The sequence below is a fragment of the Somniosus microcephalus genome, chromosome 1 (assembly GCF_052327205.1).
Source record: "Somniosus microcephalus isolate GS21.2 chromosome 1, FLI_Smic_1.0, whole genome shotgun sequence".
Taxonomy (NCBI): domain Eukaryota; kingdom Metazoa; phylum Chordata; class Chondrichthyes; order Squaliformes; family Somniosidae; genus Somniosus; species Somniosus microcephalus.
In genome coordinates this window covers 407659624-407730559 of record NC_140987.1, presented here as the reverse complement: position 1 = coordinate 407730559, position 70936 = coordinate 407659624, and the positions used below count along the sequence as shown (strand labels likewise).

At 50.8% G+C, this 70936-nt stretch overlaps 1 protein-coding gene and 1 pseudogene across 2 annotated transcripts; one reads left to right on the top strand and one right to left on the bottom strand.

Moving 5' to 3' along the window:
- Positions 1 to 23345: 23345 nt before the first annotated feature.
- LOC147125163 (Nuclear RNase P) lies at positions 23346 to 23668 on the bottom strand (annotated as a pseudogene).
- Positions 23669 to 31788: 8120 nt separating this feature from the next.
- Positions 31789 to 70156, top strand: yipf6 (Yip1 domain family, member 6). Of its 2 annotated transcripts, none has more exons than XM_085998452.1 (7): positions 31789 to 31895; positions 34051 to 34179; positions 55860 to 55938; positions 57775 to 57817; positions 59096 to 59221; positions 62151 to 62326; positions 65088 to 70156. In XM_085998452.1, the coding sequence occupies exons 1-7, from the start codon at positions 31821 to 31823 to the stop codon at positions 65204 to 65206; spliced, it is 747 nt and encodes a 248-aa protein (XP_085854578.1). In that variant the 5' UTR covers positions 31789 to 31820; the 3' UTR covers positions 65207 to 70156. The 2 variants fall into 2 exon arrangements, with proteins under 2 accessions (XP_085854578.1, XP_085854587.1); XM_085998461.1 differs by lacking the exon at positions 31789 to 31895 and adding an exon at positions 31955 to 32245.
- The last annotated feature ends 780 nt before the right edge of the window (positions 70157 to 70936 follow it).

Sequence of the window (70936 nt, the reverse complement as noted above, 5' to 3'; positions counted from 1 at the left end):
TCCATTTTGATCACATTATGTAGTTTCAGACAACCCAGCTCCTTGCTTCCAGAGTCTGTATCCCTTTTCTGTTCGTCCGAACTACTCTCCGTCACCTTATGTACCTTCTTGTACTTCTCATGTGGAGATTTCTTGCTGCTGGTTTTCTTTTCTGACCTGCAGACTCTTGCTATGTGTCCTACTTTTCCACACTGTCTGCACACTTGGTCCTTGAACCAGCAATCCTTATGGTCGTGTGTTGTTCTGCCGCAGCGATAGCACTTCACTGTTCCGTATGCCATTTCATTTGTGCTATATTCTTGCGGTCTCCGTTGTATCTCAGCCGCGCCCCGTGCTGCTGCTTCGTGTGATACTGCCATGCTGAAAGCCTTGTCCAGCGTAAGATCCTTTTCTGATAGAAGCCGTTTCTGGGTTCCTTCACTTTGAAGCCCACACACAAACTTGCCCCTTAAAGTATCTGTTAGTCCCGTTCCAAACTGGCAGTGTTTCGATAGCTTGCGCAGTTCCGTTAAATACTCAGCATTACTTTCATCTTTATGCTGGTTCCTTTTGTGAAACTTAAATCTTTCTGCTATCAGCAGCGGTGTGGGGTTTAAGTGGTCCCGTAGGATTGACACTATGTTTTCAAAATTCTTTTCCGCTGGTTTCTCTGGGGTTACTAGGTTTCGCAGTAAGCCATACGTTTTTGCACCCATTGAATTCAACAATACCAGCGCTTTCTTGTCATCTGGCACTTCATTCACCTTGCAGTACACTTCAATGCGTTCGACATATGTCGTCCAATCTTCGACTTCATTGTCGAACGCTGTGATACTGCCACTCTTCGGCATTTAAAAAAAATTTCTGGTGTGGTTAGGCCGGCTCAAAATGGTGTCTCCCGCGCTCTCCCTTCTTCTCCGCTGGCTCAAAATGGCGTCTCCCGCGCTCTCCTTTCCTCTCCGCTGCGGCTAAAAAAAAAAATGGCGTTTCCCTTCTTCTCCGCGGACGCTGCTCGGCCCTTGAACACTGGCTGCGCTCTGCGCGTTTTCCTGCGCGCCTCTCTCGTTGACGCCGCTCGGTCCTGAACCCCGGCTGCGCCCTGTGCGCTTTACCCTCTCTCTTACCCCATCGATGCTGCTCGGCCTTTGTCTGTGCCGTCGGTCGGCTCCCGCCGCCGCTGTCCGGGAAGGGTCTGCGCCGTACCTGCTGCCAGCCCGCTGCGCTGGATCGTCGCGACTGGAGAACCAAGCCCAGCTCTCCACAGCCTCCTCTGCAATGTTCAAGTCCTCTCTGGATGGTCGATGCCCGCACTTCTGGACTCGGCCTTCCCCTTTCACTGCTCTCCAGGAGCGAATCCCTGGGAGGTGATGCAAAGTTGCAGGTAGGTTTGAATCCACTCGTTGCCACTGTTAAATCCGTGAATCTTGATGTATGGTGTCCTTCAATAAATAGACAGAGACTGCAGAGGAACAATCAACAGGTGTTTACTGGATGAGGGTTACTCTAAACTAACAGTACAGATCCCTACTCAGGGTTTATATACAGGTGTGGTCACTGCCGGTACTACAGTATACAGGAGCTGTAAAAAGTAGTTCTCCTCTTAAAGGTACATACACAACAGTGACCAAAAGCTGGGTCAAAGGGGTAGGTTTTAAGGAGCATCTTAAAGGAGGAGAGAGAGATGGAGGTGGAGAGGTTCAGGGAGGGCATTCCAGAGTTTAGGGCCTAGGCAGCTGAAGGCACGGCAGTCAATGGTGAAGTGATGTAAATCGGAGATGCGCAAGAGGCCAGAATTGGAGGAGCGCGACGATCTCAGAGGGTTGTAGGGCTGAAGGAGGTTACAGAGATGGAGTGGTGAGGCCATGCACAGATTTGAAAACAAGGATGAGAATTTTAAAATTGCAATTAAATACTGTGTATAATGAAGATTCTAACAATCCACCACTGTGTCTATTGGGGCTTATAATTATCCAAAAGGGTATATCGAGGCTATGATAATATAATACTGTATTTAAAGGGGTTTATAAAAGTCAACCTTTTACCTAATGGGGTTTGTAACAACAATGAGCACTTCTGTAGCACTCTAAGTGCAGATAGGCATGCCAGTCATGCTTCAAATTAAGGAGGAATAAGACACTAAGGAAAGGTGAGGGGAAAGGAGACTGTAGGAAGGAGAATCAAAAGCATTATGAAGAAGAAGGTTTTGAGGAGGTTTCTGAAAGTGGGGAGGGAACTGGGCAGAGAATTCCAAAAGAAGTGGCTGAGTGAGTGACCACCAGTGGTGGAGTGGGGGTATGAGAGACGAGGACAAAGTCTGATGTTAGAGGAGCGGAGGGTGTGGGTGGGAATGTCAGGCAGGAGGAGATCAGTGGCAAAGCCAAGGACAGATTTGAAAACAAGGTCAAGCATTTTGCAACTGACACGCTGAGAGGCAAAAGAGCTTGGAGGACACCAGGATGTGTGAGTTAATGTAGGTGAGGATCTGGACTGCAGTGTTTTGGATGAGATGAGGCTTGTGGAGGGTTGATTTATGAGGAGGTCATTAGAAGGGTCACATAGAATATAAGAGCAGGGAGGTTATTCTTGAACTGTATAAAACACTAGTTAGGCCGCAGCTAGAATACTGCGTGCAGTTCTGGTCACCACATTACAGGAAGGATGTGATTGCATTAGAGGGGCTGCAGAGGAGATTTACGAGCATGTTCCCTGGGCTGGGGAATTTTAGCTATGAGGAAAGATTGGATAGGATGGGGTTGTTTTCTTTGGAACAGAGGAGGCTGGCGGGGGGGGTGCTAATTGAGGTGTATAAAGTTATGAGGGACCTAGATAGAGTGGATAGGATGGACCTATTTCCCTTGGCAGAAGGGTCAATAACCAGGGGGCATAGATTTAAAGTAATTGGTCGGAGGTTTAGAGGGGATTTGAGGAGAAGGTTTTCCATCCAGAGGGTGGTGGGGTCTGGAACTCACTGCCTGAAAGCATGGTAGAGGCAGAGACCCTCATCACATTTAAAAAGTAACAACAGAAAATGCTGGAAAAACTCAGCAGGTCAGGCAACATCTGTGGAGAGAAATTTGAGTTGACGTTTCGGGTCGAACTCTTCTTCAAAACTGAGTTTTTCCAGCATTTTCTGTTGTTATTTCGGATTTCCAACATCTGCAGTATTTTGCTATCGTACATTTAAAAAGTACTTGGATATGCACTTGAAGCGCCATAACCTACAAGGCTACAGATCAAGTGCTGGAAAGTGGGATTAGGGTGGATAGCTCTTTGTCGGCCGGCACGGACAAGATGGGCCGAATGGCCCCCTTCTGTGCTGTACATTTCTATGATTCTATGAAGGGTGCTGGAGAAGTCAGATGGGTTTTAGTGGCCGAAAGGGTGGGGACTGTTGTGTAGGTGGAAGAAAGCAGTTTTGGTAATGCCACAGATGTGCGGGAGGAAGCTTAGTTTGGGGTTGCCCCAGTTCAACACTATCGGAAAGGGTTTGTAACAAACCAATACTATCCAGTATTGTATCTAATGAGTTTATAACTGAAACACAGTACCTAATTGGCTTATTAGTGATTGACACTGTATCTAATTGGGTTCATAAAATTTTTAGTGGATTCTCAAGAAAATACATTCACATATATATGAAGCCTTTGTAAATTAACTATACACACACATATATGAGGCAATTGTACATTAAGGTGCATATTCACATTTATTTCATGAAAGTGCACAATTATATATATATATACACATATATTTTATTAAGCCATTGTATATTTTGATTGCATGGTATTTATGGGAGAAGTGCATCAATACATACAGGCATTCTTGCATGATTGTGCTTGATCAAAGAGGTGGTCTTTAAGGAGGGTCTTAAAGAAGGAAATGGAATTGGAAAAGTGGAGGTGTTTAGGGAGAGAATTACAGAGCATATGGCCTAGGTGGCTGAAGGTTTGGGTGCCAATGGTAGGGTGAAGGGTGGGGGGGGGGGTCTAAGGGAGGGTGGTGTTCAAGGCTAAAGTTGGAGGAATGGAAAGTTTATGAGGTGGTCGGGCCGGAGGAGGTTACAGAGATAGGGAAGGGCAAGGCCATGAAGGGATTTATATAAGAGGATGATAATTTAAAATTGGAGGCTCCAAGGGATCGAGAGCCAATGTGGGTTAGTGATGACAGGGATGATGGGTGAGTGAGACTTGGATCGAGATAGAATATGAGCAGTGCTTGAGGCCTTCCACGATCGATGGGCACCTCAGGGACTGGAGTGCATTGTCGACACTGAAAATAACATGATGATTTAATTTGATAAATTTCCTTTGTTTTATTTATAATTTGGGTGTTTATTGTTTGTGCCTCTTTAAAAAGGGGGCACTTTTGTTAAATTATTTTTGATTTGGGTTGATGACACTAGAGGTGTCGTCCTAATTGGCCAATGATAGGGGTAGAATATGGGAAGCAGTGTTTTGGATGAGCTGAACTCTTGTGCCCAGGCTTCCTGACCCATCCTTGGTAATGGAGGCAAGCATGGTGCACATGGTGGAAATGTATCTGCTGGAGGCTGTTGAGATGGGGAGAAGTTCCAAGTGGGTTAGCTTATACTGAGGTTGCAAAGTATTGCAGGATTCTATGGGTAGTGCTTTATCTGGAAACAATGATGTTGGTCATTGTAGGAGAGATAAAATGTTATGACTAACTGTCAGAAGAGGATAATCTGGCCCTCTTGGAAGAATTGCCCTAATCTAGTGATTCTTCCTCATGCCACATTCGAAATCCACCTGAAATAAGTCCTCCCTATTGTGCCAGTCTGAGGAAAGGGCTAATAGACCAGGTGGAATCTTCAGGGAGGCAATGATAATTGGATGCTTCTGGCTTCAGATTGATCCTTTCTGAGGTGTACGAATGATAATCTGTGAAGAGGGGTTGGAAGGGAAATCCTAGCCTCAATTTCCAGCCACAGGTTTTGCTGGTGAGCTATCACAGGCCACAACCAGCCCTTACCCTTGCTTAAAAATCTGTTCCATTTCCTGCTTTCTTCCAGTTCTGATGAAAGGTCATCGACCTGAAACGTTAACTCTGTTTCTCTCTTCACAGATGCTGCCTGACCTGCTGTGTATCTCCAGCATTTTCTATTTTTATTTCACAATTACTTGAGTCTGGTCTTCCCAATAATTGTATATGAAATTAGGTATTCTGAACCCCATTTTGGGAGCTGGAAGCATTTGAGGCATATTCACAGCATGTTCTCGATCCAGAGGAGCTTGGAGATATGACTGTCCAAGTCACGGAATTATTAAGCTAGTACCTCGGAAGGCAGCAACTTAAATAGGCAGAGAAGCTGATGGAAAATATTCATCATTATTGTATTCACCCTAACCAGGAGTAACATAGGCAGGTTATTCCATTATATATTTGCTCTGAGTTGGGACTCCTCGTGGTGCAGAGGGGAAGGAGAGCAGTTCCTTTTGAGCTTGGATTTTCTTTAGAGGGATGTTTGCCATTTATTCATGGCTCTCCTCAGAGGTAGGGTTGTATTGGAATGTTTTCTTGCAGTTATTGAGCTTGGTGGAACAGTAGGCTAATAGCAATTGACGTTGGGGTCTGGTGTTGCCTGACTGGTCTGTTGGTCAATTCATAGACGGGCAGCAGTTTCTTAACTTCAACATCCTGCAGATGCAGGAAATTGGAAATAAAAGCAGAACATGCTGGGAATACTCAGCAGGTCATTGCTGAGTGTTCCCAGAATTTTCAATTTCTTAACTTCCTCTTTTTCTATAGCTGTTCTTACTGCCATCTTACTCTGTTGCAGTTGTTCTTTTCCTTTTAGTGTAGTAATCGTTTTTCTCACTGCTGCGGTTTTTGTTCATTTAAATTTTACTCCAGTCTTTGTCATCTCTCTTGCTGCAGTTTTTTCCTCACACTATTTTGCTTACCTTTTCTCTCCTTCCTTCTGATGTTTCTTTTTACTATTTGTTTTTTTTTTCTTTCCCAACTTCAAGCAGCAAATGAACTTCTTTGTGGTGGGGAAATTTGGGTTACACGGCAGAAGGAAGATCAGGAGTCATCGGAGGCAGCGGATGTGGGCGCTTAAACCTGGCAGCAGCGGGACAGCGGTGGTTAGGAACATAGGAACAGGAGTAGGCCATTGAGCCCCTCGAGCCTGTTCCACCATTCAATGAGATCATGGCTGATCTGCGACCTAACTCCATACACCTGCCTTTAGACCATATCCCTTAATACCTTTGGTTAACAAAAAGCTATCAATCTCAGATTTAAAATTAACAATTGATCTAGCATCAGTTGCCATTTGCGGAAGAGAGTTCCAAACTTCTACCACCCTTTGTGTGCAGAAGTGTTTCCTAATTTCACTCCTGAAAAATCTGGCTCTAATTTTTAGACTATGCCCCCTAGTCCTGGAATCCCCAACCAGCGGAAATAATTTCTCTCTATCTACCCTATCTGTTCACCTTAATATCTTGACAACTTTGATCAGATCACCCCTTAACCTTCTAAATTCTAGGGAATACAACCTTAATTTGTGTAATCTCTCCTCGTAACCTAACCCTTGAAATCCGGGTATCATTCTGGGTTGCAGAGCTTGTTGCAGCAGCATCACTGGGGAGCTGGCTGGCAGCTGGTGACTGGCCTGCTGGAGGGTCCACACACAAAGAAAAGTAAGAGAAAAGGAGAATCTGCCCAGTTACTGGCACAACAATATTTATCCCTCAATCAACACCACTAAAACAGATTATCTGATCATTATCACATTGCTGTTTGTGGGACCTTGCTGTGTGCAAATTGGCTGCTGCGTTCCCTACATTACAACAGTGACTACACTTCAAAAGTACTTAATAACAACAGAAAATGCTGGAAAAACTCAGCAGGTCAGGCAACATCCTTGGACAGAAATTTGAGTTGACGTTTCGGGTCGAACCCTTCTTCAAAACTGGAAAGAAAAGATAGATCGGAGGCAGGTCTGCGATCAGACAAAAGAATAAAAGAAACAAAAGAAGTAAAAAAGAGACAATAAAAGGTATAAGAAGCTAGACGAGATGGTAATAGGCTGAGATTGGGTGTAAAGTGTACTGGCAGGGCAAGAAATAGCTGCCAGGTATTGGTAACAGGTAACAAAAGTACTTAATTGGCTGTAAAGCATTTTGGGACATCCTGAGGTTGTGAAAGGCATACATAGATACATAGATACATAGAAGATAGGAGCAGGAGTAGGCCATTCGGCCCTTCGTGCCTGCTCCGCCATTCGATGAGATCATGGCTGATCCTTTAATTCAGTATCCCGTCCCCGCCTTCTCTCCGTAACCCTTAACCCCTTTTGCCCGTAGAAATATATCTAATTCCCTCTTAAATATATTTAATGAGCTGGCGTACACTGCCCTCTGTGGCAATGAGTTCCACAGGTTCACCACTCTCTGAGTGAAGAAATTCCCCCTCATCTCTGTCCTAAATGGTTTAGCCCTTATCCTTAAATTATGTCCTCTAGTTCTGTTCTCACCCGCCAAGGGAAACATTCCTTCTGCATCCAGTCTGTCTAGACCTGTCAGAATTTTATACACTTCTATGAGGTCCCCTCTCAATCTTCTAAACTCCAGTGTGTACATCCCTAAACTACATAGTCTCTCCTCATAGGTCATTCCCGCCATTCCTGGTATCAGCCTGGTGAATCGCCGCTGCACCCCCTCCATGGCAAGAACATCCTTCCTCAGATGAGGCGACCAAAACTGTACACAGTACTCGAGGTGTGGTCTCACCAGTGCCCTGTACAGCTGCAGCAAGGTATCCCTGTTCCTGTATTCTAACCCTTTTGCTATGAAGGCCAGCATACCGTTTGCCTTCTTGACCGCCTGTTGCACCTGCATGCTCGCCTTCAGTGACTGGTGTACAAGAACACCCAGGTCTCTCTGTACTTCCCCCTCTCCCAATCTATTGCCATTTAAATAATAATTTGCCCTCCCGTTCCTGCACCCAAGGTGGATAACTTCGCACTTGTCCACATTATAGTGCATCTGCCATTTATCCGCCCAATCGCCCAGTCTGTCCAAATCGCTCTGGAGCTTCCTGGTCTCTTCCTCTGAGCCCACCCCCCCTCCTAGTTTAGTGTCGTCTGCAAATTTGGAAATGCTGCATCCGACTCCCTGATCCAGGTCATTAATGTAAATTGTGAACAGCTGGGGGCCCAGGACAGATCCCTGTGGTACCCCACTTGTTACTGCCTGCCATTCAGAAAATGAGCCGTTTATTCCAACTCTCTGTTTTCTATCTGACAGCCAGTTCCCTATCCACGCCAAAACTTTCCCCTTTATCCCATGAGCCTCAATTTTCCATGCTAATCTTTTATGTGGGACCTTATCGAAGGCCTTTTGGAAGTCCAGGTACACCACATCTACTGGCTCTCCCCCATCTATTCTACCAGTTACTCCCTCAAAAAATTCCAATAGATTAGTCAAGCACGATTTACCCTTTGTAAATCCATGTTGACTCTGTCCTATCCTGTCCCCATTTGCTAAGTGCTCCGCTATTTCATCCTTAATGATGGACTCCAGCATTTTGCCCACAACTGATGTAAGGCTTACAGGTCTGTAATTACCTGCTTTTTCCCTACCCCCCTTTTTGAATAGTGGGGTAACGTTAGCTACCCTCCAATCCATCGGCACTGTTCCCGAGTCTAATGAATTCTGAAAAATCATCCTTAGTGCATCCGCTATCTCTAGGGCCACCTCCTTCAGTACCCTAGGATGCATGTTATCAGGCCCTGGGGATTTGTCCACCTTCAATCCCTTTAGCTTCCTTAACACCATATCCTTAGAGATATTGATTTGCGTCAGTTCCTCCTTTGCCAATGTCCCTATTTTTCCCGATATCCCAGGGAGGTTTTTTGTGTCTTCCTTCGTAAAGACTGACCCAAAGTATGCATTTAGTTGATCTGCCATTTCCTTATTTCCCATTATATATTCCCCCGTATCTGACTGCAATGGACCAACTTTGGTTTTCACCAGTCTTTTCCTTTTGATATACTTATAAAAGCTTTTGGAGTTAGTTTTTATATTTTCCGCCAGCTTGTTTTCGTAAGCTATTTTGCCCCTCTTGATTATGCCCTTTGCCCTCCTTTGCTCTATCTTAAACTGTTCCCAATCTTCCGCTCTGGCGCTTTTTTTGGCTATTTTATACGCCCTATCTTTGGATTTTATGCTGTCTCTAATTTCCCCTGTTATCCACGGTTGAGTCACCTTTTTAGATTTCCTTTTATGCCAGATTGGTATAAACAATTTTTGCAATTTTGTCATTCTATCTTTAAATGTTTGCCATTGTTTATCTACCTCCAGTCCTCCCAGGAACGTTGTCCAATCAGACCTACTCAGTTCCTGTCTCATGGCATCATAATTCCCCTTGTTTAAATTCAGGACCTTAGTCTCTGAGTCAATTTCTTCGCTCTCCATTTCGAGTGAGAAATCGATCATGTTATGATCGCTCTGACCCAAGGGTCCCCGTACAACAAGATTACTGATTAGTCCCTTCTCATTGCACAGTACCCAGTCCAATATAGCCTGTTCCCGAGTTGGTTCCTCGACATATTGATCCAGATAACCATCCCTCAAACACTCAAGGAATTCCTCCTCCTCATTATTTTTACTGATTAGGCTAGTCCAATCTATATGTAAGTTAAAGTCACCTATGATGACAGCTGTGCTCTTATTGCACGCTTCTCTAATTTCCCTCGTGATGCCCTCCCTAACCTCTATTTTACTATTTGGAGGCCTATATACCACTCCTATTAATGTTTTTCGCCCCTCGCTATTTCTTAGCTCCACCCATATAGATTCTGTATTAACTGAGTTAATATCCTTCCTTTCAATTGCATTTATCCCCTCTTTTACTAGCAATGCTACCCCTCCTCCCTTTCTTTTTTGTCGATCCTTCCTAAATACTGAATACCCCTGTATGTTAAGCTCCCAGCCCTGCTCACCCTGCAACCATGTTTCCGTAATCCCAATTAGGTCATAATTATTAACCTCTATTTCCACAGCTAATTCATCTACCTTGTTCCTGATGCTTCTCGCATTAAGGTATAAAACCCTCAGGCTTTTTTTATGCTCACATTTTTTATGAATTAGTTTGGCCCTTTGTTTTTTGTTCCTCACCCTTTTATCATTTATTTCTGTCTGCCTTTCACTTTCCTCTATTTCACTACATAGGTTTCTAGCCCCCTGCCATACTAGTTTAAATGCTCCCGAACTGCTTTATCAAAAATTACCCCGAGAACATCAGTTCCATCTCTGCACAGGTGTAGACCGTCCCTTTTGTATAGGTCACACCTACCACAAAACTGGTTCCAATGCCTCAAAAATTTAAAACCCTCCCTCTTACACCACTGCTCAAGCCACGTATTTAGCCTAACTATCCTGTTCTCTGTACTCTTACTAGCACGTGGCACTGGTAGTAATCCAGAGATTACTACCTTCGAGGTCCTACTTTTTAGCTTGGCTCCTAACTCCCGAAATTCTACTTGTAGGACCTCTTCCCTTTTTTTAGCTACGTCGTTGGTACCAACATGTATCACGACAACTGGCTGTTCCCCCTCCCCCTCCAGAATGTTCTGCACCCGCGCCGAGATATAAATCTAAGTGTTTCTTTTATTTCTTTATCGTTATTCAATACCAATGCTATTGAGAAGATTTCAATACTGTATCTAACAGGACTTATAGGACATGCACAGATGTTTAATATGAATGTAAGTGGGATACTGAGATAATAAGAACAGGACATTACCATTCCCCACAGTGACTACTTATTGTATGGTAGGAGGAAATGAGTTCACTTTTGGTGTCTGGCAGAAATTGGTCTGTTGACAATACCATGATGCATAATTTTCTCTACGCGACTTAAAATCAGAAGTGACAATGCAGACAAAACAAAACAGGGAATGTGCAAATCAGTAAAAAAGCTTGCTAGGTAAGTGGATTCATTCAGACACCTCTGCACCAGTAGCCAGACTTATTGGCAGCAGAGCAGCTCGAATTTTAAACTGCTTCAACCTGTTCAAACATATCGTTATTGTTGCAGTTGAGGCCAACAAATTATGTTGTACCCACCTTGATTTGTCTGTGCTAGTATCTGCATAAGTAATCCGGTCCAATGTATCCATACTTGCCAACCTAGAAAACTAGCAAAGGCTGACCAACAGCTTCTCAAAAGCTGATAACTGCACACCAGGGGGAATGGAGGGGTGATTCTCACCTCAATACCACCACATTTTTCAGCAGGACTGGGGCAGTAGAAAGATGAAAATTTGAAAATGAAAGTACTGTTTATTTGTCACCTGACGTTTGCCTCATGCAAGTTTGGAGCGAGCCTTGCTTTAAGTGGCCAGCGCTCCTGCCCAAATCAAAGTGGGAACCTCATTAATATATGGGTGGAACAGGATAGCGCATCCAAACTAACAGTCCTTAAAGGGACCGCTGGAGGCCACTCTGAAAACAGTACGGGTACTTTAAAAAAAAAATCAATTTTGTAGGGCCCGGAAGATTGTCTGGCCCCTTCCCCGGCATTACTTTCCCTCCTTTGATGACATCCGCGGTGGAGCCGCTGTATTTCCTCCCCCCCCGATTGGTGAGCTACCGTAGCACTGGATAAGGACAAGATTGACCATGATTCTTGTGGTAAACCACTGTTTGTATTCCTGTTTGTCCTGTTTGTATTCCACTGTGTACATGCCTGGACATGCCTCGGCTGACTCCTCCCACAGGTCCTAGTATAAAGGTGACTGCTCCCCAGCCCTTGTATCCTGGACCGGTCGACCACTCGAGGCAGACCTCCATTCTGTTGTTAATAAAAGCCTTTGGTTACTCTTCTAACTCTCAGTCTTTTATGAGTAATTGATAGCGCATCAATTTTATTAACAACATTTTTATAATGGAGAAGATCCTCACACCAGCATGCCTGGACTTAGATCATCGGGAGGCGGACTCATCCACCAAGTTTACTCACTGGCTTAAGTGTTTCGAAAAATTCCTGACCGCCTCCGAAGCAATCAAATCGGACGAGGACAAACTGGATGTCCTGACCTCCAAAGTGAACCACCTTAAAAGTGTTACGATGGCGTACGGTGGACCCCTACCCCCACTCACAGTCCGCAGCCAGCAGCTTCCAAACTGCCCGCCGCGCACCAGGTGCAACCTCTCCACACTCAGAGTCACCCCCCCCCAACTGTTTGCTAACCTCACCCCCGACTGTAAGCCCATCGCCACAAAGAGCAGGCGATACAGTGCCGGGGACAGGGTTTTCATTAAAACCGAAGTGGAGCGGCTCCTGAAAGAAGGGATTATTGAGGGCAGCACCAGCCCCTGGCGAGCCCAGGTTGTGGTCGTTAAGACCGGCGAGAAGCAGCGCCTGGTCATCGACTACAGCCAGACAATAAATCGCTACACCTTGCTGGACGCCTACCCACTCCCCCGTATAGCTGATATGGTCAACCAGATCGCGCAGTACCGCGTCTTCTCGACCATTGACCTGAAATCAGCGTACCACCAGCTCCCCATCCGCCCTGAGGACCGCCAGTACACTGCCTTTGAGGCAAACGGCCGCCTCTATCACTTCCTTAGGGTTCCCTTTGGCGTCACCAACGGGGTCTCCGTCTTCCAAAGGGAGATGGACCGGATGGTAGATCAAAATGCGTTGCAGGCCACTTTCCCATATCTGGACAATGTGACCATCTGCGGCCGTGACTTGCAGGACCATGACGCAAACCTCGAAAAATTCCTCCGCACCGCCCAACTCCTAAACCTGACATATAACAAGGAGAAGTGCATATTCCGCACAAACCGCCTCGCCATCCTTGGCTGTGTTGTGGAACACGGAGTCATCGGCCCCGACCCCGACCGGATGCGTCCCCTTATGGAACTTCCACTGCCCCACTGCCTCAAGGCCCTGAAGAGGTGCCTAGGGTTTTTCTCCTATTACGCCCAGTGGGTCCCCTACTATGCGGACAAGGCCCGTCCGCTGATCAAGTCCACCTCTTTTCCCTTGACGGCAGAGGCCCGCTTAGCCTTCCACCGTATCAAGGAGGACATTGCCAAAGCCACCATGCACGCAGTGGACGAATCCATCCCCTTCCAGGTGGAAAGCGACGCGTCTGACTTTGCCCTGGCCGCTACCCTCAATCAGGCGGGGAGACCCGTGGCCTTCTTTTCACGAACCCTCCAAGGCCCGGAGACCAGACACTCCGCTGTTGAGAAGGAGGCCCAGGCGATTGTGGAGGCTGTGCGTCATTGGAGGCACTACCTGGCCGGAAAACGATTTACCCTGCTCACTGACCAGCGTTCAGTTGCTTTTATGTTTAACAACAAGCAGAGGGGCAAAATCAAAAATGACAAGATCTTGAGGTGGAGAATCGAACTTTCCACCTACAACTATGAGATCTTGTACCGGCCCGGGAAGCTAAATGAACCCCCGGATGCGCTATCGCGTGGCACCTGCGCCAGCGCGCAGATCGATAGACTGCGGGCCCTCCACAATGACCTCTGCCACCCGGGGGTCACCAGGTTCTTCCACTTCATCAAGGCCCGCAACCTGCCTTACTCTATTGAGGTCAGGACCATGACCAGGAACTGCCAAGTCTGCGCTGAGTGCAAACCGCACTTTTATAGACCAGACAGGGCCCACCTGATAAAAGCCACTCGCCCCTTCGAGCGCCTGAGCGTCGATTTTAAAGGGCCTCTCCCCTCCTCCGACCGCAATGTGTACTTCCTCAATATTATTGATGAGTACTCCCGTTTCCCGTTCGCCTTCCCCTGCCCGGACATGACCAGTGCCACGGTCATTAAATGTCTGAACAACCTCTTCACCCTGTTCGGCTTCCCCAGCTATATCCATAGCGACCGGGGCTCATCGTTTATGAGCGACGAACTCCGTCAGTACCTGCTAACTAGGGGTATTGCCACAAGCAGGACCACCAGTTACAACCCCCGGGGGAACGGACAGGTGGAAAGAGAAAATGCGACAGTTTGGAAGGCCGTCCTGCTAGCCTTAAAGTCTAGGGGCCTTCCAACCTCCCGCTGGCAGGATGTGCTCCCCGATGCGCTCCACTCTATTCGGTCACTGCTCTGCACTGCCACTAACGCCACCCCTCATGAGAAAATGTTTGTCTTCCCAAGGAAGTCCACATCGGGGACATCGCTACCGCCATGGCTGACGTCCCCAGGGCCGGTCCTACTGAGAAGACACGTGAGGACCCATAAAACGGACCCCCTGGTCGAGAGGGTCGACCTCCTCCACGCCAACCCCCAGTATGCTTACATCGCATACCCGGACGGGCGGGAGGACACAGTCTCCATAAGAGACCTTGCACCCTCGGGGGCCGCAGTAACCCACTACCACCCCCCCCCACGATCTGATATCCAGCCCCAGCAGACGGCAGGCCTGGGCCCCGCGACCCGCTCGACATCTACGAGGACGACACGCCTGTGCCACAGCCTACGCTGGACTCGACGCCGGAAACTTCACTACCCCTGCCGTCGCCACGCAGATCACAGCGGCAGACAAGACCTCCGGAGAGACTCCAATACACTAACTTTTAATACACTTCACCCCGCCGGACTCAATTTTAAACAAGGGGTGAATGTGGTAAACCACTGTTTGTATTCCTGTTTGTCCTGTTTGTATTCCACTGTGTACATGCCTGGACATGCCTCGGCTGACTCCTCCCACAGGTCCTAGTATAAAGGTGACTGCTCCCCAGCCCTTGTATCCTGGACCGGTCGACCACTCGAGGCAGACCTCCATTCTGTTGTTAATAAAAGCCTTTGGTTACTCTTCTAACTCTCAGTCTTTTATGAGTAATTGATAGCGCATCAATTCTCCTCCAGAGTCACACAGCATTCCAGGCTTGCAGGTGAATAATGACCACTTGGGCGAGGCTCTAGGAGGCTGCCAGCATCTTGGTTCCAACATGAGTCACTCTATTCACGAGAGAAGGAAAGAAAATTATGGGGAAAAAATTCTATAAGTAGAATTAGCACTGAGCAATGTTTTTTGTGTTACTAATATCCTTAATTTTCCAATCATGTTGTTATGTGGGATTATTTCATTCCTTTGATCTAATGTTTCTGTTATGGGAATGGGGTGAGGAGCTCCAAAGAATCCAGTAGAGATGTTACATTCATCCCCTGAGCACTCATTTAGTGCCCAGAAATCGGGAGCAATGAAGGTCAATGTCTCCCTCACTCATCCGCCTTTTCAGACATAGTCAGTCAGATCTTTCTGAAGTATGTAGGTGAAAGTGTCATCAACTTTTTTAAAGGTTTAACTGAAAGTCAATGCTTGGCACCCTGTAATAAGCCAACTAGAATGTTTCTCCCCCAATATTAGTGGTTAATGTGGGTTAATTAAGTGAACAGCTATAAACAGTGGCCTAGAAATTCAGTAAGGCCCCGCCAGGTCTTTAGCGCCCGAAATTTAGCGCTCGCCCGGATTCCCGTAGCGCCCGCCTGAAATTCAGTTGCGGCGCCCCAAGACGGAGGCGGGCGCTATTGCAGGGTTTGGCCGCCTCGCTTGGGGCGATGAAAGTCAATTGCAGGCGTCCAGCTGCTGCTGCGGCACCCGATGCGGTGCGGCAGGCTGGGGTACTGCAGGCCTCCTCCTTCTCTTAAGGAGGAGCTGCCTGCAGCCGTGAGATCGCCGCTGGATTCCCCCGGCAAATGAGCCCGGCACCACGGAGAAGTGCCGGGCTCGCGGGAGTCAGACACCAATGCCGCAGGGGGGTGGTGCAGGAGTCCGGGGAGGAAGGTGCGGCCAGGCGGCCGCCGGGAAAGCAGCCGACCGCCCGTCCACCTTTATGCGCCGGCCTCTCGGAGCTGCAAGGCACCGTTTTTCAAACGCTGTTTGCGGCCGCCACGGGTGAGGCGGCCGCAACTGAATTTGGCGGTCGGCACGGAATCGCATTGGAGCCGGGGCGCTGCGCACACCGATGACGTCATCGGTGCCGGCGCAGCGCTACCGGCTAACGCCGATGTTAGGGACCAACTGAATTTCGGGCGCTAAAAAACTTCCGGCGCAAACCACTCTTTAGCCAATAAGTGGGCGCAAACGCGACTGAATTTCTAGGCCAGTCTCTTTACAACCTGGAAGGGAGACATTTGAGAGGCGATCTTATAGAGGTGTATGAGATAGTAAACATTATGGAAAGGGTAAATTCAGAGTATTACTTTAAGTTGTGGGAGTAGGTTAGGGGGACACAGGTTAAAACTAGCAAAAGGTAACTATAAGATTGATATCAGGAAGTTCTTTATGCAGAAAGGGATTAACATTTGGAACAGACTTCCAGATAGAGTGGATTCAATGACTTTAAGAAATAATTTGATACAGCAATGGGAAATGCTTCAGGATGGCTGAACTAATATGGGTTGAATGGTACTCCTCATCCATAATTATCTTGTGATTTTGTGATCACAGTTTTGAGCTTTTAATTAACCCATTAACAGGGTGCAGCTTGGTTTTACAGGTATGTTTAAGGCGGTGCTACCCTGGGTTTGGTTTACATTCCTGAAAGTGCACTGACAGAACTTGCCTTACAAAAACAGAGAAATGAAAATGCTTGTGTAGAGGTTCCTCGTTGCCCCACCCCAATTTTCTCTCCCAAGTTCACTGATGCCTGCTATCCATCCTGACACAATAAGAATGTATCTCAAGGATGACACAATGTCTGTACATGGGTGGGACTATTGCTCCAAGTTGGGACAGTATTTGCCAAGGGTGATAATATCTCCAAGCTGGTACAGTGACTGTACAAGGGCAGGTATGTAGCTACAAGCTAGCACAAGGCCTGCACAACGATCAGTATGTATGCAGAAATGTACCAAGAGTTAGATATTGACTTTGCACCAAATGACATTGGCTCAAATATCACTCACACAGGGTGCACTTTGAAGGTTAGGTTCTGATGCATGTTATTGGGGCAGAGTAAAGGAACTTTACTCTATATCTAGCTGTGTTATACCTGACATAGGAGTGCTTGATGCTGAAATGGGAGGAATTACATTTTGCAACACTAACATTCTTTGCCTCGATGAGCACAATCAAAAACTAAAAGAAAAGGGTGGGCTTGTAGATTTAAGCTGCACATGTCTGAATAGGTTGGACATGTATATTCAAAAGGCATTACTGTGCCTGTGGGTCCAGGAACTTAACCCACAATACAGCTAAAAACGTTTAAAACTTTTGTGAAGTTTTTGCACATTTCTATCATGCTGAAGTCCTATTCGGATTATCAGTGCTACAATGCACATTCAAAAGCTCATTTTGATTTAAAAATCACATTAACTAGGGGGATTAAAATGACCTCTGCCAATTCAGAACAGTGATTTAAAAAGCTGCCACAGGTAACACACAATTAGAAAATTGAACTTTATAGAAAGAGGCGCAGAAGCCACCAAGGGGTACTATTGCACAGTTGGCCTCCAGTACTGTACCCAAGTGGCTATTCTTCATTTATGAGTCTGGATAATCAGTAGGCTATTCAACTCTGGGTTACAACTGAGCCTAATCTCATTCTCAGACCATGCCAATGACTGAGCCTGACCATGTTCTCACATAATGCCACCAATCAGCCAATGCTAACAGATGTTCACTTTCCAGCAGAGGTCAGTGGACAACAAACAGGACTAAGAGCCCTGGCTAATTTCCCACCTCCCCATCTCTGCCCCCGCCTACACACCCTTCACCCAGCTCAAGGGTATCTAACTACCACTCTGGCTGAGGTCATCTACTTCAGCTTAGACTGAGACCCTTTGGTTTGTATAGCTTGGGGCTACACCTGGTAGTACATTTACCCACTGCGACATTGGTTGGGAGTGGAGCTGAAGTAGGTATTTTAAAATTAATTTTTTAATATAAATAATTATCAGTTACAAGAACTCCACCATGGAATTCAGTAATCAATTACTTTGATGGAACAGGAATGATGCAGAACTTTCTGATCCCATCAGAGGCAGGTGACTACAGAGGGTATACAGTCTGACAAGGGGATCTCTAACCAGGTTTTTTCTCTATACAACTGCTGATGGGGCTGTTGTGTATTTCCAGCATCTGCTGTTTTGATTTAATTTTCTTTTATTATTTGCAGTTTTTCTTTTTCTCTCTAACCCAGTGAACGCCTCCACTGGCTGGCATAGAGTTTTATATGAGTGCGCATACACAGAACTTTTAAAAATCTTTATTTTCGATTAACTTTGCTGCTCTGGCAGGAGAGCAGGCAATCACAGCAGAAGACAATTGTTTTTAAAAATAAGAGCTGGAAATGTTCAATGAAAGTCAGCATGGATTTGTTAAAGGCAAATTGTGTTTGACTAACTTGATCGAGCTCTTTGATGAAGTAATGGAGAGGGTGGATGAGGGTAGTGCAGTTGATGTTGGGTATATGGACTTTCAAAAGGCATTTGACAAAGTACCACATAATAGACTTGTTAGCAAAATTAAAGCCCATGGGATTAAAAGGACAGTGGCAGCATGGATACAAAATTGGCTTAGGGACAGAAACCAGAGAGTCGTGGTGAACGGTTGATTTTCAGACTGGAGGAAAATATACAGTAGTGTCCTCCAGGGGTCTGTATTAGGACCATTGCTCTATTTGATATATATTAATGACCTGGACTTGGGTATGCAGGGCATAATTTCAAAGTTTGCAGATGATATGAAACTTGGAAATGTAAGGGGCGATTTTCTGATGTCGGAGGAGGCGGGTTTGGAGGCGGGAAAATCAGAAACAATGAGGGCGGGTTCGGAACCCGCCTCCGCGGGATTTTGCCGGTGCTGGTTTTGGAGGTCGGGAAACGGTCCCACCTCCAGCTGGCCATAGCGCTAGTTAACATTATTAAATGCTCGTTAAGGGCCTCTCTAAGCCTATTTTGAGAGGCCTTTGTGATTTTTCGAGCATTTTGGTGTGTTATACGACCTTCCTAAACCATGCCAGTTAAACCTGACGGGTTGACTCGTGGGTGGCCTCCTCACAGCTGCAGGTCCAACAAAACATAATTTATTTCATGAAGGATTGCTTGCAGGTGCCAGAGCTTTGTTTTAAAAGGTCTTTGAGCACTTTTAGAAGGCCTTCCAAAGTCAAAGGTGCTGCAGCTTGAATCTATCAACAGCGGGACCTCCTTGGAAGACCCTCTCCCCGCTTGTAATGAGCGCTTCACCAACAGAGGCATCTGCAAGCTCATGGAAACCATTTGTTTTCTTTCTCCATGGACCTCAGATGAGGATGAGGAGGAGGAGAAGCAGGAGGAGGTCAGAACGCTGGTGTTTCGACCAGCAGCAGTGGCAGCACGCGAGCACATGGCTGCCTGGGATGCAAGGGATGAACTTATCATGGCCAGATTTGCATAGATTGCCCAAGTTGGCACATGTCCTTGGCTCCATCCTAAGACATCATTGACAATGGACAGGACTCTCTGGCCTCCTTTCACTCAGGCCACCAACCTGACAACACAAGTGTGGCGGTGCCCGCAATGTGAAGCTGCCTAAGGTGAAAGAACAGATGCCATAACACCAACATTTTGGCATCAAATCATTTTAATGCTTTCCAACAGGGATGGCATTTCATCAATACAGAAAAACAGTCTCCCAATCTGCACACAGATCTGGAGGTTATATCCCTTGCCAGCTGGACCCACACAGCCTTGGTTTCTTTGGGAGGCCTCTTCCTCCCAGATGAGTGGAAGAGCACCTCCCTGCTGGCTCTCACCCCCTCAAACAACATTTGCAGCGCTCATCTGAGAGCCTCGGGGAGTCCCTTGCCTTGGAATTGGACATAGTGGTTTCTCAAAATATGTTGCCGATGGTGCAGCATAGGCAGCTGAGCTCTGGGCCCCCGTGGAATTCCGATCCGGGGCCTGGTCCAGCTGCCGGCGCGCAATGCTTGCGTATCCCAGGGGCGCAGTTAGTTCGATGCGTCCCCTGGGATCACGTGGGCCATGGAGAGCCAATTGGAGCAGGGAATGCTCTATTCATAAGTCTGACAGGAAGTGCTGTCAAACTTAGAAATACTACGGGCCCTTTCTTCTTACAAAACGTCACTAAATCTTCAAATAATTTTTTTTTTAAATCACATTTTTTAAATAAACTATGAATTAAATGAAATAACTATTTTAAACAATAATTTAAATTTTTGAAAAAAATAATTTTATTTTCTAACGGGGCTAAAAATATACTCACCTTGCTTTAAAGTATTTAAAAATAATAAACCTGTTGAAAAAATGTTTTCATTTTAATTAATTCACCACTTACCTTGTAAAAAGCAGGCCTTACGCCTGCTTTTTACATTTCTAAATTCTGCAGGCTTACGTTCCCGGGAAAACCTGTAAAAAAAAAAAAAAGTTCGATGCACATCGCATCCTCTCCCGTGCACGCGTTCGACCTCTGAACCCCTGCTTTCAGGGGAACAGAAGTGCTGGTTTCCCGCGCATGCGCAGTGCATGCAGGAAACCGGCACTTCCATTGGGCCGACGGGTGAGTACCCCGTGCGTACTCACCCGTGGAGACCCGAATTTCTGGGCCAATATATATTAATGATCTAGACGAGGGAACTAGATGTAATATCTCCAAGTTTGCAGACGACACAAAGCTGGGTGGGCGTGTGTGCTGTGAGGAGGATGCCGAGAAACTCCAGTATGATTTGGACAGGTTGGGTGATTGGACTGCATCTGCCCTATGTGGATAAATGCGAGGTTATCCACTTTGGTGGCAAAAACAGGAAGGCAGATTATTATCTGAACGGTAATAGATTGGGAGAAGGGGAAGTGCAACGAGACCTGGGTGTCCTTGTGCACCAGTCGCTGAAGGTAAGCATGCAGGTGCAGCAGGCGGTTAAGAAGGCAAATGGTATGTTGGCCTTCGTTGCAAGAGGGTTCAAGTACAGGAGCAAGGATGTCTTGCTGCAGTTGTACAGGGCCTTGGTGAGACCACACCTCGAGTATTGTGTGCAGTTTTGGTCGCCTTATCTGAGGAAGGATGTTCTTGCCATGGAAGGAGTGCAGCGAAGATTCACCAGAATGATACCTGGGATGGCAGGAATGACGTATGAGGAGAGATTGGGTCGATTGGGCTTATACTTGCTGGAGTTTAGAAGAATGAGAGGGGATCTCATTGAGACTTATAAAATTCTAACAGGACTAGACAGACTAGATGCAGGAAGGATGTTCCCGATGGTCGTGGATTCCAGAACCAGGGGTCACAGTCTAAGGATAAGGGGTAAGCCATTTAGGACAGAGATGAGGAGGAATTTCTTCACCCAGAGAGTGGTGAACCTGTGGAATTCTCTACCACAGAAGGCAGTTGAGGCCAATTCATTAAATATATTCAAGAAGGAGTTAGATATATTTCTTAAGGCTAAAGGGGTCAAGGGATATGGGGAGAAGGCAGGGACAGGGTACTGAATTTGGATGATCAGCCATGATCTCATTGAATGGCGGAGCAGGCTCGAGGGGCCGAATGGCCTACTCCTGCTCTTATCTTCTGTGTTTTTATGTTCTCAACATTTGTGAGCATAGCCCCAAGATCGGTCTGCTCCGCAACAGTGGAAATGCAGCAGCCTGGCCATACTTATTTTCTAGCACATATGATATCAGTTGAGGGGAGTGGTGGACTGGTGTGGATGTGTTGTCAATGAGAGAGACATCAACATCAGCCTGGCCCTGCTGCTGCATCACCTATAGCAAGAAATGACATTAAGTGCTGAAGCCCTGTCAATGGTTCTCACTAACATTATTCATCCAGCTATCCTGCCCAAGGAAGAGGTGACATTGCAGCTGAAGGTCTATATGGCTATAGTATCAGCATTCAGGAGAAATGCTAAATCTGGCATAATGGCCTCTGCCATGAGGCACTGTGCAGCAGATAGTCCTGGAGCTGTCACGTGTTCCAAGGCTGACTGAATGCCTTTGATGCCATGCATGAACATAGGAACATACAAAAATGATGAGCAGGAAAAGACCAGCTGGTCTATCAAGCTGCCCCACACCACGATAGTCGGACCATAATGGATACATTTCTTCCCTCTCCCGACTTTCCCCACCTCACCCCTATCCTCGCAGCCATGTAATCTCCCGGAAGAGATAAAAAAACAGAAAAAACCCAGGGCCAATAAGGGAAAAAAATACTCTAAAATTCCTCTCTGACCCTGTCAGGTGATTGAAACCAGTCCAGGTCACATGGACCAAGTGTTACCTATAAAGACACTTACCTTCTATATGATGCGATTTCTGGCCCAGTCAGGAACCTGTCCAGCTCTCTCTTGAAGACATGCAGTGAGTCAGCACCCATCACACCAGCTTGCAATGTATTTCAGAGGCTCACAATTCTCTGGGAAATGAAGAACTGCCTAATATCCAGTCTATTCCTACTCTTACATAGTTTAAACTCATGCCCCCTAATCCTCCCCAGTTAAACTGGAATAATCTATCAATAGGGACGCTATCCAGCCTTTAATTATTTTATAGACCTCTATCAGATCACCTCTAAGTCTATGCTGCTCTAAAGTAAATAGACCAAGGTCCTTGAGCCTATCTGAGTAGCTGAGGTTCTTTAAGCGAGGAATCATTCTTGCAGCTCTCCTCTGGACTTTTTCCAAGACCACTATATCACCCACCATGTGGGGGGACCAAAACTGGGCACAATACTGCAGATGCGGTCTGACCAGTGACCTGGTCAGTGTCAAAACGGTGTCCTTTGATTTATACTGATTTATACTGAATGAGAACTTTTTTAGTTTTGAAGAAGGGTCAAACCCGAAACGTCAACTCAAATTTCTCTCCACGGATGTTGCCTGACTTGCTGAGTTTTTCCAGCATTTTCTGTTGTTATTTCGAGAACTCCATACATATGGCTTATGGAATACTTCACACTCTCCACTATGTGTTGAAAGTTGTTATGGCACATTCTTAAGTCACTCCAACAATCTGTATTTTTAATGATACTGGAGTTACATCCTCTGCACAGTGCCGTTTGCATTAATGGAATCTACCCCCTGCCAAGTTAATTTCCCCACTGTCTTCCTTGCCCAACGCCCATTTTGGGACAACAGGATATGCCTCGGCATCTGAACTCCTCAAAAGCAAGGTGCCCTGCTTGCTCACAGATTGGTGGCAGGTGTCTTTTCAGCTCCATAGCTAATTTCTGTAGCTAACATTGCAAAGTGCAATTCTCCTTTAAGGAGCCCGGAATTACCGGCCAGTTCAAGTCGAGTGTTTTCCAGCATGCAGGGACACCGGGGCGGGGAGAGGATGATGCTTTCTAGCTCTTTACTGAGTATTTTTTCCAGTTATATAGCTCTTTTCTTTTACACAAATTCTTTCAGCTAATTATTTAATAAAAGTTATGTGGGGGGAGAGTAGTCTGAATTGGGTTGTGAGACTCTCTTGTCTCATCTCACACATTGAACTCAGATTGCCAGCCAGAAGCCATTCCCATTCTGGATAGAAGCTGCATCCACATCCAACCACGGAACATATGCCACAACTGGACTGCTTCTCCTGCTTTCTGCTACTACCCAGACCATGATGCCTGGTGACTTCCTCACCCGAGTCAGGTGACACCCTGCAAGGGCAGTAATTGGCTCTTCTCTCAGACCTTCCCCGAGGGATGATGGGTAACGAGTGATTCCACACTCAGCACGTGACCTCTACAGTGAGCTTCTCCCCACACAGCGTCACTAGCGGATCGACAGCTTTATAAAGACTGTGCGAAAGCAACCACTTATAGGTTAGGGTGAGTTATGTCAATTCTTGATCATAATATGACAGATTAATGAAAATTACATTTCTCAAGTTTTTCAACAATCCTTTTAAAACCAAACTAATGTTTAGGCATTACAGGCAGAAAATAAGTCAAACAATAAAAATGCATAAATATTATAATAAATCATTGATAGTGAGATTTCATTGGTTGCTGGTAACACGTCATGTGTTACATCATGTGACTCCGTCTCTAAGTGACGCCTGACCTGACATTATACAGTTTCAGCAGGACATTTCCCCCCAGTTATGCTCTACTGATTTGACGCATTTTTACTGAGTTTGTTGTGGAAGAAATGATTCAACAAATACCAAAAATGTCCCTACATAACAAAAAAATTCACAATGTGAGCTGTTTCAATCATTTGATTAACGTCTATATAAATGCTAACAATTATTTTATTGTCTTGACCATAAGTCCAACATGATGGCCTGGATTTTACGGTGGGTGTGACAGCGTACTGTCAGAGTACGCTGTCATACCTCCTTTGACATACAGTTCTGGATGAGCAAAAATTTTCTCCAATTAAATATTGGGAAGACCGAAGCCATTGTTTTCGGTCCCCGCCACAAACTCCGTTCCCTAGCCACTGACTCCATCCCTCTCCCTAATATCTGTCTGAGACTGAACCACACTGTTCGCAACCTTGGTGTTGTGGCAAAGCCACCAAGGGACTCCTGTATATATGACTAATATAACTGCCTTTAACAGAGTGCTACAGCAACTATGTTTGTTTACTGTTTGTAAATAACCCGTTCTCGGTAAGTTCCAGAACCAGCGCGATGACGTCATCACGTTGGTCACGTGACGTCCCGAACGGCAGGAAATGTGATGACGTCAGGCTGGGAGGTTCCGAGGTTAGACTCGTGAAGCCAGCCTTAAGAAAAGACCTGTTGATTGTTTCTCCTGCATTCCATTGTTTGTTCTTTAGTTTACATTAAACTTCGTTTAATTATCGGACTGACTCGACCTCAGTATTTCAGCTAGGGATCTGACGATTCCTAGTGTCATATTTGACCCTGAAATGAGTTTCCAACCAAATATCCTCAGCATAACAAAGACCGCCTACTTCCACCTCCGTAACATTGCCAGTCTTCGCTCATCCGCTGCGGAAACCCTTATCCATGCCTTTGTTACCTCCAGACTTGACTATTCCAGTGCACTCCTGGCTGGCCTCCCACATTCCACCTTACGAAAACTTGAGGTCATCCAAAACTCGGCTGCCTGTGTCCTAACTCGCACCAAGTCCCTTTCGCCCATCACCCCTGTGCTCACTGACCTACATTGGCTCCCGGTTAAGCAACGCCTCAATTTCAAAATTCTCATCCTTATTTTCAAATCCCTCCATGGCCTCGCCCCTCCCTATCTCTGTAATCTCCTCCAGCCCCACAACCCCGAGGTATCTGCTCTCCTCTAATTCTGCCCTCTTGAGCATCCCTGATTATAAATCGTTCAACCTTTGGTGGCCGTGCCTCCTGTTGCCTCGGCCCTAAGCTCTGGAATTCCCTGCCTAAATCTGTCCGCCTCGCTACCTCTATTTCCTCCTTTAAGACGCTCCTTAAAACCTACCTCTTTGACCAAGATTTTGGTCGCCTGTCCTAATTTATCCTTATATGGATCGGTGTCAAATTTTCTGTCTTAAATTCATCCTTTGTAGCGTGTTGGGACGTTTTACTACGTCAAAGGCACTATATAAATCCAAGTTGTTGTTGTTGAAATCCACCGCAAGTTCAGGATTTCCGCGCAGGCACTAAATCGGGAACTTGCAGTCTGTCAATATACACGTTGACAGGCCATCCGCACGGCCCACGAAAAAGCAATTGCTGACACAGAGTTTGCCCATTACCTGCCCAGCAATTGCATTTGGAAATGTTACATGAGGGTGACGGGGGGGGGGGGGGGGGGGGGGGGGGGGCTCGGGGTGTGTGAGGGAGGGTGACGGGGGGGGGGGCTCGGGGTGTGTGAGGGAGGGCGATGGCGGGGGGGGGGGCTCGGGGGTGTGAGGGAGGGCTCGGGTGGTGTGAGGGAGGGTGACGGCGGGGGGGGCTCGGGGCGTGCTCGGGGGGTGTGAGGGAGGGGGAGGGGGGGCTCGGGGAGTGTGAGGGAGGGTGAGGCGGGCTCGGGGGGTATGAGGGAGGGTGGGGGGGAGGGCTCGGGGGGTGTGAGAACATAAGAAATAGGAGGAGTAGGCCAATCGGCCCCTCGAGCCTGCTCCACCATTCAATAAGATCATGGCTGATCTGATCCTAAACTCAAATCTTCTATCACTCTCCATCCCACCTGAACCCATGTGATCTCCCGGGAGAGGCGAAAAACCAGATAAAAAACCCAATGGCCAATTTGGGAGAAAAAATCTGGGAAATTCCTCTCCGACCCATCTAGGCGATCGAAATTCTTCCAGGAGATCACTCTGTCCCTATATTTTCTACAGTACTTACCTTCTGTAAAGGCGATCTCCACCCCAGCCAGGAACAGGAATAAAACCATCTCCTGAAATCTAACACAGAATTAGAACACAAGAAGTAGGAGCAGAACCAGGCTACACGGCCCCTGGGCCCGCTCCACTACCCACAGGGCCATGACCATTCCGAACCTAGACTCATGTCCAATTTCCTGCCCGCTCCCCATAACCCTTAATTCCCTTTACTTCTAGGAAACTATCTATTTCTGTTTTAAATTTATTTAATGATGTAGCTTCCACAGCTTTCTGGGGCAGCAAATTCCACAAACCTACCACCCTCTGAGTGAAGAAGTTTCTCCTCATCTCAGTTTTGAAAGAGCAGCTCCTTATTCTAAGATTATGCCCCCTAGTTCTAGTTTCACCCATCATTGGGAACATCCTCACCGCATCCACCCGATCAAGCCCCTTCACAATCTTATATGTTTCAATAAGATCGCCTCTCATTCTTCTGAACTCCAATGAGTAGAGTCCCAATCTACTCAACCTCTCCTCATATGACCACCCCCTCATCCCCGAGATTAACCTAGTGAACCTTCTTTGTACTGACTCGAGACCAAGTATGTCTTTTCTTAAGTATGGACACCAAAACTGTATGCAGTATTCCAGGTGCGGTCTCACCAATACCTTGTATAACTGCAGCAATACCTCCCTGTTTTTATATTCTATCCCCCTAGCAATAAAAGCCAACATTCCATTGGCCTTCTTGATCACTTGCTGCACCTGCATACTAACCTTTTGAGTTTCGTGCACCAGGACCCCCAGATCCCTTTGTACTACAGTACTTTCCAGTTTCTTGCCATTAAGATAATAACTTGCTCCACGATTTTTCCTGCCAAAGTGCATAACCTCACACTTTCCAGTATTGTATTCCATCTGCCAAATCTCTGCCCACTTACTTAGCCTGTCTATGTCACTTTGCAGGTTTTTTATGTCCTCCTCACTCACTACTTTCCCTCCCATCTTTGTATCATCTGCAAACTTTGATAGGTTACACTCGGTCCCCTCCTCCAAATCGTTAATATAGATTGTAAAGAGTTGGGGACCCAGCACTGACCCCTGCGGAACACCACTGGTTACTGATTGCCAGTCTGAGAATGAACCATTTATCCCAACTCTCTGCTTTCTGTTAGAGAGCCAATCCTCCACCCACGCCAGAATATTACCCCCAATCCCGTGATTTTTTATCTTGAGCAATAATCTTTTGTGTGGCACCTTGTCAAATGCCTTTTGGAAGTCTAAATACACTACGTCCACTGGTTCTCCTTTATCCACCCTGTATGTTACTTCCTCAAAGAACTCAAGCAAATTTGTCAAACATGACTTCCCCTTCATGAAAACATGCTGAGTTTGTCCTATTAAATTATGTTTATCCAAATGTCCCGTTACTGTCTCCTTAATAATGGACTCTAACATTTTACCAACCACAGATGTTAGGCTAACAGGTCTATAGTTTCCAGCCTTCTGCCTACTACCCTTTTTAAATAAGGGTGTTACATTAGCAGTTTTCCAATCTGCCGGGACCTTTGCTGAGTCCAGGGAGTTTTGGAAAATTATTACCAATGCATCCACAATCCCTACTGCCACTTCCCTCAAGACCCTAGGATGTAAGCCATCAGGTCCAGGGGATTTATCCAGCTTGAGTCCCATTATTTTACCAAGTACCACTTCCTTAGTGATTTTAATCGTATTTAGCTCCTCTCCCCCTGGAGCCCCCTGTTTGTCCAGTGTTGGGATATTCTTAGTGTCCTCTACCGTAAGGACTGATACAAAATATTTGTTCAGCGTTTTTGCCATCTCCATGTTTCCCGGTCTCATCCTCTAAGGGACCAACATTTACTTTAGCCACCCTTTTTCTTTTTATATAACTATAGAAACGTTTGCTATCTGTTTTTATATTTTTTGCTAATTTACTTTCATAATCTATCTTCCCTTTCTTAATCAATCTTTGAGTTATTTTTTGCTGTCTTTTAAAGACTTCCCAATCTTCTATCCTCCCACTAGATTTGGCTACCTTATATGCCCTTGTTTTTAGTCGGATACTATCCTTAATTACTTTACTTAGCCACGGATGGCTATCTTTTCTTTTACACTCTTTTTTCCTCAGTGGAATATATATTTTTTGGAAGTTGTAAAATAACTCCTTAAATGTACACCACTGATCATGTACCGTCTTACCCTTTAAACTATTTTCCCAGTCCACTCTAATCAATTCCGCTCTCATACCTTCATAGTCTCCTTTATTCAAGCTCAGCACGCTTGTTTGAGATCCAACCTTCTCACCCTCTACTTGAATATGGAATTCAACCATGTTATGGTCACTCATTCCAAGGGGATCCTTTACTAGGACATTTTTAATTAATCCTGTCTCATTACACAGGACCAAATCTAAGGTTGCTTGCCCCCTGGTCGGTTCAGTTACATACTGCTCAAGAAACCCATCCCTAATACACTCAATGAACTCATCCTCAAGGCTGCTCTGCCTAATTTGATTTGTCCAGTTAATATGATAGTTAAAATCCCTCATAATTATAGCTGTTCCCTTATTACAAGCCTTAACTATTTCCTGATTAATACTCCGTCCAACAGAGTTGCAACTGTTCGGAGGCCTATAGACTACGCCCACTCGTGTTTTTTTCCCCTTATTATTCCTTATCTCCACCCAAACTGTTTCACTATCCTGCTCCTTTGACCCAATATCATTTCTCTGTATTATAGTGATTCCTTCCTTTATTAACATAGCCACCCCACCTCCCCTCCCTGCCTGCCTGTCCTTCCTGATTGTTAAATAACCTGGTATGTTTAATTCCCAGTCATGGTCACCCTGCAGCCATGTTTCTGTAATGGCCACAAGATCATACCCATATGTAGTTATTTGTGCCGTTAACTCATTCATTTTGTTACGAATGCTATGTGCATTCAGATAAAGAACTTTCAAATATGTTTTGTGACACTTAGTTCCTGTTTTTTCCCCTTTTACTACTTTACCTTTTACTCCATACCTTCTGTCCCTTCCTGACACGTTCTGTTTTTTAATTTCCCCACTGCTACCTAAGTCTATGACCTTCTCCGTTGTCATTTCTGTTATTTGCTCTCTAGAAACCTACCCCCCACTAATTAGTTTAAAGCCCTCTCTACAGCCCTAGTTATATGATTCGCCAGGACTCTAGTCCCAGCACTGGCTAAGTGGAGTCCGTCCCAATGGAACAGCTCTCTCCTGTCCCAGTACTGGTGCCAGTGTCCCAAGAAGCAAAACCCATTTCTCCCACACCAGTCTTTGAGCCACGCATTTAACTCTTTTATTTTATTTATCCTAGCCAAATTCGCTCGTGGCTTACCCTTGAGGTTCTGTTTTTTAAATTGACCCCTAGCTGCTCATACTCCTTTAACAGAACCTTCTTCCTTGTCCTATCTACGTCGTTTGTACCAACATGGACCACGACAACTGGATCCTCCCCCTCCCACTCCAAGTTTCTTTCCAGCCCAGAAGAGATGTCCTTAACCCTGGCACCGGGCAGGCAACACAGCCTTCGGGACTCCCGCTCTTGACTGCAGAGAACCCTATCTATCCCCCTAATGATACTATCCCCTACAACATTTCTTTTTACTCCCTCCACTTGAATGGCCCCCTGTACCACGGTGCTGTGGCCAGGTTGCTCATCCTCCCTGCAGTCCCCGCTCCCACCCTCACAGGGAGTAAGAACCTCGATCCTGCTTGACAAGAGCAAGGGCTGCGGCTCCTTCAACACTACATCCTGGATCCCTGTACCTTCCTCACTCGTAGTCACACCGTCCTGTCCCTGACCACGGACTACATCTGCAGTAATTAATTTCATAGGTGTGACCACCTCCTGAAACATAGAGTCAAGGAACAGGGAGGAGGGGGGGGGGGTCTCAGGGTGTGTGAGGGGGCGGCGTGAGGGAGGGTGGGAGCTCGGGGGGTGTGAGGGAGGGGCTCGGGGTGTGTGAGGGAGGGTGAGGGAGGGCTCGGGGGGGTGTGAGGGAGGGCTCGGGGGGGTGTGAGGGAGGGCTCGGGGGGGTGTGAGGGAGGGCTCGGGGGGGTGTGAGGGTGGGTGGGGGCGGCTCGGGGGGTGTGAGGGTGAGGGGGGCTCGGGGGGTGTGAGGGAGGGCTCGGGGTGTGAGGGAGGGTGGGGGGGGCTCAGGGGGGGTGGGGGGGGTGTGAGGGAGGGTGGGGGGGGTGTGAGGGAGGGTGGGGGGGGGTGTGAGGGAGGGTGGGGGGGGGTGTGAGGGAGGGTGGGGGGGGGTGTGAGGGAGGGTGGGGGGGGTGTGAGGGAGGGTGGGGGGGGGTGTGAGGGAGGGTGGGGGGGGGGTGTGAGGGAGGGTGGGGGGGGGCTCGGGAGGGTGAGGCTCGAGGTGTGAGGGAGGGTGGGGGGGCTCGGGGGGTGTGAGGGCTCGGGGGTGTGAGGGAGGATGGGGGGGCTCGGGGGGTGTGAGGGAGGGTGGGGGGGGCTCGGGGGGTGTGAGGGAGGGTGGGGGGGGGTGTGAGGGAGGGTGGGGGGGGCTCGGGGGGTGTGAGGGAGGGTGGGGGGGGCTCGGGGGGTGTGAGGGAGGGTGGGGGGGGCTCGGGGGGTGTGAGGGAGGGTGGGGGGGGCTCGGGGGGTGTGAGGGAGGGTGGGGGGGGCTCGGGGGGTGTGAGGGAGGGTGGGGGGGGCTCGGGGGGTGTGAGGGAGGGTGGGGGGGGCTCGGGGGGTGTGAGGGAGGGTGGGGGGCTCGGGGGGGTGTGAGGGAGGGTGGGGGGCTCGGGGGGGTGTGAGGGAGGGTGGGGGGGGCTCGGGGGGGTGTGAGGGAGGGTGGGGGGGGCTCGGGGGGGTGTGAGGGAGGGTGGGGGGGGCTCGGGGGGTGTGAGGGTGGGTGAGGGGGGGCTCGGGGGGGTGTGAGGGTGGGCTCGGGGGGGTGTGAGGGTGGGTGAGGTGGGGCTCGGGGGGGTGTGGGTGGGTGAGGGGGTGTGTGAGGGTGGGTGAGGGTGGGCTCGGGGGGGTGTGAGGGTGGGTGAGGGTGGGCTCGGGGGGGGTGTGAGGGGGGGCTTGGGGGGTGTGAGGGAGGGTGAGGGGTGTGAGGGCGGGCTCGGGGGGTGTGAGGGAGGGTGGGGGGGCTCGGGGGGTGTGAGGGAGGGCTCGGGATGTGTGAGGGGGGGCTCGGGGGGTGTGAGGGAGGTTGAGGGGGCTCGGGTGTGAGGGAGGGCTCGGGGGGTGTGAGGGAGGGTGAGGGGGGTGTGAGGGAGGGTGAGGGGGGGCTCGGGGGGTGTGAGGGAGGGTGGGGGGGCTCGGGGGTGTGAGGGAGGGCTCGGGGTGTGAGGGAGGGGCTCAGGGGGTGTGAGGGAGGGTGGGGGGGCTCGGGGGGGCTCGGGGTGGGACTCGGGGGGTGGGGGGTGTGAGGGGGGGCTCGGGGGGTGTGAGGGAGGGTGAGGGGGCTCGGGTGTGAGGGAGGGCTCGGGGGGTGTGAGGGAGGGCTCGGGGTGGGACTCGGGGGGCGTGAGGGAGGGAGGGGGGTTGTGACGGGTCGGGTCGGGTCGGGACGGCACGGCTCCTCGCTCAGTGACGCGGATTGTGTGCGCCAGTGATTGGGAGCCAGTGTCGCGGGGATGAGGTCAGGACTGGTCTCCACGTCAGCGGGGTTGAAGATGGCGGAGGCGGAGAGCGAATCCAAGCAGCCGCTGGTGAGTGAGAGGCCGAGAGAAACCTTTAAAGGAACAGCTGCAGCGTTCAAGCGGGTTATGTGGACTGAGGCCCCGGGACAAATACAGCTAGGAGTGGAGGAGGAGGAGGAAGCAGCGGTAGCGGTTCTCTGGGGCCTTGGTCGCCCACTGGTTTATGCCCACCCCCCTCTGCCCACACCCGGAAGGTGGTGGCTGTTGCTGGGTTACAGTTTCACTGGTAACCGCTGGCCCTCTGATTCTACCTTCGAGTGACTAACCCTCATGTGTGAGCCGAGACACTGAGTAACAGCTGTTCTGCCAGCTGGACCTGAACTGTCCTCGCCACACTTTCCAGCAGGAGTCATTGGATGGTGAGCAGGGACACTGACTGAATCTGCCCACTGTTGGATTTCAAGAGTGTTAAATTGTGAAGAGAGCATTTTGTTATCTCCCAGATGAGAATGTGACTGAAACCATTAATGCTGCCACAGAATGATACCGGGGTTAAAAGGGTTAAATTATGAGGACAGGTTGCATAGACTAGGCGTGTATTCCCTTGAATATAGGAGATTAAGGGGTGATCTAATTGAGGTGTATAACATCATTAAAGGATTTGATAAGGTAGATAGAAACTGTCTCCTCTGCTGGGAGAGTCCAGAACAAGGGGGCATAACCTTAAAATTAGAGTTACATCATTCAGGGATGATGTTATAAGAACATAAGAAATATGATGAGGACCTCTCTCCCAAAAGGCTGTTGAGGCTAGGACATTTAAACATTTCAAAACTGAGATTGATAGGTATAGGTATTCAGGGTTATGGAACCAAGGTCGGTAGATGGAGTTGAAGTACAGATCAGCAATGATCTAATAGAATGGTGGAACAGGCTTGAATAGCTGATTGGCCTACCCCTATTCCAAAGTCCGGGTGTACTGAGGCCAATTGTAGTGTCTCTACTGCAGCCCCAGCTGAGATGAGCACTGCAAACTCAGCACAGACCAAGAATCGCTGAGGCTCCTTCCTGCTCTGTATGCCTCTTTGGATCAACTGAGTGAGCCACTGGGACACTTCAAATAGGCATTTACGCTCTTCCAGTACTCTTCTAGCTTTAAGTACCTGTGGCTGCAACCGCTTTTAATTCTGCTTCAAAGATGACATGAAATGTGCTAAAGCCTTCCTTTAATCTACCCCTCCTCCCTCTGTAGGTTATTTCAAATCAATATGTGACAGCTGTTCACTGGATGCACCCACTGTAATATGCTGGAAGACTGAGGAACTGAGCTTGCATTCCTCTGAATGTGATTGGAAAAGGTTACTGGGACCATAGATGCTGCTATACTACAGGCATAATGGGGAAAATGGGTTTTAATTGAAAGTCTGCCCTCTTGCCCTGATGGCTAAGAGATACAGTAAGGTTCCAGGTCTGTTAGCTGAGGTCAGCTGAAGCAGCAGTTAGGACATTACAATTACCTTCAGTTGTCTGGGTCAGGGAAGTAAAATCAGCGAGGACTCTGCTCAATTGCTCTCCGGTGATCCCTGCTGGAACGTTCTCGCATGTAAGCATTAGATGAAGACAGAAGAATTGAAATAACAACGGAAGATGCTGGAAAAACTCAGCAGGCCAGGCAACATCTGTGGAGAGAGAAATAGAGTCAACGGTTCAGGTCGAAACCCTTCTTCAGAACTGAGGGAAAAAAAGGCAGGAAATGAAACCGATTAAAAGGCAGTTTGGGGGCTGGGAAATGGGGGAGGGGATGAAAGAAGAGACATTAAGAAATATTCAAGGTGAGACGAGATGGTAATAGGACAAGTAAAGAAACTAAAGGACAGAAGAATTGAGCTTGGCTGTGATGTTTACTTGGTGCAACCTGATAAACGGGGTGTGTGTTCATGCTGATGTATTTTTAGGTTTTACCTGAAAAGTACAAAAAATGTAGAATGCTGAAGCCTCAACTTGTGCTATGTGGCAAGTTTCTAGACCAGATCAAGGGGAGTGAAAATTGGGTTGTGTGTTTCTTGGATTAGTTGTTAAGAGAGGTATTAACCGAGGACTGGGAGCAGATAACCTGATAGCTCCTAGGCTGGCATGGGGATTGGTGGGGAGGGGGGTAGAAAAAATCTCAGGTGGATGGAAAATAAATGATATACAGATAATCTAATCCTTCTTGGTGTTGTAGTTTTCAGATTTGGCTGATGTGTCGATATCAAACGATGTCCCTGTGGAGGGACAAATCACAGTTCCAGTCAGTTCCCAGTCACAGGAGGATGATTACTCCACACTGGATGAACCTGTCAAGGAAACAATTGTAAGTATTGTTGAACATCACCCAATCTACCTTTTTCTCAAGAGAGTAACTCATGCTAGGGTACTGTTTCACTCAGTGCTAAGTGTTCTCTGGTATCGTAGCCAAGCGACCAGGTATGAGCAGGCTATATAACTATGGAGAACATCAAAACTTGCCCAACATCCACATACGCACACTTTCCAGCAGGGGCCACTGGGAAGCAACTGGACGCAGGAAGCCTGGCCGATTTTGTTTTTTCTCCATTCTTATCCCAGGGATGCTAAGGCCAGTTGTAGAGTTGCAATTGCTATCCCCACTGAAATCAGTTAATTCAGCATAGACTGACAATTTAAACTGGGACCTTCCAGGTCTGCATGGCTCAATTCTATATTGATTTTGTTAGCTGAGTATTTATGGGGAAGCTTGCTGCACAAGTACAGAGAGCTGACATGGGCTTGACAGGCCGAATGGCCTCCTTTTATGCTGTAATCATTCTATGATTCTAAGTTTTATCATCTACAGTGCAGCTCTTGCCTTGTCTGACTCAGAAGATCTGCCTGCGCTACTCTATAATTGCCTCTCGGGTACACACATAGTCGTTGCAGGTGATTTGTTTCTGATTTTCCAGTACAAAGCTGCCTGCTCCCCTCTCTACCTCCTCATTGTAGCACAGCTTGAAGTCAGCAAATACTGTCTGTGGATAATTGCAGGTTCTGTCACATGTTCTACCTTGCCATGCAGCAGATGCTGGCATCTCCAACATACTGGGCCTCCCAGCTGCCCTTCCATTTCCCGATCTCTATCCCTGCTCAGAACTTTTCACAAATAATATATTTTTGTTCTAAAATGACTGATCTAAAGTATTAACATCCTGACTTTGGTTCTGGAATACTTCAGTCTGCGGATAGTGCAATTTTTCCTTTTTTTAAAAAATATCCTCATCCTCCCCCACCCCTCCAGAAAAAACTTAATTAACTAGAATAATGTGATGTGTGATTTTTGACAAGTGTAATCTGTGCAGGATGGTGTATTTATGCTTATTTAGTATTTCTAGTGCTTTAACTAATAGACAACAAGGTTTCTCTTTAGCCTGGATCTCATTTTAATGGCTCAGCCATTGGACCCAATGAATAGGTCTCAGGTCACAATTGACACCTGTCAGCGATGAAAACTATTCCCCAGCCTGACTTGAATCTACAAATAAGATAGTCATGGTTCTTAAAGGATCAGTAATATGATTAGTTAGTGTTCAAAAAACTGCACTCCCTAGGCTACAGAAATGAGGAACTTTCCTATCAATATTATTGGTTGAAGTCCATTTTAAATTTGCAGTATAATGACCTGAGATGTCACAGCAAAAATATATAGTAAACATTTTTTGATATAAAGCAGGATGGAGCTCTGCTTCCATCACAGAGGCATGTGGGTGGTTTATTTACCTAGAATAATGTAAACCCTGGATTGATTTACAGGCTGACATCCAACTGAAAGGATCAGATGTAACAACAAGAACAAAACACAGCTAGATTACTGGTCTAAAACTAGTATAGTTAATTTTCTGACATGGTTGCATTGCTGTTAACATTTATATAATGCTCATCATGTAAAAGAACATTTTGAGTGCCTTGCAAAGGTGGACACTGAGCAGGAAGTTAAGGAACCCAGCTGTTTTGGATGGAGGTGGGGGCAGACTGCGTGCACAGTCAAAGGTTTTTAGGAGGATTTGGATGGCAGAAAGAGATAGCAAGCTAAAGTGTTTTAAAAAGGGAGTTCCAAAGGGCATAAAGGCTGAAAGATTGGCTTCCAATTGTGGAGTGGAGAGGGCAAGGGACAAGCAGTAATCTGGAGTGAGGAGTGTAGGGTATGAGCTGCAATGTATGGTTGGAGATTATCCAAAGAAATGGGGTGAGGCTGTTGAGGGACTTGAAAATGAGGGAGTTGCAGTTGATTTGCTGGGACACAGGAAGCAAGCATAGCTGGGCGAGGATGGGGCGATGGGTATGTTGGAGTCGATTAGATGAAGTCTGAACACGATGTCGGGAGGTTGCTGAGCGGTGCATCTGAGAAGTCAATCTCCAGTATGTGAAGGTGCAAGTATGGATTTGGGAACCGGAAGTGGATAAGTGCTCAATGGTCCAGAGATAGAAGGAAGAGGTATAAGTGACAGTTCAGATACAAGATGGAAAGAAAGCTTCATTAAGGGTTGATCAGAAATGAGGTTGTGTACCATTGGACTCCGTATAAGTGAACAGCTTGGGAAGTTGATGGAGTCATGCTGGAGACACTTAGGTGCTAAGAACCAAATAGTATGGCTTCCATTTTGCTGCTGTTGAGGTATTGGAAGTTAATACTCATTCAAGACTTGCTATAGGAAAGGCAGTTCAATAGTATGGAAATAGCTTTGGAGAAATATAAAAACCGATTGTAAAAGCTTTTATAGGTATGTGAAAAGGAAAAGACTGGCGGAGGTAAACGTGGGTCCTTTACAGTCAGAGACGGGAGAATTTATAATGGGGAATGAGGAAATGGCAGAGAAATTAAATAAATACTTTGTTTCTGTCTTCACGGAGGAAGACACAAAAAACCTCCCAGAAATACGAGAAAACCAAGGGTGTGGCGAGAATGAGGAACTTAAAGAAATTATTATTAGTAAAAAAACAGTACTAGCAAAATTAATGGGACTAAAAGTCAATAAATCCCAAGGACCGGATGACCTATATCCTAGGGTTTTGAAAGAGGTGGCCATTGGGATAGTGGACGCATTGGTTGTCATCTTCCAAAATTCTACAGATTCTGGAACGGTTCCTGCAGATTAAAGACAGCAAATGTAACCCCGCTATTTAAGAAAGGAGGGAGAGAAAACGGGGAACTACAGACCTGTTAGCCTCACATCAGTAGTTGGGAAAATGCTGCAATCTATTATAAAGGATGCAATAACTAGTCACTTAGAAACTAATAGTAAGATTGGGCAGAGTCAACATGGATTTATGAAAGGGAAATCCTGTTAAACAAACCTCTTGGAGTTCTTTGAGGATGTGACTAGTGGAGTAGACAAAGGGGAACCAGTAGATGTGGTGTATTTGGATTTTCAGAAGGCCTTCGATAAGGTCCCACACAAGAGGTTGGTGAACAAAATTAGGGCACATGGAATTGGGGGTAATATACTAGCATGGATTGCGAATTGGTTAACAGACAGAAAACAAAGAGTAGGGATAAACGGGTCTTTTTCAGGGTGGCAGGCTGTGACTTGTGGGGTACCGCAAGGATCAGTGCTTGGGCCCCAGCTATTCACAATCTATATCAATGATTTGGATGAGGGGACTAAATGTAACATTTCCAAATTTGCTGATGATACAAAGCTAGGTGGCAGTGTCAGTTGCGAAGAGGATGTGAAGAGGCTTCATGGGGATCTCGACAGGCTCAGTGAGTGGGTGAGAACATGGCAGATGGAATATAATGTGGATAAATGTGAAGTTATCCACTTTGGTAGAAAAAACAGAAAGGCAGAGTATTTCCTAAATGGTGAAAGATTGGGGGAATGCAGATGCTCAAGGGGACCTGGGTGTCCTTGTACATGAGTCACTGAAAGTGAATGTGCAGGTGCAGCAAGCCATTAGGAAGGCAAATGGTATGCTGGCCTTCATTACAAGAGGATTTGAGTACAGGAGTAAAGAAGTCTTACTCCAATTATATAGGGCCTTGGTGAGACCACACCTGGAGTACTGTGTACAATTTTGATCTCCTTACCTAAGGAAGGATATACTTGCCATAGAGGGAGTGCAACGAAGGTTCACAAGATTGATTCCTGGGATGGCGGGACTGTTGTATGAGAAGAGATTGAGTAAACTAGGCCTGTATTCTCTTGAATTCAGAAGAATGAGAGGGGATCTCATTGAAGCATACAAAAGTATTACAGGGCTTGATAGGATGGATGCTGGGAGAATGTTTCCCTTGGCTGGGGAGTCTAGAACCAGGGGGCACAGCCTCAGGTAAAGGGTAGGCCATTCAGGACTGAGATGAGAAGAAATTTCTTCAGAGGGTAGTGAATCTTTGGAATTCCCTACCCTAGAGGGCTGTGGAGGCTCAGTCATTGGCTATATTCAAAACAGAAGTCAATCGATTTCTGACTAGTAAGGGCATCAAGGGATCTGGTGATGGGGCCGGTGAATAGAGTTGAGGCAGAAGATCAGCCATAGAGTCATAGAGTTACTGTATACAGCACAGAAAGAGGCCCTTCGGCCCATCGTGTCTGCGCCGGCCATCAAGCACTATCTATTCTAATCCCATTTTCCAGCACTTGGTCCGTAACCTTGTATGCTATGGTGTTTCAAATGCTCACCTAAATGCTTCTTGAATGTTGAGGGTTCCTGCCTCTACCACCCTTTCAGGCAGTGAGTTCCAGATTCCAACCACCCTCTGGTTGAAAAAGTTTTTCCTCAAATCCCCTCTAAACCTCCTGCCCTTTACCTTGAAACTATGCCCCCTGGTTATTGACCCCTCTACTAAGGGGAAAAGTTCCTTTCTATCTACCCTATCTATGCCCCTCATAATTTTCTACACCTCAATCAGGTCCCCCCCTCAGCCTTCTCTGCTCTAAGGAAAACAACCCCAGCCTGTCCAGTCTCTCTTCATAGCTGAAGCGCTCCAGCCCAGGTAACATCCTGGTGAATCTCCTCTGCACTCTCTCCAATGCAATCACATCCTTCCTATAGTGTGGCGACCAGAACTGCATACAGTATTCCAGCTGTGGCCAAACTAGCGTTCTGTACAGCTCCATCATAACCTCCCTGCTCTTATATTCTATGCCTCGGCTAATGAAGGCAAGTATCCCATATGCCTTTTTAACCATCCTATCCACCTGTCCTGCTGCCTTCAGGGATCTATGTACATGCACACCAAGGTCCCTCTGATCCTTTGTCCTTCCTAGGGTCCTACCATTCATTGTGTATTCCCTTGCCTTGTTAGTCCTCCCAAAATACATCACCTCACTTTTTTCAGGGTTAAATTCCATTTGCCACCGTTCTGCCCATCTGACCAACCCGTCTATATCGTCCTGTAGCCTGAGGCTTCCCTCCTCGCTATTTACCACTCCACCAATTTTCGTGTCATCTGCGAACTTACTGATCATACCTCCTACATTCATATCTAAATCATTAATGTACACTACAAACAGCAAGGGACCCAGCACCAATCCCTGCGGTACACCACTGGACACAGGCTTCCAGTCACAAAAACAACCTTCGACCATTACCCTCTGCCTCCTGCCACTGAGCCAATTTTGGATCCAATGTGCCAAATTTCCTTGGCTCCCATGGGCTCTTACCTTCTTGACTGGTTTCCCATGCGGGACTTCGTCAAAAGCCTTATTGAAGTCCATGTAGACTACATCAACTGCACTACCCTCATCCACACACCTAGTCACCCCCTCGAAAAATTAAATCAAATTGGTTAGACATGATCTCCCCCTGACAAAGCCATGCTGACTATCCTTGATTAATCCTTGCCTCTCCAAGTGGAGACTAATTCTGTCCCTCAATTTTTTCCCATAATTTCCCTACCACTGATGTTAAGCTCACTGGCCTGTAATTACCTGGTTTATCCCTACTACCCTTCTTGAATAATGGTACCATGTTAGCTGTCCTCCAGTCCTCTGGCACCTCCCCTGTGGCCAGAGAGGTTCTGAAAATGTGTCAGAGCCCCTGCAATCTCCTCCCTTGCCTCACACAGGAGCCTGGGATACATCTCATCTGGGCCTGGGGATTTATCCACTTTTAGCCTGCTAAAACCGCTAGTACCTCCCCCCTCTCAATGCTGATTTGTTCAGTATATCACAATCCCCCTGCCTGATTTTTATGCCTACATTGTCCTTCTCCATAGTGAACACAGATGCAAAATAGTCATTTTAAAACCTCACCTACATCTTCCAGCTCTACACACATATTGCCACTTTGGTCCCTAATGGGCCCTACTCTTTCCCTGGTTATCCTCTTGCCCTTTATATATATATATATATATATATATATATATATATATATATATATATATATATATAAATAAATCGGTACTTCTGTCTGTGTCTGCCTGTCTGTGTCTGCCTGTCTGTCTGTGTCTGCCTGTCTGTCTGTCTCTGCCTGTCTGTCTCTGCCTGTCTGTCTCTGCCTGTCTGTCTCTGCCTGTCTGTCTCTGCCTGTCTGTCTCTGCCTGTCTGTCTCTGCCTGTCTGTCTCTGCCTGTCTGTCTCTGCCTGTCTGTCTCTGCCTGTCTGTCTCTGCCTGTCTGTCTCTGCCTGCCTGTCTCTGCCTGCCTGTCTCTGCCTGCCTGTCTCTGCCTGCCTGTCTCTGCCTGCCTGTCTCTGCCTGCCTGTCTCTGCCTGCCTGTCTCTGCCTGCCTGTCTCTGCCTGCCTGTCTCTGCCTGCCTGTCTCTGCCTGCCTGTCTCTGCCTGCCTGTCTCTGCCTGCCTGTGTCTGTCTGTGTGTCTGTCTGTGTGTCTGTCTGTGTGTCTGTCTGTGCCTGTCTGTCTGTGCCTGTCTGTCTGTGCCTGTCTGTCTGTGCCTGTCTGTCTGTGCCTGTCTGTCTGTGCCTGTCTGTCTGTCTCTGTCTGTGCCTGTCTGTCTGTGCCTGTCTGTCTCTGTCTGTGCCTGTCTGTCTCTGTCTGTGCCTGTCTGTCTCTGTCTGTGCCTGTCTGTCTCTGTCTGTGCCTGTCTGTCTGTGCCTGCCTGTCTGTGTCTGCCTGTCTCTCTCTATCTCTGCCTCTCTCTGTCTCTGCCTCTCTCTGTCTCTGCCTCTCTCTGTCTCTGCCTCTCTCTGTCTCTCTCTGTCATCGCGTGTGCGTTGCGGGTATGCACTCGAAAGTTACAGGGCGTACATACGCGCGCGTTACCTCCAAAGAAAGCTTACGCTTCCGAGACGGTTTTAAGCGTATTTACGTTTCGGCCGGGCTAAAATTGCGCCCGCGGTATCCCAAAAACCTTCAACATTCCGCTCATTAGCATCTCATTATCCGCTCATTAGCGACAGAGTGACCTCGAGCTTGACCAATCGTACGCCGGGTTGCTGGCGTGTGCCGCCGGGCCAATCGGTGCGTGTGTGGCCGGGCTTTATCGTTCTGAACTGAGGTGAGTCGCCGCCATCTTGATTCCAAACTTTTCCTTTCTTTTTCCCGCTTTCTACGTCTTTAAAAAAAAAACGTTGCTTTTAAAACACATATTTAAAAAAAAAAATGATTTAGAAAGTAATTAACTTATCTAATCTCATTAATTTTCCTACCTTTCCCCGTTTTTCCAGGTAGGCCTAGAAGCCTCGGCGTCTCCTCCGCACCCACGCCCGAGCTAGGCACCTCCCGGCCCCACTCGAAGGCTGGAGGGCCAGCCTCAGCCCAGCGCCGCTAGGGTGCGCGCGCAGCAGGAGCTGAGACCCGCTGTCTCTCTCTGGCTGGCCAGGGGGGCGGGGCTTGCTGAGCGTCCAGCGTTACCCTGGCAACCGGGCCCGCCGGACGTCTCGCGCAGCCGCAATCGGCGGTCTTCACCTCGGGCGGGGGGCGACCCCCGCCCTCCCATGACCTTTACGGGAACATGTTGGCGCTGTACTCTATTTCTTTCTGAATGACTCCCACTGCTCTGATGTGGAGTTTCCTACAAGTAGCTGATCCCAGTCCACTTTGGCTAAATCCTGCCTTCTCATACTAAAATTGGCCTTCCCCCAATTTAGAACCTTTATTTCCAGTCCATCTTTGTTCTTTTCCATGACTACCTTAAATCTCACCGAATTATGGTCACTGTCGCCAAAATGCTCTCCCACTGACACTTCTACCACTTGCCCGGCTACATTCCCTAGAATTAGGTCCAGTACCACCCCCTCTCTTGTAGGACTTTCTACATGCTGGTTCAAAAAGTTCTCCTGGATGCACTTTAAGAATTCCGCACCCTCTAAGCCTTTCACACTCTGACTATCCCAGTTAATATTGGGGAAGTTGAAATCCCCTACTATTATTACCCTATTATTTCTACACTTTTCTGAGATTTGCCTACATATCTGTTCCTCTATCTCCCCCTGACTGTTTGGGAGCCTATAGTACACTCCCAGCAAAGTACTTGCCCCCTTTTTGTTTTTAAGTTCTGCCCATATGGCCACATTAGAGGAACCTGCTAAGATATCATCCCTCCTTACAGCAGTAATTGACTCCTTGATTAATATTGCGACACCCCCTCTTTTACAACCCCCTCTGTCTCGCCTGAAGATTCTATACCCTGGAATATTGAGCTGCCAGTCCTGCCCCTCCTGCAACCATGTCTCTGATAGCAACAATATCATACTCCCATGTGTTCATCAACACCTTCAATTCATCTGCCTTACTCGTAAGACTCCTTGCATTAAAATAAATGCCATCCAGCCTTGCCATAGTCCCTTGTGCCGTTACATAGTTGCTCTGCCTTCCAGGCTGGGTATCGGGGTATCAGGGTATCAGGACTGCCAAAAGGAAACAGACACTGCGGATAGAGGATCACTTCCGCAACAACTCGGACCCCCGGCGCATGTGGCAAGGCATCCAGTCCATCACTGACTACAAGGGCAAAAACACCAGCCCCCCGGTTAGCGATGCCTCCCTTCCGGAGGAGCTTAACAACTTCTACGCTCGCTTCGACAGGGACAACAGGGAGCCGGCTACCAAAGCCTCGCCACCCCCGGAAGACCAGGTGCTCACTCTGTCGACCTCCGACGTAAGGGGTGTTCTACGCGGAGTGAACACACGAAAGGCTGCTGGACCGGATAGCATCCCTGGATGGGTACTCAAGGAATGTGCTGATCAGCTGGCTGATGTCTTCACCGCCATCTTCAATTTGTCATTGGCCCAGGCAGTAGTCCCTACATGCTTCAAGACCGCTACCATTATTCCTGTGCCAAAACAAACGGCTGTGACGTGCCTGAACGACTATCGACCTGTCGCACTCACACCCATCATAATGAAGTGTTTCGAGAGACTGGCCTTAGCCCACATCAAAGCCAGTGCTCCTGCCTCTCTTGACCAACACCAGTTTGCCTACCATGCAAACAGATCAACGGAGGATGCAATCACAACTGCTCTACACTCGGCACTGAATCACCTAGATGGTAAGGAGACCTACATCAGAATGCTGTTCATAGACTACAGCTCAGCATTCAACACTATCGTCCCCAACAAGCTGGCCACCAAACTCCAAACTCTTGGCCTGAACACTTCCCTCTGCAACTGGACCCTGGACTTCCTAACAAACAGACCCCAGTCTGTCAAATTAGGTAACCACACCTCCCCCCCCCACCCCCCCCCCCCCCCTTGACCCTGAACACGGGGGCCCCACAAGGATGTGTGCTGAGCCCCCTCCTCTACTCCCTCTTCACCCACGACTGTGTGGCTGTTAATGGTTCCAACACCATCATCAAGTTTGCAGATGACACCACGGTAGTAGGCCAGATCACCAACAACGATGAGTCAGCCTACAGGGAGGAGGTCCAGCATCTCGTGAAGTGGTGCGCCGATAACGACCTGGCCCTTGACCTCAAGAAAACCAAAGAAATCATTGTGGACTTCAGGAAGTCCAAAGGCGGAAGTCACACCCCCATCCACATCAATGGGGCTGTGGTGGAAAGGGTGGACAGCTTTAAGTTCCTCGGAGTCCACATCACGGAAGACCTCTCCTGGTCCCTCAACACCTCCTCTCTGGTGAAGAAGGCCCAGCAGCGCCTATATTTCCTAAGGAGGCTGAAGGGATGTAACCTGTCACCCCTGATCCCTTCCAACTTTTACCGCTGCACAATAGAGCATCCTGACGAACTGTATCACAGTATGGTATGGCAGCTGTAGCTACTATGACCGGAAAGCTCTGCAGCGGGTAGTCAAAACTGCCCAACACATTACCGGCTACCGACCAAAGAGCACATATACCAGAAAAACTGTCTACGGAGGTCACGGTCCATCATCAAAGACCCTACCCACCCCAGCCACAGTCTGTTCGCCCTCCTGCCATCTGGGAGACGCTACAGATGCATTCGCACCCGTACGACCAGATTTAGGAACAGCTTCTTTCCCAGGGCTGTCATCCTACTGAACTCCACAAATAAACTCTAAAGCCTGCACATCTGCCAATGCACTTTATTATGGTTATATTTATGTTAATATACTACAAGCCAAATGTATGTTGAATGTTTAAATGTCTTAATCCAAATGTACACTTTCGGGAGCCGCAAGCCTACATTTCGTTGTACTGCACTTGTGCACTAACAATGACAAAAGTTGATTTGATTTGATTTGACTGACTTTTTGTTCCCCCTCTATATTTGGCTGTGCATCACCCCCTACTATACCTGCACTCCGTATCCCACCCCCCTGCCAAGTTAGTTTAAATCGCCGCCCCCCCCCCCCCCCCCACAGCACCAGCAAACCTCCCCGCAGGGATGTTGGTCCCGTTCCGGTTCAGGTGCAACCCGTCTGACTTGTACAGGTCCCACCTTCCCCAGAAACAGACCCAGCGATCCAGGAAACTAAAACCCTCCCTCCTGCACCAACTCTTCAACCACGCATTCATCTGCTCTATCTCCTATTCCTATACTCACTAGCACGTGGCACCGGGAGTAATCTAGAGATTACAACCTTTGAGGTCCTGCTTTTTAATCTGCTACCTAGCTCCTTAAATTCTTGTTGCAGGACCTCATCCCTCTTTCTACCTATGTCGTTGGTACCAATGTGAACCACGACCTCTGACTGTTCGCCCTCCCCCTTCAGAATGCCCTGCAGCCATTCAGTGACACCCTTGACCCTGGCACCAGGGAGGCAACATACCATCCTGGAGTCATGTCTGCAGCCACAGAAACGCCTGTCTGCACCCCTCACTATTGAGTCTCCTACCACTATTGCCCTTCCACTCTTACTTCTCCCCCCTTGTGCAGCTGAGCCACCGACAGTGCCGTGAACTTGGCTCTGGCTGCACTCCCCAGAGGAACCGTCACTTTCACCATTTTCCAACACCGAAAAACGGTTGTAGAGTAAGATGCACTCTGGGGCTTTCCTGACTACCTGCCTGCCCCCCCTTCTGACTGGTGGTCTCCCATTCCCCCTCTGACTGCACTTTCTTAAGCTGCGGGGTGACCATGTCTAAAAATGTGCTATCCTCGTAACTCTCAGCCTTGCGGATACACCGCAGTGCCTCCAGCTGACGCTTGAACTCCGAAAACCGTATCTCAAGTTGGCCAAACCATTGGCACTTACTGCACATGTGGTCATCCTGATTTGCAAGAAGCTGCTAGGAATTCCCACATGCTGCAGGCCGTGCAACGCACGGGACTGAGGTCCCCTGCCATACTTTTAATTAAAAAACTCTTACCTCAAATTTAAACTTTCAGATTCTCGCTCTCCCGAACAACCTTAACTATGAAATACCTTAAAATTGAAGAAAAAGTAAAGCACTCATCCCACTACTCGCCAATCAGCTTCTTCCCCTGCGCTGGTGTCACTTTCTGTACTGTGACGTCACTCTTGAATTCTGTCGCCACTGCGGCTGCTCGGCTGGGCCTGCTGTCCTGAGAGGTTTTTTTTGCGCTCTCTCCTCCGCTTCCGCTCCTTTTATCCCCACCGCTCTTGCTGTGGCCTCGGGTCACCGCTCTCGCTGTGTTCTCAGGCCTCGGGTCAGCGCTCTCGCTGTGTCCTCGGGCCTCGGGTCACCGCTCTCGCTCTGCTCTCGGGCCCGGGCTCACCGCTCTCGCTCTGCTCTCGGGCCCGGGCTCACCGCTCTCGCTCTGCTCTCGGGCCCGGGCTCACCGCTCTCGCTCTGCTCTCGGGCCCGGGCTCACCGCTCTCGCTCTGCTCTCGGGCCCGGGCTCACCGCTCTCGCTCTGCTCTCGGGCCCGGGCTCACCGCTCTCGCTCTGCTCTCGGGCCCGGGCTCACCGCTCTCGCTCTGCTCTCGGGCCCGGGCTCACCGCTCTCGCTCTGCTCTCGGGCCCGGGCTCACCGCTCTCGCTCTGCTCTCGGGCCCGGGCTCACCGCTCTCGCTCTGCTCTCGGGGCCCGGGCTCACCGCTCTCGCTCTGCTCTCGGGCCCGGGCTCACCGCTCTCGCTCTGCTCTCGGGCCCGGGCTCACCGCTCTCGCTCTGCTCTCGGGCCCGGGCTCACCGCTCTCGCTCTGCTCTCGGGCCCGGGCTCACCGCTCTCGCTCTGCTCTCGGGCCCCGGGTCACCGCTCTCGCTCTGCTCTCGGGCCCGGGGTCACGGGTCACCGCTCTCGCTCTGCTGTCGGGCCCGGGGTCACGGGTCACCGCTCTCGCTCTGCTGTCGGGCCCGGGGTCACCGCTCTCGCTCTGCTCTCGGGCCCCGGGTCACCGCTCTCGCTCTGCTCTCGGGCCCCGGGTCACCGCTCTCGCTCTGCTCTCGGGCCCCGGGTCACCGCTCTCGCTCTGCTCTCGGGCCCCGGGTCACCGCTCTCGCTCTGCTCTCGGGCCCGGGGTCACCGCTCTCGCTGTGCTCTCGGCCCTCTGGTCACCGCTCTCGCTGTGCTCTCGGGCCTGGGCTCACCGCTCTCGGGCCTGGGCTCGCCGCTCTCGCTGCGCTCTCGGGCCTGGGCTTGCTACGCTCTCGGGCCTGGGGTCACCGCTCTCGCTGTGCTCTCGGGCCCAGGGTCACCGCTCTCGCTGTGCTCTCGGGCCCGGGGTCACCGCTCTCGCTGTGCTCTCGGCCCTCTGGTCACCGCTCTCGCTGTGCTCTCGGGCCTGGGCTCACCGCTCTCGGGCCTGGGCTCGCCGCTCTCGCTGCGCTCTCGGGCCTGGGCTCGCTACGCTCTCGGCCCTCGGGTCGCCGCTCTCGCTCTGCTCTCGGCCCTCTGGTCGCCGCTCTCGCTGTGCTCTCGGGCCTGGGCTCACCGCTCTCGGGCCCGGGCCTGCCGCTCTCGCCGCGCTCTCGGGCCCGCCGCTCTCGCCGCGCTCTCGGGCCCGCCGCTCTCGCCGCGCTCTCGGGCCCGCCGCTCTCGCCGCGCTCTCGGGCCCGCCGCTCTCGCCGCGCTCTCGGGCCCGCCGCTCTCGCCGCGCTCTCGGGCCCGCCGCTCTCGCCGCGCTCTCGGGCTCGCCGCTCTCTCGGGCCCGCCGCTCTCGCCGCGCTCTCGGGCCCGCCGCTCTCGCCGCGCTCTCGGGCCTGGGCTCGCCGCTCTCGCCGCGCTCTCGGGCCTGGGCTCGCTACGCTCTCGGCCCTCGGGTCGCCGCTCTCGCTCTGCTCTCGGCCCTCTGGTCGCCGCTCTCGCTGTGCTCTCGGGCCTGGGCTCACCGCTCTCGGGCCCGGGCCTGCCGCTCTCGCCGCGCTCTCGGGCCCGCCGCTCTCGCCGCGCTCTCGGGCTCGCCGCGCTCTCGGGCCCGCCGCTCTCGCCGCGCTCTCGGGCCCGCCGCTCTCGCCGCGCTCTCGGGCCCGCCGCTCTCGCCGCGCTCTCGGGCCCGCCGCTCTCGCCGCGCTCTCGGGCTCGCCGCGCTCTCGGGCCCGCCGCTCTCGCCGCGCTCTCGGGCTCGCCGCGCTCTCGGGCCCGCCGCTCTCGCCGCGCTCTCGGGCCCGCCGCTCTCGCCGCGCTCTCGGGCCCGCCGCTCTCGCCGCGCTCTCGGGCCAGCCGCTCTCGCCGCGCTCTCGGGCCTGGGCTCGCTACGCTCTCGGCCCTCGGGTCGCCGCTCTCGCTCTGCTCTCGGCCCTCTGGTCGCCGCTCTCGCTGTGCTCTCGGGCCTGGGCTCACCGCTCTCGGGCCCGGGGTCGCCGCTCTCGCCCCGCCCTCGGGCCCGGGGTCGCCGCTCTCGCCCCGCCCTCGGGCCCCGGGTCGCCGCTCTCGCCCCGCCCTCGGGCCCCGGGACGCCGCTCTCGCCCCGCGCTGGGGTCTCCGCTCTCGCTGTGCTCTCAGGCCTCGGGTCACCGCTCTCGCTCCGCTCTCGGGCCCGGGGTCACCGCTCTCGCTCCGCTCTCGGGCCCGGGGTCACCGCTCTCGGGCCCGGGGTCACCGCTCTCGCTCCGCTCTCGGGCCCGGGGTCACCGCTCTCGGGCCCGGGGTCACAGCTCTCGCTCCGCTCTCGGGCCCGGGGTCACCGCTCTCGCTCCGCTCTCGGGCCCGGGGTCACCGCCCTCGGGCCCGGGGTCACCGCTCTCGCTCCGCTCTCGGGCCCCGGGTCGCCGCTCTCGCTCCGCTCTCGGGCCCCGGGTCGCCGCTCTCGCCCCGCCCTCGGGCCCCGGGTCGCCGCTCTCGCCCCGCCCTCGGGCCCCGGGTCGCCGCTCTCGCCCCGCCCTCGGGCCCCGGGACGCCGCTCTCGCCCCGCGCTCGGGGTCACCGCTCTCGCTCCGCTCTCGGGCCCGGGGTCACCGCTCTCGCTCCGCTCTCGGGCCCGGGGTCACCGCTCTCGCTCCGCTCTCGGGCCCGGGGTCACCGCTCTCGGGCCCGGGGTCACCGCTCTCGCTCCGCTCTCGGGCCCGGGGTCACCGCTCTCGCTCCGCTCTCGGGCCCGGGGTCACCGCTCTCGCTCCGCTCTCGGGCCCGGGGTCACCGCTCTCGCTCCGCTCTCGGGCCCGGGGTCACCGCTCTCGCTCCGCTCTCGGGCCCGGGGTCACCGCTCTCGCTCCGCTCTCGGGCCCGGGGTCACCGCTCTCGCTCCGCTCTCGGGCCCGGGGTCACCGCTCTCGCTCCGCTCTCGGGCCCGGGGTCACCGCTCTCGCTCCGCTCTCGGGCCCGGGGTCACCGCTCTCGCTCCGCTCTCGGGCCCGGGGTCACCGCTCTCGCTCCGCTCTCGGGCCCGGGGTCACCGCTCTCGCTCCGCTCTCGGGCCCGGGGTCACCGCTCTCGCTCCGCTCTCGGGCCCGGGGTCACCGCTCTCGCTCCGCTCTCGGGCCCGGGGTCACCGCTCTCGCTCCGCTCTCGGGCCCGGGGTCACCGCTCTCGCTCCGCTCTCGGGCCCCGGGTCACCGCTCTCGCTCCGCTCTCGGGCCCCGGGTCACCGCTCTCGCTCCGCTCTCGGGCCCCGGGTCACCGCTCTCGCTCCGCTCTCGGGCCCCGGGTCACCGCTCTCGCTCCGCTCTCGGGCCCCGGGTCACCGCTCTCGCTCCGCTCTCGGGCCCCGGGTCACCGCTCTCGCTCCGCTCTCGGGCCCCGGGTCACCGCTCTCGCTCCGCTCTCGGGCCCCGGGTCACCGCTCTCGCTCCGCTCTCGGGCCCCGGGTCACCGCTCTCGCTCCGCTCTCGGGCCCCGGGTCACCGCTCTCGCTCCGCTCTCGGGCCCCGGGTCACCGCTCTCGCTCCGCTCTCGGGCCCCGGGTCACCGCTCTCGCTCCGCTCTCGGGCCCCGGGTCACCGCTCTCGCTCCGCTCTCGGGCCCCGGGTCACCGCTCTCGCTCCGCTCTCGGGCCCCGGGTCACCGCTCTCGCTCCGCTCTCGGGCCCCGGGTCACCGCTCTCGCTCCGCTCTCGGGCCCCGGGTCACCGCTCTCGCTCCGCTCTCGGGCCCCGGGTCACCGCTCTCGCTCCGCTCTCGGGCCCCGGGTCACCGCTCTCGCTCCGCTCTCGGGCCCCGGGTCACCGCTCTCGCTCCGCTCTCGGGCCCCGGGTCACCGCTCTCGCTCCGCTCTCGGGCCCCGGGTCACCGCTCTCGCTCCGCTCTCGGGCCCCGGGTCACCGCTCTCGCTCCGCTCTCGGGCCCCGGGTCACCGCTCTCGCTCCGCTCTCGGGCCCCGGGTCACCGCTCTCGCTCCGCTCTCGGGCCCCGGGTCACCGCTCTGGCTCCGCTCTCGGGCCCCGGGTCACCGCTCTGGCTCCGCTCTCGCTCCGCTCTCGGGCCCCGGGTCACCGCTCTCGGGCCCCGGGTCACCGCTCTCGCTCCGCTCTCGGGCCCGGGGTCACCGCTCTCGCTCCGCTCTCGGGCCCCGGGTCACCGCTCTGGCTCCGCTCTCGGGCCCCGGGTCACCGCTCTGGCTCCGCTCTCGGGCCCCGGGTCACCGCTCTGGCTCCGCTCTCTGGCCCCGGGTCACCGCTCTGGCTCCGCTCTCGGGCCCCGGGTCACCGCTCTGGCTCCGCTCTCGGGCCCCGGGTCACCGCTCTGGCTCCGCTCTCGGGCCCCGGGTCACCGCTCTCGGGCCCCGGGTCACCGCTCTCGCTCCGCTCTCGGGCCCCGGGTCACCGCTCTCGCTCCGCTCTCGGGCCCCGGGTCACCGCTCTCGCTCCGCTCTCGGGCCCCGGGTCACCGCTCTCGCTCCGCTCTCGGGCCCCGGGTCACCGCTCTCGCTCCGCTCTCGGGCCCCGGGTCACCGCTCTCGCTCCGCTCTCGGGCCCCGGGTCACCGCTCTCGCTCCGCTCTCGGGCCCCGGGTCACCGCTCTGGCTCCGCTCTCGGGCCCCGGGTCACCGCTCTGGCTCCGCTCTCGGGCCCCGGGTCACCGCTCTGGCTCCGCTCTCGGGCCCCGGGTCACCGCTCTGGCTCCGCTCTCGGGCCCCGGGTCACCGCTCTGGCTCCGCTCTCGGGCCCCGGGTCACCGCTCTCGCTCCGCTCTCGGGCCCCGGGTCACCGCTCTCGCTCCGCTCTCGGGCCCCGGGTCACCGCTCTCGCTCCGCTCTCGGGCCCCGGGTCACCGCTCTCGCTCCGCTCTCGGGCCCCGGGTCACCGCTCTCGCTCCGCTCTCGGGCCCCGGGTCACCGCTCTCGCTCCGCTCTCGGGCCCCGGGTCACCGCTCTCGCTCCGCTCTCGGGCCCCGGGTCACCGCTCTGGCTCCGCTCTCGGGCCCCGGGTCACCGCTCTGGCTCCGCTCTCGGGCCCCGGGTCACCGCTCTGGCTCCGCTCTCGGGCCCCGGGTCACCGCTCTGGCTCCGCTCTCGGGCCCCGGGTCACCGCTCTGGCTCCGCTCTCGGGCCCCGGGTCACCGCTCTGGCTCCGCTCTCGCTCCGCTCTCGGGCCCCGGGTCACCGCTCTCGCTCGGGCCCGGGGTCACCGCTCTCGCTCCGCTCTCGGGCCCCGGGTCACCGCTCTGGCTCCGCTCTCGGGCCCCGGGTCACCGCTCTGGCTCCGCTCTCGGGCCCCGGGTCACCGCTCTGGCTCCGCTCTCTGGCCCCGGGTCACCGCTCTGGCTCCGCTCTCGGGCCCCGGGTCACCGCTCTGGCTCCGCTCTCGGGCCCCGGGTCACCGCTCTCGCTCCGCTCTCGGGCCCCGGGTCACCGCTCTCGGGCCCCGGGTCACCGCTCTCGTTCCGCTCTCGGGCCCCGGGTCACCGCTCTCGGGCCCCGGGTCACCGCTCTCGGGCCCGGGGTCACCGCTCTCGCTCCGCTCTCGGGCCCGGGGTCACCGCTCTCGCTCCGCTCTCGGGCCCGGGGTCACCGCTCTCGCTCCGCTCTCGGGCCCGGGGTCACCGCTCTCGCTCCGCTCTCGGGCCCCGGGTCACCGCTCTCGCTCCGCTCTCGGGCCCCGGGTCACCGCTCTCGCTCCGCTCTCGGGCCCCGGGTCACCGCTCTCGCTCCGCTCTCGGGCCCCGGGTCACCGCTCTCGCTCCGCTCTCGGGCCCCGGGTCACCGCTCTCGCTCCGCTCTCGGGCCCCGGGTCACCGCTCTCGCTCCGCTCTCGGGCCCCGGGTCACCGCTCTCGCTCCGCTCTCGGGCCCCGGGTCACCGCTCTCGCTCCGCTCTCGGGCCCCGGGTCACCGCTCTGGCTCCGCTCTCGGGCCCCGGGTCACCGCTCTGGCTCCGCTCTCGGGCCCCGGGTCACCGCTCTGGCTCCGCTCTCGGGCCCCGGGTCACCGCTCTGGCTCCGCTCTCGGGCCCCGGGTCACCGCTCTGGCTCCGCTCTCGGGCCCCGGGTCACCGCTCTGGCTCCGCTCTCGGGCCCCGGGTCACCGCTCTGGCTCCGCTCTCGGGCCCCGGGTCACCGCTCTGGCTCCGCTCTCGGGCCCCGGGTCACCGCTCTGGCTCCGCTCTCGGGCCCCGGGTCACCGCTCTCGCTCCGCTCTCGGGCCCCGGGTCACCGCTCTCGCTCCGCTCTCGGGCCCCGGGTCACCGCTCTCGCTCCGCTCTCGGGCCCCGGGTCACCGCTCTCGCTCCGCTCTCGGGCCCCGGGTCACCGCTCTCGCTCCGCTCTGGGGCCCCGGGTCACCGCTCTCGCTCCGCTCTGGGGCCCCGGGTCACCGCTCTCGCTCCGCTCTGGTGCCCCGGGTCACCGCTCTCGCTCCGCTCTCGGGCCCCGGGTCACCGCTCTCGCTCCGCTCTCGGGCCCGGGGTCACCGCTCTCGCTGTGCTCTCGGGCCCGGGGTCACCGCTCTCGCTCCGCTCTCGGGCCCGGGGTCACCGCTCTCGCTCCGCTCTCGGGCCCGGGGTCACCGCTCTCGGGCCCGGGGTCACCGCTCTCGGGCCCGGGGTCACCGCTCTCGCTCCGCTCTCGGGCCCCGGGTCACCGCTCTCGCTCCGCTCTCGGGCCCCGGGTCACCGCTCTCGCTCCGCTCTCGGGCCCCGGGTCACCGCTCTCGCTCCGCTCTCGGGCCCCGGGTCACCGCTCTCGCTCCGCTCTCGGGCCCCGGGTCACCGCTCTCGCTCCGCTCTCGGGCCCCGGGTCACCGCTCTCGCTCCGCTCTCGGGCCCCGGGTCACCGCTCTCGCTCCGCTCTCGCGCCCCGGGTCACCGCTCTCGCTCCGCTCTCGGGCCCCGGGTCACCGCTCTCGCTCCGCTCTCGGACCCGGGGTCACCGCTCTCGCTCCGCTCTCGGGCCCGGGGTCACCGCTCTCGCTCAGCTCTCGGGCCCGGTGTCACCGCTCTCGCTCCGCTCTCGGGCCCGGGGTCACCGCTCTCGGGCCCGGGGTCACCGCTCTCGGGCCCGGGGTCACCGCTCTCGGGCCCCGGGTCACCGCTCTCGCTCCGCTCTCGGGCCCCGGGTCACCGCTCTCGCTCCGCTCTCGGGCCCCGGGTCACCGCTCTCGCTCCGCTCTCGGGCCCCGGGTCACCGCTCTCGCTCCGCTCTCGGGCCCCGGGTCACCGCTCTCGCTCCGCTCTCGGGCCCCGGGTCACCGCTCTCGCTCCGCTCTCGGGCCCCGGGTCACCGCTCTCGCTCCGCTCTCGGGCCCCGGGTCACCGCTCTCGCTCCGCTCTCGGGCCCCGGGTCACCGCTCTCTCTCCGCTCTCGGGCCCCGGGTCACCGCTCTCGCTCCGCTCTCGGGCCCCGGGTCACCGCTCTCGCTCCGCTCTCGGGCCCCGGGTCACCGCTCTCGCTCCGCTCTCGGGCCCCGGGTCACCGCTCTCGCTCCGCTCTCGGGCCCCGGGTCACCGCTCTCGCTCCGCTCTCGGGCCCCGGGTCACCGCTCTCGCTCCGCTCTCGGGCCCCGGGTCACCGCTCTCGCTCCGCTCTCGGGCCCCGGGTCACCGCTCTCGCTCCGCTCTCGGGCCCCGGGTCACCGCTCTCGCTCCGCTCTCGGGCCCCGGGTCACCGCTCTCGCTCCGCTCTCGGGCCCCGGGTCACCGCTCTCGCTCCGCTCTCGGGCCCCGGGTCACCGCTCTCGCTCCGCTCTCGGGCCCCGGGTCACCGCTCTCGCTCCGCTCTCGGGCCCCGGGTCACCGCTCTCGCTCCGCTCTCGGGCCCCGGGTCACCGCTCTCGCTCCGCTCTCGGGCCCCGGGTCACCGCTCTCGCTCCGCTCTCGGGCCCCGGGTCACCGCTCTCGCTCCGCTCTCGGGCCCCGGGTCACCGCTCTCGCTCCGCTCTCGGGCCCCGGGTCACCGCTCTCGCTCCGCTCTCGGGCCCCGGGTCACCGCTCTCGCTCCGCTCTCGGGCCCCGGGTCACCGCTCTCGCTCCGCTCTCGGGCCCGGGGTCACCGCTCTCGCTCCGCTCTCGGGCCCGGGGTCACCGCTCTCGCTCCGCTCTCGGGCCCCGGGTCACCGCTCTCGCTCCGCTCTCGGGCCCCGGGTCACCGCTCTCGCTGTGCTCTCGGGCCCGGGGTCACCGCTCTCGCTCCGCTCTCGCTCCGCTCTCGGGCCCGGGGTCACCGCTCTCGGGCCCCGGCTTGCCCCGCCCTCGGGCCCGGGCTCGCCCCTCTCGCCCCGCCCTCGGGCCCGGGGTCGCCGCTCTCGCCCCGCCCTCGGGCCCGGGGTCGCCGCTCTCGCCCCGCCCTCGGGCCCGGGGTCGCCGCTCTCGCCCCGCCCTCGGGCCCGGGGTCGCCGCTCTCGCCCCGCCCTCGGGCCCGGGGTCGCCGCTCTCGCCCCGCCCCGGGGTCGCCGCTCTCGCCCGGGCCCGGGGTCGCCGCTCTCGCCCCGCTCTCGGGCCCCGGGTCGCCGCTCTCGGGCCCCGGGTCGCGGGCCCCGGGTCGCCGCTCTCGTCGCCGCCCTCGGGCCCCGGGTCGCCGCCCTCGGGCCCCGGGTCGGCGCTCTCGCCCCGCCTTCGGGCCCCGGGTCGCCGCTCTCGCCCCGCCCTCGGGCCCCGGGTCGCCGCTCTCGCCCCGCCCTCGGGCCCCGGGTCGCCGCTCTCGCCCCGCCCTCGGGCCCCGTGACGCCGCTCTCGCCCCGCGCTCGGGTCTCTGCTCTCGCTGTGCTCTCGGGCCTCAGGTCACCGCTCTCGCTCCGCTCTCGGGCCTGGGGTCACCGCCTTAGGGCCTGGGGTCACCGCTCTCGCTGTGCTCTCGGGCCTGGGGTCACCGCTCTCGCTGGGCTCTCTGGCCTCCGGTCACCGCTCTCGCGGTGGCCTCGGCCCTCGGGTCACCGCTCTCGCTGTGCTCTCGGACTCGGGTCACCGCTTTCGCTGTGCTCTTGGGCCTCGGGTCACCGCTTTCGCTGTGCTCTCGGGCCTCGGGTCACCGCTCTCGCTGTGCTCTCAGGCCTGGGCTCACCGCTCTCGGGCCTTGTCTCGCCGCTGTCGCTGCGCTCTCGGGCCTGGTCTCGCCGCTGTCGCTGCGCTCTCGGGCCTGGTCTCGCCGCTGTCGCTGCGCTCTCGGGCCTGGGCTCGCCGCTGTCGCTGCGCTCTCGGGCCTGGGCTCGCCGCTGTCGCTGCGCTCTCGGGCCTGGGCTCGCCGCTGTCGCTGCGCTCTCGGGCCTGGGCTCGCCGCTGTCGCTGCGCTCTCGGGCCTGGGCTCGCCGCTGTCGCTTAAACTCGCCGTTTGAGTGAGGTAAAGTATAGAAGCATACTCTGGTAAGGGGGTCAATCGGCACCTTCAGGAGAGTGGGAGAGAAAATCGGATTGGGAGCAATTGCTTGGTGGTTGCTACCTGCCTTTCTTAAAAAGGAACCATCTGGGGGTGTGGGAGCTGCAGTTTCTAAGATCTTACTGATGTAAATTAGACTGTTAATTTGGCACTCTGTCTTACTACATTATAACAGTGACTAATTACTTCATTGGCTGTAAGTGTTTTGGGGCATCCTGAGGTTGTGAAAAGCACTAACCTGTATATAAATGCAAGTCTTTAAGAAAATCTCTTGTACAAAAGCATTAAACAGTTTCATTATAAGTCTGACTCTTCACGATTATAGCATACAATACTGGAAGTGCACTGCAGGTCACTCAGCATTTCAAAGCCAGATTTCTGCCCATCTTTCTCTTTCATGCTGTGCAATTCTAACATTTCATATTTGGGTTTGAAACTTCTAGATTTGGTGTTTTTTTAACCCCTTTATATTTGAAGCATTTCTTTCCCAATGCTAACTATGCCTGATCTAAATGTATTCGTGTGGTTCCTTGATAACTAAGTATTCTTTTCTTCATTTGCCTTGTGTTTATCAGATGCGAGATCTGAAGGCTGTTGGGAAGAAGTTTGTTCATGTTATGTACCCTAGAAAGAGCAGCACCCTCCTTAGAGACTGTGAGTACAATTCAACATAGAAACAAACATAGAACATAAGCTCAGGAACATGGTGGGATAGCAAATACCTTACAGGGAGGGGACCTCTTCCAGTGGCTCTGGGTAAATGTAATGTTCAGTCACACAGATGCGGTTTGATTGCTCGTCTGAGCTGAGTTAGATGACCTCAGCCAAGGTAGTGGTAGGAGATTGCAGTTGGACTTGGTGACCTTGGGCTTGGGGTGGAGGGGAAGTGGGGATGGAATCAATAGGGTTTTTCTCCCTCATTGCTTTTCAGTGACCCATGCTGGAAAATGCCTGTATGGATTTCAGTTAAGGACAAGATTGGGCAAGGTACTGGAAGGTGGCCAGTGCCAGTAGAATTAATGCTTTCAGGAGGGGAGGGGTTAAAATAGCTGAGAAATGTCTTCTGAAGATGGCTGTGTGGTACAGCTTTTTGCTGATGGAGATAAAACACATTCATCTCTGCAGTATCTCTGAGTTTGTACCCAATTGTGATATCTTGGCAGAGAAGAGTTCTTTGTGACAACCTGATGATTTTCTATTGGGGGTGCTGGGGTGGGCAGAGAGGAGTGAGTTTGAGGGAAGTAGGGAAAGTGAGTCAGTGCAGACTGTTCTTGCACATTTTAGTGGCTGTCTCCAAAGCAGCATTTGTAGAGGCCTGGATGCAATAGTCACCCAGGCCAAAACTCGAACTGTATGAATTTGAGAGCAGTGTTTGAAGAGATTGCATTTAAGGGGAAGTTAGATAAACACGAGGGAGAAAGGAATATAGGGCTAGGCTGATGGGGTTAGATGAAGAGGTGGGAGGAGGCTTGTGTAGAGCATAAACACAGGCATGGACCGGGAATGGCTTGTTTCTGTGCTGTACATTTTATGTAATTCTATGATTGAAAGTGGTGTACATTGCTATGATGGTGATATGTGCAAAGGTGTGTAAAAACTTCATTAATATTTGGAAGGCTGGTTGTACCATTTGATTCTATCTGGTCTCACTAGCTGACTACATTGAGTGAGCTAGTTGGTGGGAGATGGGTAACAGGAGAGTGCAGGTGTTTTTGGGATTGTGGTCTGACAGCAGATGGACAGCATTCCTTGTATGCACCTCCAGTGCCATAACCAACGGGCTACTGTGTGCAGCTCCAAGCCAATCAGTCAGGTTCGGCAAGAAGAAACCTATTTTGGAATTGGAGATGTTTAGGATCAGAAGTGTAGTGCATGTAGATATGATCAAGTTTGGTTCAGAAGTATTGAGGTGGAGGCTGGGGTCTCAACCCCTCTCTGTTGAGTTAACTCAGCAGAGTCTGGGGATGGAGCCTGGAACTTTACCAGCTTGTACAGCCCAGTACCAAAACGGGTGATGTCTTTACTACCTGAGCTGTCGGAGAGCTGATTTCTGCAGGTTTATCAGGTTGATTTTTGACTGTACAGAAATTCTATGTCCAGTTTTGTACAGGAAACTTCGCGATATCCGGCACCGACGGGACCGAGCTGCTGCCGATCTATCAAAACTTCGGATAGACCAGCGCTAATGTTGAAGGATACGGAGGTTTTCATCTTCGTATCTGACAACAAACACTGTTGCTTAGCAACAGCTTGTAAACACTCGGCCCGTACCTTGGAAGCGTCTCTGAAGCTGTTGCTAAGCTACAGAGACGCTTTCCAGAGCTTGACTTTATAAAAAAAAAAAAAAATGCTAGGAGAAGAAAAAAAACCTAACCAAAACGGCTGCTGATTTCTGCCGTTAGATCGAGGTTTCCAGACATACAACCTCCGGATAAACCAAAGTTTCCTGTACATGATTATGTGAATAATCCTTCTGTTTGTTCATTACAGGGGATCTATGGGGCCCTCTAGTACTCTGTGTTTTATTAGCAATGTAAGTAATACTCTGGTCTACTCTTCTGATGATTTCTTTTAATCTGCTACTAAGTGGCTAGAATTTTTTCTTCTAATTCATCTGTGGACATGTAAGGCTTTCAGCAGAGATGATTTTAAATTTAAATAAAAACAGTATTAGTGTTGGGTAAGTACTAAGAATGATAAATATACACCCGTGATATGTGAGTACGGTTTATTTTTAAAACTCCCCTGCGCCACCCAATTTTCTGTTCTCTTTTGAAGGAGTACAGTTTCAGGGGAGCCGTTGGGCCACTGGTACCTCACTCAGGTGGCCATCCCTCAGGTGTGAGCCTCGACATTGACTGTTGGGAGGCTATTTTACTGTGTGTGCATCACAGCCCAGACCAATCCTATAATTACAATTTTCTCACATGCACTTTCCAGCTAGAACACTCTTGATATCAGGAGCCGAATTCTACCTGATAGTTCTAACTTCCCAAGTCATTGGAACTGTGGCTAATAGTACTTTCCCTATAGCTGCTGGCTGAGATCAATTAACTTGATACAGATTGAGGGTGGAGTTGATGAGCAGGTCTTCAATGCTCAGTGTCGCACCACATGGTGCATTTGCTCCCTAAACCACAGGGAGGGAGCTCAAAAGCAATACATTTTCAAAATGTTCCTCCTTGAGCTCTCCATTTAGTAGCTGCTAACAAAGGACTCTCCCTCTCCCTCTCCGTCTCTGTCTCTCTGCGCGCCCCCTCTCTCTCTCTGCGCCCCCCCGCTCGTGCTCTCTTTGTCTCTCCTGGGAAGAGTCTGCGCCCCAGCACGTTCACTTGCTCTCGCTTTCTTGGAGAGTCGGTGCCCCCGTGTGCTCGCTCTCTTTCTCGGGGAGAGTCTGTGCCTCTGCGCTCTTGTTGTCTTTCTAGCTTGCTTTGTATCTTGCACGCTCGCTCTGTGTGTTTGTGTCTTGCTCTGTGTGTCTCGTTTGCTCCCACTGTTTCTGCCTCACATGGTGTATAACTCTCCAGCCCATGTACTCCTTTCCAGGAGATGATTCCTCTCCCCCCCCCCCCCCCCCCCCCTCCCTTCAGAGTCCAAGGCTGCTGAGCTAACTCAGCTCAAATATCAGACCTTGCTGGTCATTAGCGGTGAGTTGCTTACTTACAAAGCAGCTGAGCCTTTGAGGCAGCAGGCTGCTCATGATGGCCTCCTGCATCATTAGCTTTTAGATACGTCCATGGTTTGTTAAAAATCTGTTGTTGCTATAGATGCAACTTGAAGGATGTATTGAGACCTGTTCTCTTTCTCACAGGATGTTACAGGGGCGCCCTGTTGACGGTAAGCACGAAGGAGGCCCACAGTTTGCTGAGGTGTTTGTCATCGTGTGGTTTGGCGCAGTCATCATTACACTGAACTCCAAACTGCTTGGTGGAACGATGTGAGTTTTCTTCCCAGGTTTCTCTCATCCTGTCCTGAAGGTGCTGAATCTTGCTAGGGTACAGTTCCACAGGCACCAGCAGCTCTCCAGTACTTCACCCAAGTAGTTATTCTGTGTGAGCCTAGGGAGTGGAGACTGTGGCTGATGCTTGTTTTCCCTTATCTAGCCTAAGGGCACCGAGGGTGCAACAGTACCATCCCTACTATTAACTTCAGCTAATTCAGTGCAGATCAGGGATTGAATCTTTGATTTTCCTGCTCTGTGCGGCACAGTACCACACCAGGCTCTATGTTTACCTATACTGAGACACCTGTGCTCGCAGCAGCATTCTACATGATCAGTTACATCTCTTTTTATGCTGGAATGGGGAAAATATTAAGCAATAATAGCTATTTGGACAAATTTCTTGCTATAGACAGCAAACCCTTAAAATCTGCTGTTTTAATGACTTCTGTTCTGATGCCTTGCTGTTTTAACAAGTCATAGGTTGCCTGGCATGGTTTTGCAATGGGTTGGAGTACCAACAAGCAATGGTGTGGGATTAAGCCTATTATCTTTTCTCACGGCAACACCACTGAGTTCTCTTGCAGTTCTGTTGCTGTGGGTTGTGCCCAGCAGAGGCATGTGCTTGCCCAGAGAGAGAGTACAAATTGAAAGTGGCTGCTCTGGAGCATCTGGGTAATACAGTTCACCACTGCATTGGTGCAGGCTTTGAAGGAGTTTGCCTACCTGCTCTCTCGGCTGCAGTTGATATATGGCCCAGGAGACCAGTTACAAACTGGAAAACAAATTAATTGAGACGGGTCTGGACCCTGAAGAAAAGATTTCTACTTCTGTCTTCCCACCAACTACAGCCCCGTCACCACTGAAATCTTTATCCACAGTTTGTCACATCTAGATTCTATTCCTCCAATGTCCTCCTTGCTGATCTCTCATCCTTCATCCTCTGCAACTTATCCAAAAGCCATATCTTGACTAGCTCACCTGCATTCGCTTTATGTTCTCCAACATGCTGAATTTTAAACCTAGTCCTTGTCTTCAAATCCCTCCACAGCCTCACACACACTTTTATTTCTGCAGCCTCCTCAACCCTTGTTTTCCAGCCACAACCTTGGTCCCCTGATTCTGGTACCCCCCCCCCCCCTGTCTTACCATTGGTGGCAGTCTTCAGGTGCCTCAGCTCCACTGTCTGAAATGTCATCCTTCAACCTCTCTGCTTTTCTACATCTCTCCGCCTATTTTTCTTCCCACCCTTGCCCCTTAAAGCACCTCGGGTTGCTTTCTGTGTTAAAGGCACAATGTAAATGCATGTTTTTTTTCCCCTCCCTGTCTCTAACCCAGAGATGCCAATGCCAGTGCCATTAATGCTACCCTGGTTGAGATCAGCTAACTTGTCAGAGTGGCCAGACTGTGTTTCCGCACCTTTGGCAGCCAGCTGAACACAGGATTGGAAGTATCCTGGCAGCAAGCTTGGAACTCTTCTCCCTCTGATGCTTGATCTGGGTAATCTGAGGGGCTGGGTGCTAGTGGAGCAGAAAAGAGGGATCATGGTCTCTTAAAAGAAATACAGCTGTCACTTGGTGTCATCTCCTAAAGCTTGTGTTAATAATGAAGCATGTACGCACAGTCCTGCTTTGTCTTGTACATCATTTTATGGAATTACTCTGGTATCTAGTGTCAGGGTTAGTTTGGCTCTGTGGTCACAATCTCGCCTCTGAGTCAGCAGGTTCTGGGTTTGTACCCCACTGTAGATCTGAGCTAATCTAGGCTACTCAAGTGCAATACTGAGGGAGTGCTGCATTGTCAGAGGTGCTGTCTTTTAGATAAGACATTAAACTAAGGTTCTGTCTGTCTGTTTAGATGGACCTAAAAGATCAGTGGTACTATAAGATGAAGCAGGACTTTTCTGTGTCCTGTGCAACATTCCTCCATCAACAAGTATGACTGAAAACAGATTATCTGGTCATTTCATCTGTTTACTATTTGTGGGACTTTGCTGTGTGTAAATTGGCTGCTGTATTTGCGTACATAACGAGTGACTGCACTTTAAAAGTAATCCATCTCGATGCAAGTTCTTTTTACTGTACTTGATTTGTGCCACTGTAATTATTATCGTTTATATTGATGTTCTTGGAACCAGTGGGATACATTGTGTACAGTGCCACAATGTGGCTGAAAGCAGGTACTACATCATGCACCTTCTGTACATCCTGCTCTCCCATTGCCCACCACTGGGGGCAGAGCCTTCAGCTACCTCTGCTCTACACTATGGATCTTCCTCCCTAAACTCTTCTGTCCCTCTACTTCTCTCTTCACCTTTTAAAATCCTGGCAAAAAGCATCTTTTTGAACAAGCTGTCAATCACTCCACTAAACTCTTCCACCAAGACATTATCCCTTAGTGATTTGAAAAAAAAATTCTTGCACACCCGTCTCCAGTAAAGTGTCTTGGTATTTTCTACATATATAAATGTAAGTTGTTGGATAGTAATCAGGAGCAGGAACCCCAGCTGTTTTTTCCCCCCTCTTCCCCATCCTAACTCGGGTATGCTGATGCCGATTGTAGCATCATTCATGCTACCCTGGCTGATACCAGTTAACTTGGCACAGAGTGGGGAATAAAATCTGGGACCTTTTCTGGTCTGTACAGCTCAACTCCACACTGGTTAACGAATTTACCAGCTGAGTCACTGGGGGAACCTCACGATCCTGATGAGATAATTTTTGGATTCATGTTATAGCCTTGACTGGCAGGATGAAAGACTGAGTAACAGTGACAGTGATAAAGTCTACTCCTCTGGCTTAAGGATGGTGCCAGGCAGTGGCTGATGGTGCAGAGAGGGAATAGATAGAGCAAAAATGCAAAGAAGGCACAGAAAAGATTGAGAGTACTGTACTGATGACTTTATTTATTTCTCTTTATTTCCCAGCTCCTTCTTTCAAAGCCTGTGTGTGCTGGGTTATTGCATATTGCCACTCACTGTAGCTGTGATAATCTGCTCGCTCATCCGATTGGCTCCACACTCTAGCACGTCAGACATCCCGATGGCAGTGGTTATAATTCGTTTTATTATCGTGCTGGCTGCGTTTGGCTGGTCAACATTCGGTAAGTAATTGAACGCTTTCTTTAAGTAACTGGGCAGTGATTAAAAATGTGCAGTAAATTAACAGGCACACTCGGCACTACTAGAGCTACGCCTTTACGGGTAGTGCAATGTTGGAAGTCTAACACACTGCATCACAGGGTAAAGGGATCAGATTTGATTTCCCTCTCTTTACCCCTCTAACCCTGCTTTTCCAGGGTTCCTAGCTGTGTTGTGTTGCCGTGGAAGAGAGGTGGTGAGTCAAACGAGGAAGAAAACAGTTCTTGACTAAAACTATTGTATTGGAACCAATTTTCTTACCATTAAGCTTAGGACTTAAACACTGATTCGTAGTCCACAACTTTTGGAACAGATACTGGAAATTAAAACTGAATAAAGTCTTCGTGCCATTCAAGCCCCAGTTTAGTGAGTGGTGTGAGAAGGGAAACAACAATTAGGAAATTCTCTAGACAAATTGTCAAAACATTTCGGAAAAGATTAGATTAAAAATATGGAAAGCAAACACTATAGTTTTGACATTATTTGGACTAAGTGTAATTTGGGAAGCAAAACATTATACTAAAACTGTAAGTGTTTCTTCTAAAGACAATAAATAAAGTAAGACTGAAACTCAAGACCAATTTTACAGGATAAGCTAAAGTTAGTTATTTCTGGTTCTAAAATGACATTGCAACACCCCCCTCCCCCCAACATGAAGGATAATTAGCTGGGCTTCCCAGAATCCTGTGCTTTCTGGCAGCCTGGTGGAATGTTAACGGTATCCTGGCAACAAGCTAGGAACCCTGCTCCTTCTGATGCTTGAGCTGTGTAATCTGGGGTTGACCAACAGTAAGGAGAGAAAGAAAAGGAAACATTTCTATTAAAAGAAATACAGCCATTACTTGATGTCATCTCCATAGAGCGTATGTTAATATTAAAGTTCATAAATCTCACACAATCCTGCTTTGTCTTGTACCCCATTTCACTGAATTGCTCTAGTACGTGATTTGCTTTGATCAGTTTTATTTTGCTGTACCTAATGTTCTTGTAGTACCTGATTTTATACATTTGATGGCGCTGTGCAGGATATATTGTGTTTAGTGCCACCGTATGGCTGAAGACAGTACTGCAATATTACTTTTTTGGTTTGCCCTGTGTCTGCATGCTTGGAAACCCATTGCCATGTTTGAGTTTCCAATTCAAGTTGCTGTGAAATTATATTCACTTGTTGGGTTTCAGTTTGTCCTGTGTGCACTCTTCCCCGCCACCCCCACATTCCCCAGTAGGGATACATCCTGCTTACCCATGTCAAAAGAGCTTGGGTACAGGTTTGGAGAGCCAAGCCTCGGGAAGACCCAAGTGTGCGCAGGGGTAGTTCTGTACTTTAACCAGCTGAAGCTATACAGCTTACCAGTACAAAAACAGCCCCAATCAAAGAACAACAACAACTTGTACTTATATAGCACCTTTTAATGTAGTAAAATGTCCCAAGTCGCTTCACAGGAGTATTATAAGAAAAAACCGGCACAGCGCCATCAAAATGTGATTATGGTGCATTATCCACCCTCGACCTCCCTGCAGCCTTTGACACACTCCATCACACCATCTTCCTTTAAACACTTTTCCTCTATTGTCCAGCTTGATGGGACTACCTTCACTTCATTCCTCTTTTACTTATCTGATTATAGCCAAAGCATCGGGTTCTGTGGACCTGCCCGGTTGATATCAGTCTACCACGGAGGCTTGACTAGGTTTCTAGATTCCGAGCTTCCATTGCCAGATGTGCCATCTTGGAGCCACGTTGGCCCCATAGAGATCTGCTTGCCTCCTATATCACTTGAAATATCTCGATCATTTAGGCACCATAGCGGTTATTGCTGAATCTGAGGAGTATCTTGATGAAAAAGAAAAGTTTTTTTTATTTAAAAACAAATTAAGATTTCCTCAGTGGGTGATGACACTGCCCTATGTGCTACTGAGCCCGAAGACCAGGAAAATCCCAGAATCAATCTCCATTCTGTCCTAAGTCAGCTGGGGTGGTTATAGAGTTACCACAATTGGCCTCAGTGACTTTGATTTCGAGGGTATAGTTAGCCAGGGATGCTACTCCTGATCACTATCCAGCGACTTTGCTGGAAAGTTTGTGTGCACACATAGGGTGACGACTGGATCAGGCTCTACTGTGATGTTATTCACAGTCCAGTAGCCTGCTCACACTCAATGTATAGGCTTACATGTGAAGAGTGTCAACTTGGTATGGTATTGGAGGGTTGCTGTGCTTGTGGTGCTCTCTCCCAGCAGGAGTTCCACCACCCATTGGAGAACAGTAAGGGGAGAAAATGAGAGGAAAAAGGTGAAATAAGGGAATGAAAATCCAAAAATGGATTAAAGGAAGAAAAACATTACCTAGGTTATACAGAAATGTTGGCTGAAAAACCAGAAAGAAAAAAAGAAAAGACTTGCATTTATATAGCGCCTTTCACAACCACCGGACGTCCCAAAGAGCTTTACAACCAATGGAGTACTTTTTGAAGTGTAGTCACTGTTCTAATGTAGAAAATGCAGAAGCTAGGTACTTCACTGCCTGGACAGAGACAGCCAGAGGCACCTACTAGTGGCCAGCTTCAGAGCTGCACTGGCAGAGGCCTGGGAGCAGATGCCTATCTTTCTCAGCTAGGACGTCTCATGGTGGGGGTTGTGGGTCAATGACCGACAAAAGAAGAATTGGAGAAAATCTTTCATTTCCTTAACATGTCAATTTTTTTTTTCCTTTTTCTCTCCTAGCCTCAACAGCATTTCTGGCTGACAGCCAGCCACCTAATCGCAAGGCCCTTGCTGTTTACCCGATATTCCTCTTCTACTTTGTGATCAGTTGGATGATCATCTCCAATGCATCTGCATGAGAGGGGCATTTAGTCTGAAAGCGTGGACGATAAAACATGAGTGATTCAAAATCATTCTTGTGTGGTTTTTGGAGACTGTTTGCTTGAAGAGGCATCCCATTATGCAGCAAAGGAACAGATCAAGAAACATTGATATTTAGTTTGTATATTGAATGTACAGTGATTCTTACAACCTGTAAAAGAGGTTTATAATTGAGTTCTTGCAGACTTTGGGGAACAATATTAATTGAAGCTGTGGATTTGCATTTGTAACAGAGACAGGCACTGGGAGCGAAATTCTTTCATTTCTTTTGCTTCCTGCATTAGATTATTTTTTTCAGTTGTGAAGGGATTTAACGGATTGAAATCTGACTGTATTTGGTACCAAAACATTTGAATTTGTCAATTTAAGGGGTGTATTTAGGAAGATTAGAGTGGATTTTTCCTAAGTTTATTTGGAAATCCACTGCTCAATGTAGCACCAAATCTTACAGATCAGTAAGATCCTAGTTCCCATCATGGTCTGTGCTGAGTTAGCTGACCTCCGCTGGGACAGCAGCAGATGTTACTATTGGCCTTACTGAGATGGACTAGGTAGGGGGAAAATCAGCCAGGATCTCTGATTCTGATCACCAGCCAATGACCTCTGTGACCCACAGTGCTGTGCGAATGTCGGGTGAGGATAGGATTGGGCTTGACTGGTTGATTAGCCTGCCTAAGCACACACTTGAATGGCAATTTGGACAATGTATTGCAGGATTCCTATTGCCCATAGAATTATATCCCATGAAGTTTTGGTGCCTTCCAGAGATGGATAAATTGGGAGTGAGCTGCTTTGTTTGGTGGCGCTACTGTTCTGTGAGGGACAGGATTGAAATAGTGTTGAGGCTGAACTTACCCTGGATACACAACCAGCTTAGGTACTGATAATTGGAATGGAGGTGCATGAACGGAAATCTGAAAATTGAACATCCTTGCCTCATGGATGGTGATTAGACAGCACCATTTCTAACAATTTAACAGTCTGACTGTCCTATTCTCTTTTTCAAAGATTTATAAAGGGTCTTGCTCAATGAGATTAGGTAAGATTAGTATGTCAGTCAAGGGTGTGATTCAAACTTGTGACAACCAATTGCCCCTCCCTCAAATGAGAACTTGAGACACCCAGTATTGTATTGCGAGAGCCACCTAGGCTCTACTGGCACAATAGTGCCATTTGGTTGGGAAGTTTGTAATACCATTAATTTTTCCAGCACTTCACAATGAACACTTCTGATTGGTTTTGGAGTCATGGGGGAGGATTGGGTAATACATTATCCTTTCCTAGGTTCAAATCCATCTCAGACTGATGCTCTGAAAGCCTTCTATATCTGGTTGCTGTGAGAGTCCAATATGAAATGAGTTTGGGGAGACCCAATTCAGTTCCTCATGGCCAATGGTCTAAATCACAAAACTGATCAGTATTTGAAGTTGGCAGCCTCTTTCTCAGAGGCTCCAGGAATGGAAAAAACACTGATACTCTTCTGAACTGCATTGTTGAAGAGTAAACCTGACCTAGGCGATGCTAACACTTGAAATGGAAAATGTTTCACTTCCTGCATAAAACTTACATGCCTCTTTATCACATTGCTTTATGACCCAGTGTATAGGCACCTTTATTCCAAAACGAACACTACATCTTCGTGTGTACACATTTGCTCACTTTGCCAGTTGCTTCCGTGCACTGTAAGCACCAGGAAGCAGCTTCTAGTTACTGAGTGGTGCCAGAGTGATTTTGAATGGGGAAGCTGTGTGTACCAAAAACAAAGCTTATGAAATATTTGGCTTTATTGCAGCCACTCTATAGAAGGGTGTGGCCCATACATGTAGTCACCAGGAATAGAGTGCCTCCAGGATGAATATGGAAAGACAGTGTACTATAAATGGCACAATTTTGAAAAGTGTAGATGAGCAGGGAGACCTTGGTGTCCATATACACAAATCCTTAAAGGTGGCGGGGCAAGTTGAAGGTGGGTAAAATAGCATGCGTGTTACGTGGGTTTATAAATAGAAAAATAGAATAGAATATAAAAGCAGAGCGATCGTGTTATAACTTTATAAACCACTGGTTAGGCCTCAGCTGGAGTATTGTGGACAATTCTGGGCACCACACTTCAGGAAAGATGTAAAGGCCTTAAAATGGGTACAGAGGAAGTTTACCAGGATGTTACCAGGGATGAGGGACTTCAGTTATGAGGAGAGATTGGAAAAGTTAGGACTGTTCTCCTTGGAACAGAGAAGGTTAAGTAAGAGATAACCTAATAGAGGTTTTCAAGATGATCAGAGGTTTGATTGAGTAAAACTATTCCCTCTAGTGCGTGGGTCAATGACTAGAGGTCATGGATTTGAAATCATTGGCAAAAGATCTAGAAGTGAGATGAGAATTTATTTCACTGAGAGTTGTCGGGATCTGGAACACTTTATCTGAAAAGGTGGTGGAAGCTGATTCCATAAATAATTTTAAAAGGGAGTTGGACAGGTACTTGAGGATAAAGAACTTACAGGGTTACGGCCAAAAAGTGGGGATGTGGGACTAAACACGACTGCTCTTCCAAAGAGCCAGCACGGACACGACGGGCCGAATGGCCTGTGCTGTGATTTTTCTATGGTTCTAAGAGGGCAGCTTCTTACTATTATACTGCTCCTGTCCACCAGCAACACCCACCACCATCTCTAAATTTGTTATGCAAAGATCCAGCCTTAGCACTAAGATGTAATTGGTTGGGGTGTAATGTTTAAACGGATTCAGTATTTGTTCTGGTTAATCACTCTTTGATCCTGAAGCAGACTAAGTGTTCTTTTAATGCAGGTTGTACAGCAGATTTGAGTGGAGATGTCGCTAGTTTTTTCACTTGGGCCAAAGTCTCCTCTCTCTGGTGGTTGGCTGCTGTCTTGGACCTGTGTTTGAATTTCAGTCCTATGGAAGGAGGGGGAAGTTCTATTTTCTGAAAGCTGTTTACAGACACAAAGATAAATTAATTGAGCATACCCTATTGACAAAGGAACTTGGAAACTGAGTAGGCCATTCAGCCCATTGAGCATGCTCCACCATTCAGTTAGATCATGGCCAATCTATACCTCAACTTCATTTACTCGCCTGTGTTCCAGATCGCTTGACATCCTTACCTAACAAAAATCTGTTGGCCTCTTGAAAATTTCAACAGTCTTTAGGGAGAAGATTCCAGATTTCCACTACCCTTTGTATAAAGTGCTTCCTGATTTCACTCCTAAATGGCCTAGTTCTAATTTTAAGATTATGCTGCTTATTCTGGATTCTCCCACCAGAGGAGTTTTTCTCTATCTACTTTATCGAATCTCTATCATAAACACCTCCATTAGATCACTCTTTAGCCTTTTAAACCCTGGAGAATATAAGCCAAGCTTATGCAACCTGTCCTCATAAAGTAACCCTTTAACCCCTGGTATAATTCCAGTGAATCTGCATTGCACCTCATCCCAGGCTAATGCATCTTTCCTGGGCTCTGGTGCCCAAAACTGAATACAGTACTCCAGATGGGGTCTGACCAAGGCTCTCTACAACTGAAGCATCACTTCCTCATTTTTGTATTACAACCCCTTTGAGCCTTCCATTAGCCTTTTTGATTAATTTTTGTACCTGTGCTCTAGGTTTTAGTGATATGCGTACCTGGGACACCCAAATCTATTTGCTCCTCCAGAGCTCCTAGTCTCTCACCATTTTTTAAAAAAAAATTCCAATTTGTCTAGATTGGATCCAAAGTGGATAACGTCACACTTTTTCACATGGAACTCCATCTGCCAAAGTTTTGCCCACTCACAGCCTGTCTGTTCCTCGACGTTCCAGTAGATGCATGACCATGGTGATGTAAAAGACTGAACTGACACTAAATAGTTAATGAAACAGTTATGTACTTGATGCTGTGGAGGCGTGGGATTACTCCTACCCTCACCACCCCTGCGGGTTTGATGATTTCCCAGGCACTATGGGAAGCGCAGAGCAGTGTCCAGGTGCCTTCCCATTGGAAGGAACAACAGGAAAGAATTGACTCTAGGCTACTGTCGTGTCTCTTCATGGCCTGGCCGAAAAACAGTCTTGGCAAGTAGCAAATTTCCTGCCTTTAACCAGAGGTACATAGCTGGGCAAACCCAGTTTGGAGGAGGAGATGGAGTCAGGCTTTTGCTACAGAGTTTCAGTGATGGGTGCATTCCATATCTGACCTCCTCAACCTGTGATAATCTCTCACCTTAACAATAAATAGGAACTGGTTTTGCTTGGAGTTCAATAAAGTAATGGTGGGTGTGTGAAATTTTTATACTGTGGCCACAACTGTAAAGAGCCAGATAGATGTTGTCCTTCAGAACATTGGGTTGCATCTAGAGAGAACCATTTGAAACAGTATAACACTAATGTGGATGTGCTGGTCGATAAATGTCTGTTAATGGTAATGAGGGTAATTTTAAGGTGATGATTTACGAATATCACACAAATAGTGCTTAACAATTTGGATTAAATGTGAATTCCCATCCCCACACAGTCCCTCCAGCATATTGGCACCAGTATGGTAAATATGCTTCGTGACAACATTGGCAAATGCCACACTGAGGCTATGACCAATAAACGAGGTGAGTGGCACAATGTGTGACAGAGGGTCAGTTTCAATTACTGTACATATTAAATAATTTTCCTTCTGTATTTTCTAGGGGTGGGGGTGGGGCTTTACTTTCTACAAATATGGAATCAATATAAGAATGTATAAGCTATGGGACAGATGGGAATGGTGTCTCTGGTAACTTCAGGGAGTATTTCTGAATTTCTAAAGCCTTAATGCAATGTGAAATTTCTAATGTAAATACTTGCATATTGTGTGTTTATAGATTTACTACTCCAGGATGGAAATATTTTTCTCTCCCTTATTTGTTCTGCTTTTACTGTAAATGTATGCTGTTAACATGGTTGAGTCTTGGAGCTTTTTAATTTCTCTGTGGTTTTGCATACGTGTGTTTGGGAAACCCCACAGCTTTCCAACTGCATTAATACAGACAGAAATGACAAAGCAGCTCGATTGCTGTGCATTAACAACATCTAGCCCCCCCTTCCCTGCCCTCGGTGGTTCGGCTGCACAATCCACTGGCTGATGTGGTATTGAGTGATACAGACTGGGAAGGTCCCAGGGTTCATTCTCAGTCTCTGCTCAGGTAAGGTGATTTCAGGTGGGGTGCTATAGTTGGCCTCAGTACCTCTGGGCTGTGAAGGGGAAAAAATCAACCAGAATTCCTGCTCCTGCTCCCTATCCAGTGACCTCTGCTGTGAAATGCAGATATGTGGATGTTGGGTGAAGAAAGGATCTGACTCGGCTGTGATACTACTCATAAGTGAATAACCTTTTGACACTTGTTACATAAAGAATGGCTTGTTGGAAGCACTAGAAGGCTTCTGGCACCATTGGAACTATACCCTTTGAAGTGCCGTAACCTACAGGGCTACGGACCAAGAGCTGGAAAGTGGGATTAGGCTGGATAGCTCTTTCGGCCGGCACAGATACGATGGGCCAAATGGCCTCCTTCTGTGCTGCAAATTTCTATAATTCTATGACCCCAACAAGAATCGGCACTGGCAAGAGACGTGAAAAATGGGGGAAAAAAAATATTTTTGGTGGTTTAGGAAAGATGCTGAGGGTTTGGTGCAGAGGAGATTTACTAGGGATGAAAGACTTCAGTTATGTGGAGAGAATA

What these genes read in the sequence shown, in the direction of transcription:
- yipf6 (XM_085998452.1), top strand. Translation starts at nt 31,821, where the DNA reads ATGAGGTCAGGACTGGTCTCCACGTCAGCGGGGTTGAAGATGGCGGAG. An exon ending in AACCTGTCAAGGAAACAATT is followed by an intron (nt 34,180 to 55,859) that starts GTAAGTATTGTT and finishes TGTGTTTATCAG; the next exon opens with ATGCGAGATCTGAAGGCTGT. An exon ending in GTTTGGCTGGTCAACATTCG is followed by an intron (nt 62,327 to 65,087) that starts GTAAGTAATTGA and finishes TTTCTCTCCTAG; the next exon opens with CCTCAACAGCATTTCTGGCT.